The 68,626-nt window shown below is 36.4% G+C and overlaps 2 protein-coding genes across 2 annotated transcripts; both read right to left on the minus strand.

Annotated features, from left to right (window-relative positions):
* Positions 1–19,173: 19,173 nt before the first annotated feature.
* Znf354c (zinc finger protein 354C) lies at positions 19,174–36,349 on the minus strand. Its single transcript, XM_048784874.1, has 5 exons — positions 36,189–36,349; positions 34,309–34,389; positions 23,394–23,520; positions 22,817–22,912; positions 19,174–21,130 (listed from the first exon to the last, which is right to left on the minus strand). Exons 2-5 carry the CDS (start codon positions 34,333–34,335, stop codon positions 19,755–19,757), a joined length of 1,626 nt encoding a protein of 541 aa, XP_048640831.1. The 5' UTR covers positions 34,336–34,389; positions 36,189–36,349; the 3' UTR covers positions 19,174–19,754.
* Positions 36,350–42,125: 5,776 nt separating this feature from the next.
* Znf879 (zinc finger protein 879) lies at positions 42,126–60,073 on the minus strand. Its single transcript, XM_048784867.1, has 4 exons — positions 59,956–60,073; positions 58,623–58,681; positions 55,482–55,671; positions 42,126–44,244 (listed from the first exon to the last, which is right to left on the minus strand). The coding sequence occupies exons 2-4, from the start codon at positions 58,653–58,655 to the stop codon at positions 42,815–42,817; spliced, it is 1,653 nt and encodes a 550-aa protein (XP_048640824.1). The 5' UTR covers positions 58,656–58,681; positions 59,956–60,073; the 3' UTR covers positions 42,126–42,814.
* Between the last annotated feature and the right edge of the window lie 8,553 nt (positions 60,074–68,626).

Genomic DNA, 68,626 nt, shown 5'->3' on the forward strand with positions numbered 1-68,626 from the left:
AAAGCCAGCCTCAGCAACAGCAAGGCACTAGGCAACTCAATGAGACCCTGGTATCTAATAAAATACAAAATAGGGCTGGGGAAGTGGCTCAGTGGTTGAGTGCCCCTGAGTTCAATCCCTAGTACCTCCCTCCGCCAAAAAAAAAAAAAAAAGAGAACGTACTTGCCACCACTAAAATTTATAATTATTATTATCACTATACTTCATTTTCCATACTTTCATAAAAATGGAATTAAACAGTTTATCTACTCTGTAAGAATGATTATTTTTAAATTCATGCATATGATTGAGTATATTGGTAATTCATACCCTTTTATTACTGAGTGGTATTTCATTCTCTGGATATATTGCAGTGTATTTATATATATTATATATTGCAATTTGCATATTGCAACTTATTCATTAGTTGGTGGACATTTGAGTTGATTTTAGATCAAATAAAAATCAGTATAGATTCCTTGGGCAAAGACCAATGAGTAGAAAGGTAAGCTCGTGTTGTCAGTGTATGTTTAACTTTTTAAGGAACTTCCAAGCTGTTTTCCTTTGTCCTTTCGTATTCCCACCAGCAGTGTTGGGAGTTCCAGTTCATCTGCATTCTCAGAAGTACATGATATGGTCGGTCTTTCATTTCAGCCATTCTGACAGATGTCTAATCATATCTCATTGGAGTTTTAATTTGCTTTCTGTTTGAAATAAGTATATTGAGCAGTTTTTCATGTTCTTATTTATCATATATATCTTCTATGGGGAAGGATCTGTCTAATCTTTGCCATTGAGTTATTTGTTTTCTCATTTCAGTTTTAAGGGCTTGTTACATATTATGAACACAATTAACCTATCATACATATATTTTGCATATATTTTCTACCACTGGTAGCTCATCTTTCCGTTCTCTTAACACTGCCTTTTTGTGTGTGTGTGTGTGGTGCTGGGGATCGACCCAAGGACCTTGTGCATGTAAGGCAAGCACTTTACCAACTGAGCTATATCCCCAGCCCTTTACACTGTCTTTTAAGAGCAAAAGTTTTTACTTTTAATAGAGTTGAGTTTATCTACTTGTTCTATTATGGATTGTGATTTTCACATTGTATCTAAGAAATCTTTGCCTAAGCTAAGGCCATACAATTTTTCTATGTTTTATTTGAGCAGCTTTATATTTTTAGATTTTCCATATGATATATTTTTCTATGATATATTTTGAGTTAACTTTTTATATGAAATGAATACAGATCCAAGTTCGTCTTTTTGCATCTGGATATATAGATGTTGAGGCACCATTTTTTGAAAAGACTCTCCACTAAGTTGCTGAAGTTCATAATGATTTCTTCTTTTTTTTTTCCTTATAAGTTTAAGATTTAGGGGCTGGGGATATTACTCAATTGGTAGAGTGCTTTCCTCGCAACACAAGGCCCTAGATTCAATCCCCAGCACCACACACACATACACACACACACACACACACATACTTTAATATTTAGACCTATGATCCATTTTGATATTATTATTATTATTATTATTATTATTTTGGTAGTGAGGATTGAGCCCAGGGGTACTTAACCACTGAGCCACATCCCTAGACTTCTTTTTATATATTATTTAGAGATAGTGTCTCGCTGCATTGGTAAGTGCCTCGATAAGTTGCTGAGGCTGGCTTTGTACTTGCAATCCTTTTACCTTAGCCTCCCAAGCCACTGGGATTACAGGTGTGTGCCACTGTTCCTGTCCATTTTGATTTAATTTTTATGTGTGTGGTGACATTAGGGTCTAAATTCACTTTTTTGATATGGATACATAGGTATCCAATTGTCATTTGTTGTATTATTTGTCTTTTCTTACACTAGAATTATAGTGTTTTGATTACTACAACTTTTAGTAATTTTGAAAGCAGGAAGTGTAAAGTCTTTGACTTTGTTCATCTTTTTCAAAATTGTTTTGGCCCTTTTTGGTCTTTGCATTTTCATATGAAATTTTAAGTTATCTTGTCAGCCTCCTTTTTCTAGGATGCCTGCAAAAAAAGTCCCCTGAAATTTGAAAGGGATTACATTGAATCATAGATCAATTTGAGAAGAATTGACATCTTAACAACATTGAGTCTTCTAGTTCATAAAAATGAAATGAGTATTTAGATCTTCTTTAATTTCTGTCAGCAGTGTTTTATAGTTTTCATCATACATTTTTGTTCAATTCATTCTTAAATATTTTATTCTTTTTGATGCTATTTTGAATAGAATTTTTAAAAATTTCATTCTCAGATTGTTTATTTCTGATATATAAATGTACAGTTGCTTTTTATACTGTAATTTGGGATCCCCAGACTTCTTGAACCTGTTTTTAGTCCTAGTGGCTTTCTTGGGTGGATTCTTAGTATTTTCTAAGTGTAGGCTCATGTCATCTGTGAATAAAGTCAGTTTTACTTGTTCCTTCTTTTTCATGATAGGACTGGCTAGAATTTCCATACAATGCTGACTAGAAATGGAAGAAGTAGACATGCTTGCCTCATTCCTCTCTTAAGGAAAAGTGTAAAGTCTTCCACGATTATGTATGATGTTAGCTGTGGGCGTGATGTAGATGTACTTTATTAGATTAAGACAGGTAACTTCTATTCCTAGTTTATTGAGAGGTTTTCTCATTTCAATCATTAATGTGCACTGGATTTTGTCAAATACTTTTTTGCCTATTGAAATGAACATTTAACTTTTGTCCTTTATCCTATTAATATTGCCTATTAGATTGATTTTTCAGGTGTTAAATCAACCTTGCATTCTTGGGACACATTTCACTTGATCATGGCATACAATGTTTTATTTTGGCTGGAGGAGGGTGGGTTGGATACCAGGCATTGACCTCAGGGACACTCGACCACTGAACCCCATCCCCAGCCCTTTTTGTATTTTATTTAGAGACAGGGTCTCATTGAGTTGCTTAGCATCTTGCTACTAGTGAGGCTGTCTTTGAACTCTTGATCCTTCTGTCTTAGCCTCCCAAGCCACTTGGATTACAGGCCTGCTACTCCAAGATTTGGCTTGCAATTATTTTGTTAAGAGTGTTTATATCTATATTTTGTTTTTCTTTCCATGAATCTTTGTCTGGCTTTGATATCATGGTGATATTGGCTTATAGAATTAAACTGGGATATTTACCCTCTTACTGTTTCTGAAAAAGTTTGTGAAGAATTGATATTACTTATTTTTTAAGTGTTTGATAGAACTCACCAGTGAAAACATCTGGGTCAGGGTTTTATTTATGGCCAGATTTTAAATTATGAATTGATTTTTTTACTTATTATAGGACAATTAGATTTTTCTGTTTCTTTTAAATCACTTTTAAATCACTCTTGGTAACTTATGTCTTTCTTGGAACTTTCTCATTTCATTTGAGCTGTCTAATTTATTGGCATACATATATTCACAGTATTCCCTTATAGTCCTTGTATGTTATAGGGTCAGTAGAGGCATCACCTCTTTCAATCCTTATTTCTGCAATTTGCATGTTTCCTCTTTTCTTCTTAGTTACTCTAGTAAAGCCTTTTCAATTTTGTTGGTCTTTTCAAAGAAACGAGTTCGGTTTTGCTGTTTTGTTCTCTCTTGTTTTTATTGCATTGATTTTCATTCTAATCTTTACTATTTTCATTCTTATTGCTTTGGGTTACCATGAAAACTTAGGCTACTGATTTGAGATTCTTCTTGATGTTTAACACATGCATGCATGATCTTGAGTGTTTAAATATACTTCTATGCTATGCATTACAAAAATTTTAATATATTGTGTTTTCATTTTGATTCAATTAAAATATTTTCTGTTGGCTTGTGAATCATGAATTATTAAAAAAATTTAATAATCAAAATATTTAGGCCAGACACAGCAGTGCATGCCTGTTATCCCAGTAGCTTGAGAGGCTAGGTAGGAGAATCATGAGTTCAAAGCCAGCCTCAGCAAATTAATGAGGCCCTAAGCAACTCAGTGAGATCCTTCCTCAAAATAAAATATAAAAAAGGGCTAGGAATGTGGCTAAGTGGTAAAGTGCCCCTGGGTTCAATCCCCGGCACACACACCCACACACACACAAAATAAATATATATATATAAAGCTATTTCCCAGTTCTTTTCTGTTGTTAGTTTTTATTTAACTTCATCAGGGCAAAAATAATATAAAATATTATTTTAATGGCCTAGTATGTGGTCTATCTATATTGTTAGTGTGTATTTGAAAATAATGTATCTTCTACTATTGCTAGCTAGAGTGTTGTATAGAATGTCAGTAAGATCAAGGTGGTTGATACTGTTATTTAAGTTTTCTAGTGGCTATAGTTTCTCTCTGAACTATAATCCCCTCTCTAATGTGAGCTATTTTATGCTTTCAAGAATTTTGCTTTTCTTGTTCAACCTTTCTATTTTATTTTAAGCAGAATATTTGGTCTGAATTACCTAATTTGAAAATTCTAGAACCTACATCAGCCTTTAACTTTTTTCTATTTTTAACTATTAGAATTAAGGTAAGTATTATTTCAATAATGTGTGACAGACCTTGAGCAAAAGGTTTTAGTAGTGAAATAGAATAGAATTGAAGGCCTTTAAATCTCTCACAAAGTGTCTAAATATAACAATTTCTAAAACAATTTATTCCTAAAACAATCAAAACTAAGTATTTTATAATATAAATGACTATAATTCTAGATAGGTGATATTACAGTTTAGTTAACCTGGTCAATATATCAAAAGCTGTTATAACCTCAAGGAGAAACTGACAAAGTGTCCATCCTAGGAAGAAAGTCGAACATGTCTCTCAATAATTGACAGATCACAAGAAAATTATCAACAAAACATCAAAGATTTGAATAATATAATAAGTTTGATATAAGAAACACACATATATCTCTGATCCCTCAACAAGTGAACAACTCATGTTCTGTTCAAACATAAATAAAATATTTATAAAAAATGATAATATAGGTTAGGCAATTAAGAAAGCATAATAAACTTAAAATGTTTACTAATAGTATAATTTACAAATAGTTAAATTCAATGTTTACGAACTTGTGATATTGATGAAGAATAAAAGAATACATAAAAACAATTTTAAGAATAAAAGCAGAATTTAACTATCAAAGGAATAGAAATTAATAAATAATGTAAACAAATTAATATCAAAAATTGAAAATAAGCCACATGAACAAATTCTTAAAAAAACAAAAGTTTTAAAGATTTGCATAAGAAGAATATAAAATCTGATTAGTTATAATCAAAAAATTCAATTTGTAACTGAAAATATTTTCTCAAAATATGAGGCTCAGGGGCTGGGGTTGTGGCTCAGTCTGTAGAGCACTTGCCTGGCATGTGTGAGGACCTGGGTTCGATCCTTAGCACTGCATATAAATAAATTAATTAAATAAAAGATCTATTTACAACTAAAAAATATTTTTTAAAAAATATGAGGCTCAGATAATTTATAGACAAATGCTACCAAATATTCATGATGTAATAATTCTAATGTTACACATACTCTTCTATATATACGGGGGGAAAGAAGCACAATTCAATTTATTCCATGAAGTTAAGGATATCTCCAATGCCAAAATTAGACATGGATCAGAAGGGGGAAAGAATGAGAAAATTGCATGGATGTAAAAATCCTAATCCCATATGAGCAGATTATATACAGTCATGTATAAAAAGAGTGATGTGTCCCACTAAGTTAGGTTGATTCCCTGAAATAAAGGGTGGTTTAACTTTAAACCTATTGGTTTCCTGACTAGATGGTGAATGAGCATGAGTTTCCAACTTCCTGCCTGCAGTGACTCTGGAGAACCTGCAAAAATGAGGTGGGATTATTGACACAATGAATCAACATAAATACTAGGAAAATGCCTGAGAAAGCTGCGTTGAACTGGTGCAAGTGGGTCTGTAGCAGGGTATTTTGTATATTTGTTTTGTTTTGTTTTTTACAAAACTGAGGTCTGAGGCAGCCAGACACTGTAATGAGAAGATGGTGTTGAGGAAAAGTTTATCATTTCTACTTTCTTCCTCCCGTACATTGCTTTTTATTTGCCACATTTACTTAGAAATTATTAGCAATAGCTCAAGCTAGATGACATCAGCTATCACAGCAGGATAGCAACTAAACCTAATGCAACGAGAAGTTAATGGAAAGAGATGCCGATGGGAAGCTGTCCTCTTCTATCTTACTCCCCTTCCAAGCCCCCAGATAGATAGACCACAAGCTATGGAAAAAGACTTCTAACTTCACCTTATAAAACATATCCTTACAAACAAATAGCTGAAAATTTATGATTTTTTAAGATTTTTTTTTAGATTACTAAGGTCACAGTAATCTAAAAACTGGAAAGACAAGAAAATATAGAGAACCAAAGCTAAAACCAGCTTACAGGAAGCAGAAGCTTCAGGAGCCAGTAACTGATAGTCACACTTAAATGGTAATCGACAATTCACTGAAGGGACAGCATGAAATTAATGGAGAGTAAGACTAAGGGCCACAAGGGGCTGGGGTTGTAGCTCAGTGGTAGAGCACTTGACTGGTATGTGTGAGGCACTGGGTTCAATTCTCAGCACCACATATAAGTAAATAAATTAAATAAAGGTCTGTCAACAACTAAAAGAATTTTAAAAAATAGATTAAGGGCCACAGTATTCAAAATGTTGCCCCCAGGAACCCCACCAGGTTATTACAGTGATGATTTTAAAAAGTTCTGCTAGTAGTAGGAGGAGAAATTTTACCATCTTGAAATATGCCCAGAATGTTCTCTGAAATAAAGGTTTGCCCCCAAGAGCAATACTCTACCAGAACATTTTCTGACCTAGGATAGGGACAATTAGGCATCTCCAGCCTCTTCCAGTCTCCTTTCAATGGGGAAGAAAAGGAAGCTAAGAAATGCTTCTGAATATCATAACCCAAGGACTCAGATCCACTAAATATCTGAGATTTAATTATAAGGTTATAGAATGCTTCCTCTCCTCAACACCTTAGCAGTACATCAACAGAACTCTAGAATAATAACCCTAGATTACAACTAAGAGCTATTTAAGAAGGAATTCTATTTAAATTCCTTAAATTCCTTCTATTTAAGAAGGAATTCTTTGGGGACCCAAAGACAACAGGGAAATAAAAACCAAACACCAAACCAATACACACAAAAAGATACACACACACACACACACACACACACATACATGTGCATGCACACTCACATGCATACATGCACTCTGAAACATGAAGCTACAGCAAACATCAAACACAGCCCAGCTCCTACAGACTAACATGAAAGCACATGTTAAAAGGCTGATTACCTTAGTTCCTATTACCAAATATACCATGTTCAACTTTCAACAAAAACTACAGTGTGCTAAGAGGCAAGTAAGAGCATAGTTGAAGAGATAAAGCAAGCATTCAAACAAGACTCAGATACGACAAAATTTTAGCATTATCAGATAGGTGATATAAAATAATTATTAATATATTAAGGTCTCTAGTTGAAAATACAAACAGCAAGAATTTATGAATAATATAAGCAGAGAAATGGGAAATTTAAGCAGAATTTTAAAATGCTAGAAATAAAAAAAAAAAAAAACCACTAACAGAAATGAACAATGCCTTTAATGGACTCAGCAGTAGACTAGACAGAGCCAAGGAAAGAATCAATGAACTTGAAGACATGTTGAAGGAGACCTCCCAAACTGAAATGCAAAGAGAAAAAAGAATAGGGAAAAAATATAAAGGAACAGGGCTTCTATGTTTTGGATGTGGTTTGTCCCCTCAAATGTTCATGTGGTAGAGGCTTGGTCCCCAGTGTGGTGGTGTTGAGGTGGTGGAACCTTTAAGAGGAAGGATCTTGTGGGAGGTAGTTAAGTCACTGGGGATAAAAGAAGTTCTCTCAAAATTGAGCTAGTTCTTAAGACAAAGGGTTTTTATAGAGCAAAGCCACTCCCTGCACGTGATCCCCTTTGTTCATGGCCATTTCCTTTTCTGCTTCTCTTCCATGTGTGATCTAGCCAAGGGGTCCCTCACTAGGGGCTGAAAAGGTAGAGCTACCTGATTTTGGACTTTTGGCCACCAAAACTCTGAGCTAAACAAGCATCACTTGTCTATAAAGCACCCACCTTCAGGTATTTTTGTTATAGCAATAGAAAATGGACTAATTCAATGACCTTATATACTTCCTTTCTACCTGGAACAAGTCTATTTCTAAACTGCCCCCAGATCTGCCTCACATATGCATAATGGTGTTTACTCAAGGTAGCATTCTCTGACTTCATGTCATACTCTGGAGTGGTTTCAAGTCTCTATTCAATCAGTTTGCAGTTTTCCTTAGTAGCATTTTTCAAAACTGCAATTTAAGGATTATCTCTGTCCATATACATTACCATCTATTATTTAGAAACTGTTACTATACTAGTCATTTCAAAAGAATAAAACTATATATCTAGATAAAACATTCATCCAGAAGATAAACAGCAAGTAATATAGAACTCTTATACTGAGTGAAGGAAAACAAAGGTGAGATTTCAATAACTCTGCTTCATACTTAGAGGCACATACATGGTAAAGAAAAAAAGAACATGATCAGAAAGCAACAGTAATGCTGAGCTGAAAAGACATACATCAAAGCTTGGATTTGTTGAGGTGTCTGGCATTTTGTTAAAAACTACAAAAGAGTAGGAGGTCACTTTCCAGAGAAATAGCTCCAAAAATCTTCAGGGTTAATCTTGACTATTTTGTGCTGAATAAGATGCAAGTATCCAAGAGAAAAGTCCTCAAGGAAGGGCAAAGAACAAATAGGTGGGGGCCATGAAATGATTCTAGAGTTGGTGCAATGCTGAGAGACACTGAGGTTACAGAGAAGGTACCCTGAAGAAAGTCCAAGCATTCAGTAGACGACCCAGAAGGGCTATCCCTGAAGAGCAGGGCTTCTCTGGCCTTAGAACAAAGGGTCCTCTAGACCTAAACTAAAAGAACTTGAAAAGAAACCCCAAAGGAGAGAAGCCTAAATCAATGGAATAGACGAGGGTCCAGAAATAGAACCACATATGTATAACCAACTGATTTTTTTTTCCAAATTATTCAGTATAGTCCTTGCTGGATGTCATATGCAAATTAAACTAAACCAAAAAGCAATAAGCCCAATTAAAAAAAAAAAGATCTTCAATCTCACACCTTACTCAAAACGTAACGCAAGGTGTATTGTAGGCTTAAGTATAAAACATACAATTATAAATCTAGAAGAATCATAGGAGAAATTTTTGTATCATTGGGTTAGGCAAAGATTTCTTAAATGATCTATAAAATTTCTAAAAAAGATTGATGAAATTCTAATTTCAGTCCCACATTGCCATCTGGAACAGTACATTTTGGATTTAGTAATCTTCAGCATTTGAAATTATGCTTATTATCAGTTGTTATTAAATGCTCTCTAGAATATATTCCAGAATTATATATTCATATATGTTTGTATCTGAATGCACTATTATTACTTTTACCTTACTAAAGACACTGTTTTAGTCAGTTTTTTTTTTCCTGCGGTGACCAAAACACCTGTTAAGAACAATTTTAGAGGAGGATAAGTTTATTTGGGGCTCATGGTTTCAGAGGTCTCAGTCCATAGAGAGTCGACTTCATTGCTCTGAGCCTGAGGTGAGGCAGAAAACATCTTGGTAGAAAGTATGTAGGAGGAAAGGAGGAAAGCAGATCAGGATATGACAATCATGAAGGAGGAGGGGAGGGAGAGAAGAAGAAGGAGGAAGAGGAGGAGGAGAAGAGGAGGGAAGGAGAGGGAGGAGGGGAGGACGGAGGAGGAGAGGAGAGGAAGAAAGTGCTCTCCTCATGGACAAAATAAGAATCCCAAAGGTACACTCCCAATGACTCACCTCCTCCAGCCACACCCTACCTGCTTACAGTTGATACCCATTTAAACCCTATCAGTGGATTAATGCAGTGATTAAGGTAAGGTTCTCATAGCCCAATCATTTCACCTTTAAACTTTCTTGAATTATCTAAACATAACAGACACCATTAAAAAATGAACAGTGAGGGGACTGGGGTTGTGGCTCAGCAGTAGAGCACTCGCCTAGCATGTGCGAGGTGTTGGGTTCAATCCTCAGCACCACATAAAACATAAATAAGTAAAATAAAAGTATTGTGTCCAACTATAAAAAAATTAAAAAATAGATTAAAATTTTAAAAAAGAACAGTGAAGCCATATAACATATTTGCAAATCACTTATTGAACAAGGGACTTGTTTACAAATGATATAATTCCTGAGTGGCAGCATTAAACAAAGAACACTGCTTCTAAAAAAATTGGTAAACACTTTACTAAAATTTATGTATGAATGTCACATATGAACATGAAAAATTTTTTAAATCATTAGTTATTGGAGACATGTTTTTGCAAACCACAATAACGTTACCAATACATGATTAAAATTAAAAACAACAAATAAACAAAACTAACAAAAACACTTACTTAGACAATGCCAAGCGTAAGCAAGGATATGGAGAAATGGGAACTCTCACACATTCCTCCTGGTAATGCAAAATGAAACAATCCCTTGGATAAACAATTTGGGAGCCTCCCATAAAGTAAAACATTCACTTTCCACATGACCTAGCAATTCTTTTTCTAGGATTTTACCCAATAAAAGTAAAAATACATGTACATACAGAATAAAAGACCCAAGTCCTCTGAGATAATTCCATAAGAATAATATACGCATTATGGAAATGCTGAAAGAAGAAAAAAAGAACAGAACAGAAAAAATATGTGATATTATGGTGGCTGAAATTTTTCCAAACTCAAAACCAAATCAGATCAAGGAAGCTCAGAAAATAAGCAAGATAAATGTAACAATAACAACAACAACAACAAAACAAACAAAAACAACACCTAGGCATATCAGATTTAAACTGCAGAAAACTGATGAAAAATAGAAAAATCTTGAAATATGTGAGAAGGGGAAAAGAACCTTCCATATAGAATAACAGAATTATATCAGATTTCACCAGAAACCATGAAGGCAAGAAGAGTTGAGTGAAATATTTAAAGTCTTGGAGAAAACTCTACCAACCTAGAATTGTGTATCCAGTAGAATTATCTTTTAAAAGTGAAGAAATAAGTACTTACTCAAATAAGTAGAAATTAGGGAATTTGTGACCAATAAAATTTTTTCCTTGCAAGCAATATTAAAATAAGTTCTTCAGAGAAAAGAAAAATGACATAGACTAGAAACATGAATCTGCATAATGAGAGGAAGAGTATGAAGGCAAAAAATATCATCTTATTCTTAGTTAATGTGATAGAGAACTGTCCAGAGTAATAAGAGTGACGACATACTGACAATTTTTGCTTATACATAAATGAAATTGAATGACATAATATGGTTAATGGATTATAGAAATGTTATAAGGGAGGGGAAGGTAGAATAGGGAATACAATTTTATGGTTTCTGAATTACTTGTGAAGCAGTATAGTATTTGAAAGCAGACACGCATGAATTGTAAATGTATACTTCAAACTTTAGGGCAGCAATAACAAAAATTTGAAGAAGTATTACTGATTTACTAGGAGAAAAGAGAGTCATATAAAATACTCAACTAAAATCAGACAAGATAGAAAAATATGGAGAAGTACAAGACAAAATAAAAACAAGTGCAGTAAACAATTGCAAATATGGTAGATATTAACCCAGTGATATCAGTGTTCAATTTCAATGGTAATGACTGAAATATGCCAATAAAATATAGACAGAATGAATAAAATACAAGACCTAAATATACATTATGTCTACAAAACCCCACTTTAATTATAAAGGTAAGTTAAAAACAAAATAATAAAGAGATATATTTTGTTAACATTAATCAAAAGAGAGCTGGGGTGTTCATATTAATTTAAACAAAGCAGACGTCAGAACTCAGAACTCAGAATGGATGGACATCACATAGTGATAAAAGGGGTAAATTCCTAAAGAAAACACAAAAGTCCTTAACATGTATCAGCCTAACAAAAGAGCATCAATACAAGTGAAGCAAAACTTTTAGGGTTGCAAACAGAAATAGACAAATCCACTACTATAGTTGAGAATTTCAATACCTTTCTATCATTAATTGACAGATCTTACAGACAGAAATTTAGCAAGGATATAGTTGAACTCAACATCATGAATATTGGATCGAAAATATCATTCAAAAATAGCAGGATAGACCCAGAAGTCTCACTGTTGGGCATACATTCAAAGGAAGGGAAATCAATATGAGGAAGAGAATCTGTACTTCCATCTAGTGCGATCACATTAGGTACACGTTTGTCCATATTACTGAAAGTGACAAGGTTTCTGAACCATCTGCCACTATATAACAAGATCTCCCTTTCTCCAGTTTCCGGTAACCTTTACTCCACTTTCCCACAAATCCTCATCTGTGTCAATTTGTCAAATAATACGAGGCTTCTATAAGTAGTTTCCTCAAGGCCCTTCAAATTTTTACTAGTACATGCCTAGTAAACTGAACATCTACTTCCCATTTCCAAAAACATTTCCACATTTTAGGGTTTCATTATTGCAGCAGCCCACCTCCAAGAACCAAATTCTGTATTAGTTATCTATTGCTGCTTAAGAAATTAATACCTATAGTTTCTGAGTGTTAGGAAGCCAGATATGGTTTAGCTGACTGTTTCTGGCTCAGGCTTTCGCAATAGGTTGTGACAAGCTGTTGACTATGGCTGAAGTCTTAGGTGAAGGCTTTGAGGAGGAAGGATCTATGTCTATCTAATTCTCTAACATGATTACTAGAAGGCCAGTTACTTGCTGACCATCCTCCATGAATATCAGTTTACTTACTTCATGGAATTCTCCATAGGCTCTTGGAGTAGCCTCATGCTGTGGCAGCTGGCTTCCCAAAGGACAAATGATCTGAGACAGCACATAGAAAATACAAAAGCCAGTCTTTTAATAACCAAACCTTTTTACTTTTGCCGCCACCATATTCTTTTCTTTAGAAGTGTGTCACCAAGTCCAGTATACACTCTAGGGTAGGGTATCAAGTTCCATCTCTCAGAGGGAAGTATATTTTAAAACTTCAGGATATAATTTTAAAACCACAAGTCATTTTTGGTACTCTGTTACATTGACCTACTTGTCTATTCCTTCACCAATCCATTTTTATTATCACAGCTTTGTAATAAGATTTAAAGTTGGTAGTTTTTAACTTCTTCTTTTTCAAAATTGCTTTGGCTACTCTATTTTCTTTCCACACAAATTTTAGAATTCCCTCATCTATATCTACAAAAAATGCTACTAAATTTTTTTTTACTGAAATTGTACTGTCTATAGATTAAATTGATGAAAATTGGCATCTTAACTATATTGTCTTCCAATCTGGAAACATGGTGTGTCTGTTTGCTCAGTTCTTTTTTGATGTCATCATCACTATCATTTTCAGTATAGAAACACTACATTTTGGCTGGGGGTATATGTAGCTCAGTGGCATAGCACTTACCCAGCATGCATGAGGCACTGGGTTCAGTTGCCAGCACAGGAAAAAAAATAAGAATCCTACATGCTATATTTCTATGATTTAATTATCTTTCTTTAAAAAAATTACAAATGAGGGCTGGGGATGTGGCTCAAGGGGTAGCGCACTCGCCTAGCATGCGTGAGGTACTGGCTTGGATTCTCAGCACCACATAAAAATAAAAGATATTGTGTCTTAAAAAATAAATATTTTTTTAAAATTACAAATGAAGTATCTTACTTCATTTTCCAGTTGTTCATTGCCAGTACATGACTTTTGTATTGACCTTATTATATCTTGTGACCTTGCTAAACTCATTAGTTTGTTGATATATTGGTTTTCTCCCCCCTTGAGTGGATAATCATGTGATCTGTGAATACAAATACCATTTTATTTTTTCCTGTCTAATCTGTATGCCTTTTATGTATTTCTTGCCTGATTGCAAGAAGTACTTCTAGTACACTGTTGAATAGGAGTGCTGAATGGATCTCTGTGACTTGTTCCTGATAACAGCATCTGGTTGATCACCACCGAATGTTAGTTGTGGGTTTTGGGTAGATGATCTTCATTAGGTTGAACACTCTTATATTTCTAATTTTCTCAGTTTTATCACGGATGGGTAATTAATTTTGTCAAGTGCCTTCTGCTACATCAATTGATAAAATTATTTTTTTTCTCTTTCTTGCTCAGAATAATATCTTATCAATCTACCTTTGAGTGTATTCTTTCCTCAGTCATCTCCATTCTATTGAGACTTCATGATTCTTCATTTTGGTTAAATTTTGTTATCTTAGTTTTGGTTCTAAATTTTTCCTTTTGTTCCTTTTAATTTTTTTGTTGTCAATGGATCTTTATTTATTTATCTGTGGTGCTAAGAATCAAACCCAGTGCCTCACACATGCTAGGTAAGCGCTCTACCACTGAGCCCCAATCCCAGCCCTCCCCCCACCCCACCCCCATTCCTTTTTAATTTCATTTGCTTTCTTGCTGAAAAATCTGACATACTGATTCATTTATGGAATGGCCATACTTTTTGAAAAACTCTTGTAAATATCTACTTTAAGTCTTAGGGTACAGTTGAATGAGATGAATAACTTCTAATGTTCTTTATAGTACTGTAGGAAAACTATGGTTTTATGAAATACTAAATGTATTTCAAAATAGCTAGTAGAGAGGATTTTGAATGTTCCCAGAACAAAGAAATGATAAATGTCTGAAGTGATAAAATGGCAATTACCTGACCATTACACATTGTATGCAGGTATTGTCACACTGAGCCCCATAACTATGCACAATTACTATCAATTAAAAATTTAAAAACATAAAAAATAAAATCTTTGTCTTGTAATTCCAACATGTGTCATCTTTGAGTTGGTGACTGTTTTCTCCTAACCAACTGTTGAAACTTTCCTGATGTATTTGTGTCATTCTGCATTGCACACTGAACATTTTGAGTATTATGAGACACTGAGTATTCAATTCTTCTGGAAAATATTTTTTCTTTCCAGCAGGCTAGTTTAGTCAACAGTTCCAGTTCACTTGTCAGCTGTGGTTCTAACGTCTGTTCAGTTTTTCAAACACTCACAGATATATTCCATGTGGTCAGTGTCAGACCTAAGCAATAGTCTACCCCATTAAGGTTAGACCTGTATATGTATGGATCAAGGGTGAGCCCAGTTTTGTGAAGTGACTTCTTATCTGTCACCTTTCAGCTCTTGAGAGTCTCTTCATCTTCCTGATCTAATTAGAAATGCAAGGCTTTAGGTTCTCTCTGACACACCTCATGGATATATCCACATTCAAGAGCAAGTAGCATTAAGATAGTAAAAGAAGTACATCAGTGGAAATCCTCTTCACCATTTTTTGACTTACAGTTCCCCTGACCAGAAACAAGAGTTAATCTCTCTGAGGTGTAGGTGTTTGGTAACCACACTCTCCTCACCAAAGGAATGCCCAGGAGTGTCAAATGATCTTAATTCAAATTCTAGTTTTCTTCTCAAATATCCCTGCTGTCATGCCCCAAGCATTAGTTGTGTTCAGTAGGAGAGAGAACACAGTAGGTGTGCACCTATTCCATTTAAAGTGGAGCCAGTACAAATTCAAAGGTATTTTTTTTCCAGTGATTATATCCCTGGAAGATAAACTCTCAAACTGGAACTCCCTGAATATAGATGGTGAATTCTGACTGTGACCTTCATACTCATCATTTTATCCAATCACTTTTTGCCTCAATTTTTATTAAAAATTTAAACATACAAACAAGTTTAAAGGATGACCAATAAATATCCCTATATTCAATACAAAGTTTCAACAACAGCTAATGTTTTTACATATTTATTTGAAAATATCCTGCAGTCATCATGACTTTTCAAACCTAAAAAACTTCTGTATGCATCTCCTAAGAATAAGGGCATTATCCTATATATCCTCAATACCATCATCACTTCCTAAGAAAATGAAACATACCACATTATCTAATATCCATTCTACTCCCGTTTCCTCAAATATTCCCCCAATGTCTTTTTATAGCTGTTTTATTTTTTTCTGAGTCAGAAATCAATAAAGGATCACATTTTGCATTTGTATGACTCTTGGGTTTCTTATTCTAGAAGAGTCCACCTTTTATTATATTGGCTTTTTGAAAAGTTTAGATCAGTTGTCTTGTACAAAGTCCCCAACACTGGATTCGTCTATTTTCTCACTCTGTAATTAAACTTATTCCTCTATTCCTTATATTTCTTGTGAACAGGAGGATAAGTCTAGATAGTAGATTTAATTTTCATTAAACATTTTGGTAGCATATTGTAGATTATTGAAGTATAGTGAAGTATATTGAAGATTATACTTCATTTTATATCTCATCAGAAGCCACATGTCAGCTTTTTACATAAGTAGTGAAACAGTTTAATAACTACATCTGATTATAAAAACAAATATTCTTTTTTTTGCACTTGGTATTTGTGGTTTTTGACATCATGTAAACAGTGTTCCTTAATTTTCCTAAATCATTCTATGTATTTTGAAAAATTGCATTCTTCAAATAATTTTATGAAGAGCTTTGTCTATATGAGCTTTTTTTTCCTTAGTGCATTACAACAAATTTCAATGATTAATCTTTTTTTAAAAATATTTATTTGTCAATGGATCTTTATTTATTTATATGGGGTGCTGAGAATCGAACCCAGTGCCTCACACATGCTAGGCAAGTGCTCTACCACTGCACACAACCCCAGCCCTCAATGATTAATCTTTTTGATGTTTAAATTATCCTAAATTTGAACAGTGGGAGGACCCTCAAGTTGGCTCTTGTGTCCTTCTTGATATTCCACCATTAATCCTCAATGCTATTTTTAAGATTTATTTTTTTTCACAAAATGATACCCCAGGCATACCTTATACTTTCCCTGCTCCAAACATGGAATCGGTCATTTCTCCAAAGAACTCTCTTAGTGGGAATGCATTTAGAAACCAAAATTTGGGTACTAAGTATATTTACTGTATTGGGTACAATGTTAAGTATTGAGGTCTGTTTAAAAGTCTTATTTTCCTTGTAAGTGTGTGTGTGTGTACATATAATATATATATATATACGCACACTTAAATACATAAAATTATACTTTCTGATGAACTAAAACAAGTCAATTAAGAAGTATATAAAGTCTAGCTAATTGAACTAAAACAATTTTTAAAATAATACCAACTATGAAAGTCAAATGTAGAATTGAAGAAAATAGTCCTGGGGGAATTAAATGTTTAAGTAATGAATAGAATGTTTAGTAACAAAATGTTCATATATAACTTTACACATAAGAATTCCTAGAAAGTATGTAATAAAAAGGCAACCTTATATAACAAATACCCCCAAACAACTATACCATGTGGACATTAGCTGGATTGGGGTATTTAAATAGTTAGTATAAATGTAAGTACAATCAGAGGTTCATAAGAAAAAAGACTATGATTGCAAGTCAAATATTAAGATTATAGTGAGGGGGAACCCTCAAAGATAAAAAGATAACTTATTAAATTATTGCAATCGCATCTAACCAGGTTATAAAACAAAGATGTTCTCAGGACTAGAGGATGGAAATGAATCTATAATAATTATCACAGAACACAAGAGCTAAAGATCTCAATTTTTGTCTTAACTCTGTCCATTGAACTCCAATTCATTAGAAAGATGAAAGACTATAATTAAATTAAACTAAATGTCTCTTGGCTCTTACATGCTACCAAGTGTATAGTAAGAAATTCTGTCAAATATTTTACTCTTTGCAACAAAGAAAGTATTTGCATGACAGTCTTTCCACCTCCATCAGTTTAACTATGGTACTATAATAAGACTCCTCTATTCAGCCACATAGAACCATACCAATTTGAGATGAATATAGGAAAGCACTTTTGCCCTTTGGGCAAATTTTTAATTTTAAAAACTAAATTCTAAATTAGTAAGACTGCATTTTGCAATTGTTAAGGACTTCCGAATAAAAATTTCCAAAACTCTGTATATGAATACACACACATGCATATATATATACATATGGATGTATATACAGTCATGTGCTATACAATGATGTTTTGGTTAATGATGAAATACATATACAATTGTGGTCTCATAAAATCATGATCAAACTGAAAAATTCCTACCACTCAGTGGCATTGCAGCTATACCATGAGGTCACAGTTATTGTAATATCTTAACACAACACATTATTCATGTGTGGTAAGGCTGGTACAAACAAACCTACTGTGCCACCAGTCAGATAAAAGTATAGTACATACAATTATTACAGTACATAATACTTGATAATAACGATAAACAACTATTACTGGCTTACATATTACTATGCTATACTTCTTGTAATTTTATACACCTTCTACTCATAAAAAATACTACAAAACAGTATGCTATGTTACACCATAGCAGCTCCATATATCTTGTGTTTTTCCGCATTTCTTGATTGCATCAAGAGGGCATTCAAATTTATCTAGATCATCAAGCTGTGTGTAACTATACAATGCATTGTTAGACAAAAGCATTGTTTTCAAAACATAACCACTGTTAAGTGACACATGTGTATCTAATTTTACTTTGACTGTACATGTGTATACATAAATGTGTGTGTATATACACACACATATACATATAACTTGCTTATGGGGCAAAAAGAGCTTTGTCATTTCCACATGAAAAGTTAAATTTAAAGAATTCCTTTTTATCTTTAATAACTTTTTATTAATAGGAAAGCTACGGATGTTGACTTGCCATTTTCATTTGTTTTGTTTATGGTACCAGGGATTGAACTCAGGGGAACTTAACCGAGCCACATCCCCATCCCAGCACTTTTTTTTTTTTTTTAAATATTTTTTAGTGGTAGATGGACACAATAACTTTGTTGATTTAGTTTTTTTTATTTGGTGCTGGGGATTGAACCCAGTGCCTCACGTGTGCTAAGCAAGTGCTCTACCACTGAGTCACAATCCAGCTCTACCCATCTCAGCACTCTTTATTTTCATTCATTCATATATATATATATAAATTGTTTATGGGCCTTTTACTTAATTTATTTATAAATAAATAATATGGTGCTGAGAATTGAGTCCAGTGCCTCACACATGCTAGGCAAGCGGCTAGGCAAGCGTTCTACCACAGAGCACAACCCCAGTCCTTTATTTTCATTTAAGACAGGATCTCACTAAGTTGCTTAGGGTCTTGTTAAATTGCTGAGGCTGACTTTGAACTTGTGATCCTCCTGCCTCATGCTCCCAAGTCATTGGGATTATAGGTATGTGCCACTATCTGCAACCTGAACCTGACATTTTTAGAAATGAGACCCCATGCTTATTCACATTAACTCAATCACTATTTTTTAAAGGAAATTCATAAACTAAAGCTTACTCTTAGAGATTACGATCTAATGACAGAGAAAGAAAACTTATTCAACTACTATTTATGCTTTTTTAAAAAGTGAGGACATTTATAATTTTTCTACAAATTTAAAAAAATGAAAAGTTTTTGGAAACCTTAGAATCCAATGGTTCTTATAAAATGAAAAGTCAGTGCTCTTCATATTTTCACTGGTCTATTTACCATGACTTAGTGTAACTAGCTTTTTTCCTATAAAAGTAAAAAGATTAAATCTATTAGGTCCCCTTATTTACTATTCTCCTGATTATTGTCCAGTGAAAAGTCCTGGATTATGAAAGAGATGAATTAAAGTTCGTAGGCTTCTCTCATCTCAAGTATCTCTGGTACTGAGTAAGGGAGGAGCCATAGATAAAAGGTTTTCCATATTCCATTTAAAGAGTCTTTCTTTATTGTGGACTTTTTTGTGTCTACAGAGGTTTGATCTGTAACTGTAGGCTTTCCCACATTCCATACACTTATAGAGTTTCTCTCCAGTGTGGATTCTCTCATGTTCAGTAAGGAATGAATACTGGCTGAATGCCTTTCCACACTGATTACACTGGTAGGGTTTCTCTCCAGTGTGGATTCTCTGGTGTCTATAAAGATTGGATTTGCAACCAAAGGCTTTCCCACATTCTTCACATGTATAAAGTTTTTCCCCAGTATGAATTTTCCGATGTTCATTAAAGGATGAATACTGGTTGAAGGTCTTCCCACACTCGTTACACTGATGGGGTTTCTGTCCAGTATGAATTCGTCGATGTTCAATAAGGGTGGAGATGCGTGTGAAGGTTCTCCCACATTCTAAACATTGACACAGTTGTTCTCCAGTATGGAGTCTCTGATGTTCAGCTAGGGAGGCAAACTGGCTGTAACCTTTCCCACACTCACTGCATTTATATGGTTTCTCACCTGTATGAATTCTTTGATGTCTATGCAATTTGGCTCTACAGTTGAAGGCCTTCTCACATTCACTGCATTTATAGAGTTTCTCTCCAGTATGAATTCTCTGGTGCACAGTGAGGGTTGAACACTGGCTAAAGGCTTTGCCACATTCCCTACATCGGTAGGGTTTCTCTCCAGTGTGCACCCTCAGATGTTTGATCAGAGTTGAACTGCTGCTAAAAGCTTTCTCACATTCATTACATTTGTAAGGCTTCTCTCCAGTGTGGATTCTCTGATGGGTAAGAAGGGAAGACCTGTGGCTGAAGGCTTTCCCACACTCATTACACTTGTAGGGTTTTTCCCCAGTATGAATTCTCTGGTGTTCAAGAAGATGAAGGCTCTGGGTGAAGCTCTTCCCACATTCGTTACAGACATGAGGTTTTGCTCCTGGGTAGATTTGGAAGCATCTCATTAAATCAAAATTTTGTGTAAAATCTTTCCCAAAAGTGTAATACATATTGGGTATCCTTTCTATGGGAATACTCTGTTGTGAAACAATAATTTTGTTTATCAATGAGCCTTTCTCTAGTTCAAGACTTGTAGGGTTTCCACCTCCGCTGACGGTTTTTTTGGGGGAGGCTGCCATTTGCCTAAGAGGTTTCTCCTGTACTATGCTCCTCTCAGATTTCACAGTTTCTCCAAAGTTGATGTCCCGGGGAACATACTTAGTGGATTTTTTCTTTATTATTCCATGAGTTGTTGCTTCAATAAAAACGTCCTGTGAAGCAGGCAATTCTTCTATCTCAGGCAAAGTCTTGAAATCTGAAATAAATCAGAAGATTAATGCTTCTTCTGCTGGAAAGGACAGAGGGATAATAAAATTGGCAATAATGCATATAAGAGATTTGATGCCATCTGATCTCAAATGTGGACTTAATCTGGACAGAAATCAGGATGATATAATGGAAAAAGACGGAAAGAGGTTAAGGGGTGATATGGAAGAATATAATAGATAAATTAACACTGAAAATGAAGAGACTGTACCCTGGGAGAAGTAAAATTAGATGCATAAGAACTGGCTGATCAGAAGGTATGAGGAAACAGAACAATGTCGGGTGAATCGCTCAAGTCCAATACTATGAGATTTCCAGTTTCTCATCATTTTCCACTCTGCACATACCAGGCAATGAAACAGGTAACTTGTTTTCACTTTGCCCTTTCTACCCAAATGTCACTTTCCTTATATGTTTTCCCATGCTCTCTCTGAACCCTACATTTCATAATTTAAAAATATTTACATTGTTTTTCTTAAATTTTGTGATTTTATAGCATAGACTCATAGGAAAGTGATTATAATTTCACAGCAAAGTCTGTGAACGGGAAATTAGTCTTTCTTAAAAAAAAAGACTATCAGGCCAAGTGCAGTGGTGCATGCCTGTAATCCCAGCGGCTCAGGAGGCTGAGGTGGGAGGAACTGGAGTTCAGAGCCAGCCTCAGCAACTTAAGTAAGGCCTTGAACAACTCAGCAAGAACCTGTCTCTAAATAAAATATGAAAATGGGCTGGGGTGGAATGTGATGGTCATCATTATACAAAGTACATGTATGAAGACTTGAATTGGGTGTCAACATACCTTATATACAAACAGAGATATGAAAAATTGTGGTATATACGTGTATTAAGAATTGTAATGCAAAAAAAATACATGTATAATGGCATAAATTGACGTGAACATACTTTATATAAAGAGATACGAAAAACTGTGCTCTATATGTGTAATAAGGATTGTAATGTATTCCACTGTTGTCATGTATTTAAAAAAATAATAAAATCAATTTTTAAAAAATGGGCTGGGGAGGTGGCTTAGTGGTTCAGTGCCCCTGAGTTCAATCCCTGGTACCAAAAAAATAAAAGAACACTCAGATTTTAAAAATCACAATAGTCCTGAAGCATGACTGCGTTGAGAATATTTGATCTAAGTTTGAGATGTTAATTATAAAGAAAAATATGGAGTAAATCAGCCATGTGAAACAATTTATCTCTTGTGATTGGAGGAAGAACAACTTTTTCCTACTACCCTTCCATCCCTTTCCTCTTTCTATTTTATCATTGAGAAAAAGAAACATACTGTTTTCTTCTAATAAACTGCAACCAGAAGACTATAATTTACTTGTAGGAATTGTGGGAATAATGAAAATCTGTAAGATAAATGAAATCAATTTATCTTGAAGCTCAGTTTTATGTGAAAAGATTTACTTTGAGCTGGATTGATTTGGAGTTAAAATCTGTTTTTTTTCACTCAATCCATGATTTGATAGACAGGATTAGATAACTGCGATTAGGTAACTATATGTATTTAAGTGAACTATGTAGCTTAAATTAAATGCAACTGGCCCTGAACATCTCAACAGGGCTCAGTATTTCCAAGAAAGTCACCAGACCACTACCTCTTCATGACCCGCTAATCTATAAAGACTCCCTTGTGCCCATTTCCCAGTATCTCACTCACCTGGGCATGTGTCTGGAGGAGCTTCTCTTTCCACCATGCAGGGATCTTTTCCTTGTTGCAACTGGCAAATCACCTTAGGTGTTGAAAATGGAATTCCTGCTTATGTGGAAGGAAATGGAGTTTGAATAAATAGCAGCCTCAAATAGAACTCACATCCCACTTACTCTGAGCCAAAAAGGCAGAGAAGGCAACTGCAGGAGGTGGAATGAGCAGCACAAACCCTTATAAGGGGACTGGAGCTTTCAGGTGGTGGATCATAAAGCAGGGTTTACTTCAGAAATAACATAGGGCCCTGGCAAGGAATGCCTCTACGGCAGGGTGTTCTTATGTTTTCAACATCTAAATGTCCTGTATGTTTTGGGGATTTAGTCACTGGCCTACTGCATGGAAGAATATTGATTGGGAGTAGTGTGTGAGAAAAGAGAATAGCATGAAGATCATCACAACACAAACATTCACTTTCATTTCTACAGGATACAACTTTTCCCAAGGTGGAAACCTATAGACACTGAATTGCAAAAAGGGAACTCCAAGGTGATTTTCTTGCACATTCTTCATTATAGGCAAAAATCCTTACCGAGTGAGACCAGGCTGCTGTAATTCTCCAGCATCACCTCCCGATACAAGGTTCTCTGGGCAGAGTCCAGATGCAACCATTCATCCTGGCTGAAGAGCACAGCCACATCTCTGAATGTCACAGACTCCTGGAATGGGAAACCCATTTATACTCACTCAGGACCAATCTTCCTCTATGAAAACTTGATAAGATGGTTACACTGTGATGCATAGCAAGTAACTCTTAAAATGTCTTGGGATTCTAAATATTTCAAATCAGCTACTTAATTTCTTTTAAATACCTAAGGAAAATAATCAGGATACATCTAGAGAGAAGCTGGAAAACTAGAGAAAATACCACTAGCTGAAAATAAATAAATATAAAAGAATTTATAAATCACAAAACAAATTTTAAAAATATAATTATTTAAGAATTGGAAATGTAGCTCAGTGGTGGAGCACTTCCCCAGTATGTGTGAGGCCCTGCATTCAATCCCCAGCACGACAAAACAACAACAAAAAAGTTAATATTAACTAAATATTAGGGACTAAAACAGGAACTGTGTATGTATTACCTATGTTCAATCTCATAAAAAATCCTATGGGGAAGATACTACAATTAAATTATTTTTCAAATGAAGAAACATGTTTAGAAAAACTAAGTTAATTTCACGTATGATGACATATATTTGTAATCCTAGCTACTTGGGAGCCTGAGGCAGGAGGATCTCAAGTTTGAGACCAGCCTAGGCCACTTAGTGAGACCCTGTATTAAAATGGAAAAGTCTGGTTGTGTAGCTCAGTGATAGATTGTCCCTGGGTTCAATACCCAGTGCTGGGGGAAATAAAAAAAAAAAAAAGAAAAGAAAAGAAAGAAAGAAAAAAGAAGAAGAAGAAACAAGAAGAAAGAGGGGAAGGGGTGGGGGCAAGGGGAGAAGGGAAGAAAGAAGGGAAGAAAAAATAAGTACCTTTTCAAGGTAAAGCTGTTAGAAAATGTTGGAGCTAGAGTTTGAAGTCAGGTAGCAGACCCCTGGACTATCTTGTCTAAATGGGTTTCCATTCACTATGAAAATTAAAGGAATCACAGGACCTGCAAGACTATTTGGTTTCTTAGAACGGAACCCCAGTTAAAGCCCCCCAAAATACAATAAGGCATGAGCTGGGGAGATGGCAATTCTTTTATGAAAGTGTTAAAAAAAGAAAACTTCCTATGTTTTTGGTGGGTATTTTGCTGAGAATCCAACAAAATGTAAAGGGTACATTTTAACTTTGCATTTCTACTTCTGGGATTCTACTACCAAATTTTTTTTTAAAAAATAATAATAATTACGTAGCTGTATAGGGATATTTGTTCACAGATGCTTACTGCAATGTGACTTGTAAGTCAATGGTTGCATAGGCCGAATACTGAACCTTTACATGTTACATGTATGACAAAAGTGATTTAAAGATCTGTTTACATTAAGGAGCTGGAGACGAGGGAATGGATCAGCAAATTATAGTACATGTATTCCATGAAATGTTATGTAGTCATTAAATGGAATGAGGTAACTTGGCATGTCTGCCATCAGAATATGAATAATTATTCTAGATTACTGCCCAGGTAGAGCAGAAGTGATCACAATAGTTCTCTTATAATAAGGAACCACTAGGAGTAAGTTACAAGAAGGTGATGTGAGGACAAGCAGAGATTGATGTGACATACACTGAAGATGGATTAAAGGGCCACAAGCCAAGGACTGAGGGCAACCTCAAGATGATAAAAAGGACAAGGAAACAGATTTTCCCTTTGGAGTCTTTAGAAAGAACTAGCCCTGCTGACGGCATGATCTTAAGCCAGTGAAAGTGATTTCAGACTTCTGACTTGTAGAATAAGAGAATAAATTTATCTTGTTTTAAGCCACTGAATATGTAGTAAATTGTTAATGGCAGCAATAGAAAACTAAAACAATGGTGAAAAACTGAAAACAACCCATATATCTACCAATCAGGGAATGGATAAGCAAATTATAGTATATATATTCCATGAAATGTTATGTAGTCATTAAATAGAATGAGGTAACTTAGCATGTCTGCCATCAGAAAATGAACTTAATATATTATCAATTCATATGAAAGAGCAAGTGACAAAACAATCTCTATTTGTTGAAATAGTGTATACACACACACACATAATGGTGCACACAAAATTGTTCAGAAGAATACAAGTTGTCACCCTAATTATTTTCTGATATTTGTGGAGAGGGCTGCAAAACAATCTTTTCCTTATTTCTTATTTCTTTACACCATTAGGTTTACATTATTTCCAGTATGTATGTATTTCCTTTCTTTTAAATTAATTAATTTTGTGATACTAGGGAATCAAACCTAGAGCCTCATGTATGCTAAAAATGCACTCTACCATTGAGTTTCACCTCAGAGCTTAAATTCTTTTTGCGAGGTAGGAGATACTGGGGATTAAATGCAGGGATGCTTTACCATTGACCCACATCCCCAGCCCTTTCTATTTTGTATTTTGAGACAGGGTCTTGGTAACTTGTTGAGGCTGGCCTCAAACTTGTGATCTTTTTCCTCAGCCTCCAGAGTATAGGCATGCCTGGTTATCCTTGAATTCTTTTAGATTCCATTTTAATTTATATATGGACTTTTCAGTTATGCCTCTTTGCATTTTTAGTGGCTGCTCTGATAATAACAACATATATTCTTCATCATTCCTAGACTATTTAGAGCAGATAGATTGTTTCACACAGAATGCAAGAACCCAGCAAATATATAGGACACCACAATCCCTTTTACGGTTGCTATAAAGATTTTTCCAGTTCAGAGTTGACAAGACTCACCAGACCTCACAGAGCATACTCATGAAAGTCTTTTATTTAAAAGCAAAGGATACATGCAGTACAGCAAAAGAAAGAGTGTGCAAGGAACCCCTGGGAGACCAGGAGACATTGCACTGCGATTTCTCTTATTTGCACACACTGACTTTATGCTGGACTCTCTGGATATGCAGGAGGAACTCTCAGCAGGGGCATTTTATGCAATCAAATAAATCTTATGTCAAACCATTTAGGTCAGTTTGCAAACCATTAGTAAAGAGGCTACTGGAGGTTGCCTGTGCTATTCAGATTTTAAGCAACATATACACTGCCCTTATTTTGTTTGGCCAAGGGTCAAAAACCAGACATAGGTAGCCCAGAAATGAAGACAGAGCTTCTCCAGTTCAGATAAGGAAGGATTCTATCTCCATGGTTGTCAAATATATTATATCTACCTACATTATAAAACTCCATAATACAATATTTCAATTTTGCTTTGAATAGTCACATGCATTTTAAAGAAATTGAGAGAGATTCATCCAGACAGCTACCATTTCTAATGCTATAATCAGAGTTCCCATCTGGCATATTTTTCTTTTAGCTTCAAGAACTTCCTATAGTATACCTTGTAGTGCTAGTTTGCTAGCAGAACATTAGCTAAATTTTCTTTTATCTCAGAATGTTTTTATTTCATCTTCATTCTTGAATGGGATGATAGTTTCTTTCAGAATGTAAAAGATCATTCTATGGTTTTCTGTTGTGTAGTTATTAAATAGAATGAGGTAACTTGGCATGTCTGCCATCAGAAAATGAACTTAATATATTCTTATATATTCAAATACTGAGTCTCTATAATAAAAAATCTTTCTATCTATATACAATAAAAATATTTTTTATCTAATTTCAAATATTAAATTTTTATGATTTGTTTATGAATTTACTGCCCAATATGTGGTAGACACCAGCCACAAGTAGCTACTGGGTATATGAAATGTAGTTATTCTGAATTGAGATATACCATATATATATAGATAGATACATAGCAGATGGTTTACTATATATGTATATATACACACACATACACAAAGAAACACTATCTCAGTAATAATTTTATATTGATTCGTATTGAAATAATATTTGGATACACTAGATTAAAAATACTAAGTTCATTTAATTGCTTCTAGTAATAATTACATTATTACTAGAAAATTTAAAATCAGATAGGTAGATTATACTCATGGTTCACAGTATCTTCTTACTGCACAGCCTCAACCGATGACAGGTAACTGTCATATACAAACTTCACTCTTTTTAATAACTACATGATATATTCCACTGTAAAACACTTATTTAATCACTTCCCTTATTGATGGGTATTTACATAACAAATAGTACACAATAACCATTCTCATATAGATATCTCTGGAGACATGTATTTTTAAAATAAACTGTTAAAGACTGTACTATTGCATCAACATATATGTACATTTTAAATTCTAACAGATGGGGCAGATTGTGCTTTCTCAAGATGACCAATTAATTTTCTACTCACATATTCTGTGAGCACCCAGTGGAATTCAGTGGAGGTGATCCTGTGTGACTTCCAAGAAGAGGTAGTAAAATACACCTTCCACCTGGCTCATGTGGAGCCTGTGCACTATATTGCATGGCCAAGACACAGGGAGTTATCGTACATAGATGCTCCATCCAACAGCCCCAGCCCCAGACTGAGCTAAGATATGTGAGCAACTGAGACTTTGGATGATTCTAGCCCCCAGAATTTAAGTCTTTTGGATCCCAGATTTTGCATAGTGAATATAAAATGTTTCTGTATTCCTGACCTAGAGAAACTCTGAGAAGTTATAAATGATGATTGCTGTTTTATATCCCCAAGTTTCTTACTGATAAATCATGCATATTCTTTCGTGTTAAAAATACAACTTGATCATTTAAAATTACTGTAATTAGAATACCAGAAGAAGAAAGAGAGAATGGAACAAAAGAAATATCTGAAGTAAAAACAGCTGTGAATTTTCCCAAGTTAGTGACAGACACAAATCCAGAAAATTCAGAGAATTCCAAATAGAATATATACCAAAAAAATCTACACCTGGGCATATCACATTCAAACTGCAGAAAACAAACAAGGAGAAAATCTTGAAAGAAGACAGAGGGAAAAAAATATCTTACCTGAAAAGGTAAAAGGTAAAAAGATAAGATTTACAGTGAATTTTCTCACTAGAAACTAGACAAGAAAGCAACATAAAATATTTGAAGTATGGAAAAAAGCAGAAATCTACAATTCTACTTTCTTGAGGAAATCATCCTTTACAAGAGATGAGAAGACTCAAATAAACAAAAACTGAGGGAATTCATTGCCAGCAGACCTACCTTGCAAGAAATGGCAAAATAAGTTCCTCAGAGAGAAAAATAATAATATAGGTTAGAAACTTGAATATACACAAGAAAGGAGGAGAGAAGAGTAAATGAAGATAAATTAAAATCCTTTTAAAAGTTGTTTATTATTGTGGTGCTGAGGATTGGATCCAGGACCTTATACATGCTAGACAAACTCTACCACTTAGCTATATCCACAGCCCTAAAATATTTCTTTTTGTTTTTCTTATTCTTAATTTAACTAAGAGATAATTGTTTGCTTAAACCAATAACACCAGTAATGGGTGTTTATAGCATAGGGATGAGTGAAATGAATGACAGCAATGTAATAAGGAATGGAAGGACACAATGGAGAAAACTGCTAAGAGGTACCCGTACTACCATGAAGCAACAGAATTTTCCTCAAAGGGGGACTTAGACTAATTGTAAATTTATATTGCAAACATCAAGGCATCTGATAGAAAAGTTTTTTAAGGAAGCATAATTGGTGTGTACTGACAGAGGAAGATCTGTCACCATACTGATATAAATACATGGTTGAATAAGTAAATAAATAAATGGGAAGAATGGCAATCCTCCCTGCAGGTTTCCAAATAATTTACATAGATTAAGTGTGGGTGGAATACAGTGATTTCCTTCCAAAGATTATGGTATGGGATGGTGGAAAAAGAGAGTAATGTATTAGAAAAACCTGACAAATGTTACCTCAGCCACATGTTTAAGGTCAACATTTACAGTGATATCATGTTATTAATATGCATTTTCGATATAATTTGATGAATGACACTTTACCTCTGTGGTCTTCCTTTCAAAAACCCACAGCCCCAGTTTAATGATGAGAAAAACTTTAGACAAATCACAATAAAGGGAAATTCTACAAAATACCTAAACACTACTTCTCAAAACTGTAATGGTCATCAAATACGAGGAAAGTCTGAGAAACTAAAAGCTCAGAGGGCCTATGGAGACACGACAACTAAATGTAATCTGCTATCCTGGATGGAATCCTGAAACAGAAAATAAATATTGGGTAAAAACTATAAAAACTATAGAAATGTAAATAAAGTGTGAGCTGTAGCTAATAATGAGGTAACTGTGTTGGCTCATTAATTGTACAAATGTAGCATACTAATGTAACACGTTAGAAATATGGAAAACTGGGTGCAAAGTATATATATATATATATATATGATAACTAGGCTACTATCTTAGCAATATTTGCCTAAATCTAAAACAGCTCTAAAAAAAATAAAGATTCTAGGAAAAATAGTGAAAATAACAATAAAAGGTATCAATTTACTACAAAAAGATGTCATTTATATTACTAATAAGCAATCAGCACCAAGTTTCTTATGTTTTTCCCCAGATGATAAATTATATTACATTGAAATAAGAGATATTTATAAAATCTGTGAAGATTCTACTTTCCCCCAAAAATTATGCTTGCTTGCTATTTAATTTTTCTAACAGAAAAATACTAATTTGTCCCACAGTATGCTGAATGAGGATAGAACTTGACATTGGATATCACCATTGAATTATCTCAAACAGGGTAACAACACCTGTAATTGGGTCACCCTGGGTCCCCAGGACACCTAATTGAAAGAATTAGATACTGAATTCACTGTCCACAAAAACTCTTCTACATCTTTCCTTAGCTAAAATAAAATAAGTTTATCCAGCTTGGAGCTGTGGAAAAGCTCAGATAGTGAAGAGTCTCACCTTTGAGCAGAAGGTATTCCAGGCTATAGCTGGTATTGCTTTACATGGCATTTTACTGGTCTTTATATCTTTGTTTCCTTAAATATCCATCTCTTTGAAATTAAGGAGTCAAAGTTATGAATACCCTAGTAAAGAGAGATGTACCGGGGCTGGGGTTGTGGCCCAGTGGTAGAGCACTTGCTTCACATGCATGAGGCACTGGGTTCGTTCCCCAGCACCATATAAAAATAAATTAAATAAAGATAGTGTATCCATCTACAAATAAAAATATATTTTAAAAAAAGAGATGTACCAATTTTGGCTGGTCCTAAAATAATGCATAGGCTGTTGCTGATGCCAATAATAGTAACTGCTGGTATTTTTGGAAATCAAATATGTACTATGTACTGTTCTCAGCATTTTACTTGTATTTTCTCAGAGTATAACATGAACAGTAAAAAACTGTCTTGTCTGCAACATCTCTAGTAATTAGAGAAATGTAAATCAAAACTACTCTAAGATTTCACCTCACTCCGGTCAGAATGGCAGTTATCAAGAGTACAAGCCACAATATGTGTTGGTGAAGATGTGGGGGAAAATGCACACACATACACTGCTGGTGGGAATGCAAATTAGTGCAACCAATCTGGAAAGCAGTATGGAGATTCCTTAGAAAACTTAGAATGGAACCACCATTTGACCCAACTATCCCACCTCTGGGTCTACACCCTAAATACTTAAAAACAGCATACTATCGTAACACAGCCACTTCAATGTTTATAGCAGCACAATTCACAATTGCTGAATTGTGGAAGCAACCTAGATGCCCTTCAATAGATGAATGAATAAAGAATCTGTGGAACATATACACAACAGAATATTACTCAGCATTAAAAGAGAATAAAATTATGGCATTTGCAGGTAAATGGATGATGTTGGATAACTTCATGCTAAGCAAAATAAGCCAATCTCAAAAAAACAAAGGCCAAATATTTTCTCTGATAAGTGGACTCTAATCCATATGGGGAGGTCTGCATTGGGATAAGTGAAGGAACTTTGGATGGGGCGAATGGGAGGGGACAAAGAGTTAGAAAAGTGAAATGAGATGGACATCATTATCCTAGGTACATGTATGATTGCACAAATGGTGTGACTATTTCATGCACAACAAGAGAAGTGAAAAATTCTGCTCCATTTGTGTACAATGAATTGAAGAGCTTTCTACCGTCATGTATAACTGATTAGAACTAATAAATAAATAAATAGAAAAAAATTGTCTGGATTCAAAAACCATATATGTGACCTTAAGCAAGTGACTTGCATCTCTGTGCCTCAGTTTCTTCATCTGTAAAATGCAGATATTAGTAGTCCTCTTGTAAGGACTAAGGAAATCAATACATAAAAAGAATAAATTTTTAAAATTTCTTACCAGTGCATTATAATTATGCATAATAATGGGATTTATGTCATATTTGTACAAGCACAAAACAGTTTGTTCTATCTCCTTTCCAGTATCTTCCCTTTCCCTCCCCTGATCCACTTGCTCTACTCTATTGATCTCCCTTCTATTATTATTATTATTTTAATTAGGATATTATCATTATATATACAAATAAACACACACATATACATGCATGATTCACTAATAAATATTCACTATGTATATAACAGCCTAATTCGGTAGATTTCATTCCCCAGTACTTCCCGTGGCCTTCCTTCCTCCCTAACTCTCAATCCCTTTCCTCTGTTCTATTGGTCTCCCTTCTATTTTCATGAGATTCTCCCCAACACACCTTTTCTTTCTTCTCCCTAGCTTCTGCATATGAGAGAAAACACTCAACTCTTGACTTTCTGAGTCTGCCTTATGTCACTTAGCATGATGTTCTCCAATTCCATCCATTTACCAGTGAATGATATAATTTCATTCTTTATGGCTGAGTAAAACTCTACTGTGTATATATACTATATTTTCTTTATCTAAGAATAAATATTTTTTGTATGTAGTAACAACATAATACTTGGCATGTAGTAATTATGTTTTAGCATTGTTATTAGATTAGTTCTAAGAGGTATGTATATCACTACACCCACTTAAATTGAGAAAATGAGGTATAAACAGATAAAATCAGGGCTGGGGTTGTGGCTCAGCAGTAGAGTGCTTGCCTATTATGTGCAACAAGCTGGGTTCGATCCTCAGCACCATATAAAAATAAATAAAAAAAAACAAAGATACTGTGTCCAATTACAACTAAAAAATAAAAATAAAATAATAATAATAATAAAAGAGATAAAATCACTTGCCCAAGGTCACATGCCTAGCTTGGATATGAGCCCACAAAGTCAAGGTTCAAAGTCCTTGTTTCTGAGCTGGGGATGTGGCTCAAGTGGTAGCGCGCTTGCCTGGCATGCACCGGGCGCTGGGTTCAATCCTCAGCACCACATAAAAATAAAATAAAGATGTTGTGTCCACCGAAAACTAAAAAATAAATATTAAAAAATTCTCGTGCTTTCTCACTCTCTCTCTCTCTCTTAAAAAGAAAAAAAAAAAGTCCTTGTTTCTAACCCATGGACTATCACTACTTTTTGGAAAAGCAGCCAGTGAGAAACAGAGCCTCTGGGATATGGCAGAATAGAAAATTCACAGAAGAGAGACAAACAGGAAAGAGACTGATGTTGGAAGAAAGAATGGGAATTTCATATGGAAATATTTTATAAGGATTTGGGAATGATAGATTGAAACTTTAGGACAAGCCTCAGGACAGAAATTTGGGTGAGATCCTCAGAAAGGTAATGATAAAAGTAATGACACTGGATCTCAAAAAGGAAAAGAGATTTATTAACAAAAAAAGGATGTGTAATAGAACTGCTCGGTGTGATAGAAATGTTCTATGTCTTGTTATCACTGAGTTAAATATATGTGTACATTTGTGAAATACCATGGAGTAATTCACTTAAAATGAGTGTCTTGTATGTAAATAGACCTTAATAAATTTATTTTTTATTTTAAAAAAAAGAAAAGGAAATTTAAAAATCAGAGAATCTGGCTGGGGTTGTGGCTCAATGGTAGAGCTCTCGCCTAGCACATTCAAGGCCCTGGATTCAATCCTTAGCACCACATAAAAATAAATAAATAAATAAAATGTATTGTATCCAACTACAACTAAAAAATAAATGTTTTTAAAAATCAGAGAATCAGGGGCTGGGGTTGTAGCTCAAGTGGTAGAGTGCTTGCCTAGCACCTGTGAGGCACTGGGTTCGATCCTCAGCACCACATAAAATAAAGATATTGTACCCACCTAAAAATTAAAAATAAATATTAAAAAAAAATTAAATAAAAATTAAAAATCAGAGAATCAGATGAAGAGATAAAGGCATCTACTAGACAGTTAATAGGGATAATGGCCAGTTCAACATCATGACTGCACTAGGCATAGGGAAGGCTTAGCCCTCTGTCCTCCCTAGTGCCAGCCTCAAAACCCAAGCCAGGCTGAACTTCTGGGATATGCCTGTTCTTCTCTAACCACCAACAGCAGTCCTGGCCTTCAGGAACAACTCCAAATGACTCCACTTTTAGGATATTTCCCCTAAATCTTCTTGGACATTTAGTTCAGTAGAATAAACTCCTTGAAGATGGAAATATTCCCATTGTGATGCTCAGAATACTGTACATAGTCAGTGTTCAATAAATGTTCATTGAGAGTCTTTTGATCTTTCCAGTCCTTGCCTCAAGTGCAAAGCCAAAGACTATTACCCTGTACTAAGCTCCTACTGTAATAGGAAGCATATATTCAGCATTGACTCAAATTTTGGCGAAGTGAGTTTGGGTAATTAGGAGTGTTTTGGGGACAAAGAAGCACATTCCTCAGCAGCCCCACAATAAGCCCAGGATCCTAGGAAAAACTTTCAAGGTTCTGGATTCTTTTTTAATGGGTATAAAAATACCTGGAAAAAATATGTAAATTTGCTCACATCTCTGAAGCCAGAAGGCAATTCCTAGAAAAGATAAACTTCATTTACTGTCACCTGAGCAGGCAGCAAGTCCGTAGCCATCCCTTCCTTCTTAATTTTCTTGCCAAAGGAGAATAGAGTGCTGACAAGGTAGGTCTGGAAAGGAAAAAGGTACCATGAAAAACTCTGGTGTCAAGATGTGGCTTGAAGAGAGGGAGTTACAACTGTCTATAACCTCCATCAGGTCCCAACAAAGCCACATATATTATACAAACCAAAAAAGAAGAATGTTGACCTAGCCAATTTGCCAAACTTCACCCCCTATCTAAGCTATCAGCTTCCTCTAACCAAACTGTGACTCATATTAAAGGGTCTTTCAGAGTTTAAAACTGTGTACTCTAATAGTCACAATGAACTTGAATTTCCCAGGGATAGCACTTTCAAACATAGCTAGCTGATCCTAGGCCTGTCTGCTCTGTCTTGCCCTTTCCTTCCTGTGGAAATCACAACAAAGGTGCTTTCCCTGAGTGAGCCTCTGTAGAGTGCTATGTTCTCAAGAACTGTGAGTAAAACACAATCTGTAAACTTTCCCAACCTCTCTCTCTTGATGTGTGCCTAGCCTTACCATACCAAAATAACATGATTTAAAACACTGTCCCTAGCCCAAAACATATGCCATATAGTTGCTCCAAAATATTGATCCTGCAGAGCTATGCTTAAGGACATCCACAGCTCCAAATAACCCTTCTCTCCCCATATACACATACCAGTTGGGAGGGGTGGAAACGCCAATTGCTCAGTAGATAGCAAGATCAGAGGGTGTCTGAACAGCCAGAGGAGCCTTAGCTTCCTATGCACTAAATCTGTCTTGAGTTTACAATAGGGCACTCAGGATGCCATCCCTGGCAAGAAAGCAGAATAAGCTGAATGTGCTATGAGATCTCCAGGTGGAGCACCTCAGCCAATCAAGGGAAACTGTTAGAGAAGTAGTCACCTACGATAATACACAATCTTCTCCACAGCAGGAATCCTGAGTGCTTTTAATCTATTATTTTTAATCTTCACAACAACTTAAAAGTAAATACAGCCATTCTGTATCTGTGCATTCCACGTCCATATATTCAATCAACCTCAGATATAAAACAAAAATTGTTTTGGTATGGAACATGCACAGATTTTTCTTCTTGCTAATGCAAGGAAAAAAAAAACAATACAGTGTAACAACCACTTACATCAGGTATTATAAGTAATCTACGGATAAGAATAGCAGAGGATGCCCATAGGTTATATATAAATACTATATCATTTTATAGAAAGGTCTTGAACATCCAAGGATTTGGGTATCCTAGATGGTTGCGTGAGGTCTTGGGACCAATCCCAAGGAGATGCAGAGTACCGTATTCCTACCACATTCTATGGATGTGAGGAAGACTGGGAACTACAGATTCGGGACATGCCCAACATAACAAAACAAACAAACAAACAAAAAAGAAGGGAGTCCTAGTCCTAGTACAAGGTTTAATTTCAGCAATTATCTGGCCACTCTGAGCCCAGGATCTTTATCTATTAAATGGGAACAGTTATAGGGCAAACCAACCAGCCTATGACTTGGCATCAGATGAGTACATTCATTTCTAGTGCCGGGCACATGCATGGGCTTTCCCTGCAGATATTAGCTATTGTTGTTTTTATTATTTCTGCTTCGCTAAAGAAGCCACAAAAGACTGACAGGCACACGCCCACTGCCATCCCCGGCACACCCCTGCTCGCCTAGCAGGAACGCTTCCTCCCCGAGGGTCCCCCAGATGCCAGTGAGATGGGGCGCAGAACCAGGGCCCCCAGGTCGCCGGCCGACCGGCGCCTCTGGACCTACGGGCCGCGCGGCCCCGCGCAGCTCAGGGCCTGTCCTCGACTCCCCGCAGGCCCTCTCATCCCCATACTGTGGCCCCACTCACACGGAGAGAAGCGCTGGCTCGTGCCACGGCTGGAAAGAGGCAGCCGGGAGCGTCTCAGCTCCGGGCGGGCCGTCCTAGTAGACTCGGGATCCTAACACTCGCCAAGAGCCCCCCAGAAAGGCCGCGAGCAGTCCCCTCCGTCCCGCGAACCCCAGAAAAACTACGACTCCCGGCATTCCCCGGGCACCCGCCGACTACACTTCCCAGAGGGAGCCGCGGCAAGGCGACCTCCGGCGGATTAAAGTCTCTTCGCTCACGAAGTTCCCAGCCCAGTGGTCCGCGCGAATCTGCAGTGCCAGGGAGGGAGCCTGGGGCAAATAGGATGGGTAGTCTCCTGCCCTTGCTGCCCTGGTCAGCCGCCAGTCTTGTTTTGTTAGGCGGCAACATGAAGCAACTAAACAAAACCCTAATTTAGTTGTATTTAGGAGAATCAGTATGCTGTAGTTTCCACTACTAGTCATGATTATTTTTAATGACCTAACGCATAAGATGGGCGTAGGTACAGTTGAAAAGCAGTCGAATGCTCAGTAAACGCCTGGCTGAACTTCGCCAAATTTTTGGAAGCCTTGTCCACAATGCTCCCCGTGGTATCTTCCTTGTTATCAGCGTTCCTTTGCTCAGTGTTATAGTTATACCGTATGTATGTGTCCCTAAACCGTGTTTATATTGTTCTTCATATAAATGGAATCTGCTATATAAAGTTGGCCCTCCCTATCTGCGGGTTCACTCGTCGGTGGAGTTAACCAAAAAGAGTTTAAATCCAAAAAGTTCCAAAAAAGCAAGTTAAAATTTAGATTTTGTTTCACTGCAAGGTACTATGCTGGATCCATGAATGAAATGATGTGGAGGCACTGCATTAGATATAATTCATAATATGCTAGTACTGTGCCATTTTATATAAAGGACTTAAGCATCCATGACTTAGGATATCTTGGGCAGGGAGTCCTGAAATCACTGCCCCACAGTTAAAGAGGGATAACACTAGAAATACAACAGCGAATAAACCTGGCAAAACCTTTTTGCACACATGTGGCTTAAATTCTGCTGTGGAAGAGAAAAAAGATAAGAATTATTATGTCTTGCTAATCAGAGAAAGAGAAATGGGAACACAGAGGGGGAGGAGAGTTTGGGCAATTAAGAAACATTTCATGAAGTAGGTGACATTTGAAGAAAGAACTGCAGAAGACAAATATGCCCAGTGTCAGCTAGCAAAATAAAAAGCAGATTCAAATTTCCCCAAAATGGAATCATGCCTGGCCTTTTCAAGGAACATAATACTACTACTAGCTGGGCATGGTGGCACAACCCCAGCTGCTTAGGAGGCTGAGGGAGGAGAATCACAAATCCATTACACCAGCCATGGCAACTTAGCAAGAAGCCCCTGTCTTAAAATAAAAAAAGGGATTGAGGCTGCTTTTGCTAAAAGCAGTGACTTCAATTAGGCCTGCATGCCCAATGGGTAACTGAAAGCAGGATGAAACTTCATCTTAAAACTTTTAGAGTCAGGTCACTGCTCAGCTCTTCACATAGGCATGTTAATCATTTAAGGAGTATTCATCTAAAAATGAGGAATACAATGTTTATTAAACCTGAATTTACCTAACCTATCTTGTCCCCGCTCAAGACTGAGGGATTTGCAAATGCAGCACAATCTGCTTTTATAATATCCTGTTTCAGACCCCCAGAGTGGCACCTAGAAGTCTTCAGTCTTTGTCCCACACCTTCCAGGAAGTCATCCCCATGACTCTGCCCACTAAGCAGGTGCAATCATATCATGGGAACTAAATCTCACCCTTCCAGGATCAGAGATCTGATAAACATCCTGAGCAGCAAGTGGAATTGCCCCTTAAGAGATAAAGACTTCTCTGAAGCTCAATCAGACCACATTTGACCCAGATTGCTTAACTGGTTATACCTCTTGCCCAATTCTTAACTCTGTTTAAACCTAACCCTCCTGCCAGCACCCTTAAGACACTGCTGAATGCTGGCTCTCAAACTTCGTATTCCCAATATGAACATATTGATTAGTTTACTTTCCTGCCTTTCACCATTACTTTTTCTGCTTGTTTTGGGGGGCAAATGGCCAGATGTTGTTTATTGGAAAGTCTGGCCTCTGGCTAGAATTTGGGTAACATGATCAATGGAGAAAGACTCTCTGCTCGAGAGACCAAGAAAACTTTAGTTTGCTCCTCTCAATTCTGGTTTTCATTAGGCCTCAACTTTGGCTTCCATCCTGTCTTTGGCCTGACTATACCAGTCTTTGCAAACAACTCCCACTTGTCAGGGTTGGTTTTTTTGGTTCAGGTACCAAGGATTGAACCTGGGGTGCTTAACCACTGAGCCACAACCTCATTTCTTTATTTTTCATTTTGAGAAAGGGTCTTGCTGATTAGGGCCTAAGTTGCTATGGTTGGCTTTGAACTTAAAATCCTCCTGCCTTAGCTTCCTGAGCTGCTGGGATTACAGGTGTGTGCCTGTGACCAATTCATGTCAGTTTAACAGGAATCCCCAACCCTTGATATTTGGTAAGTTTCTCGTTCCTCACTTGATGTCTCCCTCGTCCAGGGTGTTCAGGTATTAGGACCTCTGTTTTATTCTTCCTCAAGATAGAGTTGGACCAAAAAGTTTTGCTTATTTATATTGACTACACCCTGATATTCCTATCCATCTTTGCTCTGGCTGCCCTGAGCAGCCTCTTCCCAAAGAGGGAGTCTTTCTTGGGCACCAAGCCATCTGAGAATCTGTGCTTCTCCCCAAGTCATTTCTTTGCCTTACACTTGGAAAGTAAATCCCTGCCCTGAATTTTGAGTATAGGAGTTAACTAATCTCCAAAGATGGCCCCCAATAAGAACCATCTCTTTCAATACAGCAGAATCAATGCCATGTGATTCCCAAAGCTGGCTTGTAAGATATTTGCATCCTCTACCTAGGTCTCTTGGAATGCTTGCTCTTGGATCACTCCATCTCAGAAACCAACCACACATCTATGAGAAGCCCAAGCCCCAAGGATGAGCAACTGAGCTCTCAGCCAGCAGTCATCATCAACTGCCAGTCATCTTGGACATCCAGTACAATTGAGCCTTCAGCCTCAGCTGTCATGAAAACAGAAATCAACTGAACAGTAAGAACTGCTCAGTTAAGCCCCCAAATATTAATATTGATAGATATTAATAAGGTGTTTAGACAACAAATTTTGGGGTGACTTGTTAGAGATGGATAACCAGAATACTTTCTCAATCATTTCATGTTTTTAACAACTTTACCATTTGTATGTATCACCTAATATAAACTTAATTTTGCAAAAAGTTTCATCATACTATGTATTGTTTCCAATAACTTTTTAAAAATTCAACGTTTTTGTCAAACTCATCCATATTTTAGTTTCAGTTCATTCATTTTCTCTATTCTGTGTTAATATTCAAAATTTACCAATTCTTCTATTAATGGACATTCAAACTACTTAAAATTATTTGCTATTATGATCACTGCTCCTCAGAGTATCTTTATCAATGTCTGATGCCCATGTACAAACATTATCTGGTATATTTGCTGTGGGTGTGTATACAGCTAGACTACTTGTTCCATTATTCTATGTTAGTATGTATATATTCACACAGTGAAGCCTCTATGAAATGATATGCATATGTTTCACATTGCAAGATGTGGAGCCAACCCAGATGCCCTTCAGTGGATGGATAAAAAAAAAGTGGCATAATACACAATGGAATTTTACTCAGCAATAAAGGAGAATAAAATCATGGCATTTGCAGGTAAATGGATGGCATTGGAGAAGATAATGCTAAGTGAATTTAGCCAATCCCCAAAAAACCAAATGCTGAATGTTTTCTCTGATATAAAGAGGCTGACTCATAGTGTGTGTGGGGGGGGAGCATGGGAGGAATAGATGAATTCTAGATAGGGCAGAGGGATGGGAGGGAATGGGAGGGGGCAGGGGATTAGCAAGGATGGTGGAATGTGATGGACATCATTACTGGAAAGTAGATGTATGATGACACGAATTGGTGTCAACATAGTTTATATACAACCAGATATGAAAAACTGTGCTGCATATGTGTAATAAGAATTGTAATGCATTCTGCTGTCATTTATTTTTTTAAAAAATCAATAAAAAGGGAAATACATAATTTAAAAAAGATGTCAATGATCATACATTCCCTCCAGTACAGGATGAATTCTAGTTATTCTACATATATCCCAAACTTCTGTACTGTTACACATCTTAATTTTTTCTCATTTGTAATTGGTAAATTTTAAACCTCTAATAAAGTTACTATCATTTCATGATTTTGGAAATTGGTGTTCTCTTCTGTAGTCATGTATTCCACATCACTTTTTCCTATTAAATGTTAATTTGTAAAAATTATTTGAACTTTTTTGGATTATAATAGTCCACTGAGCATACTGCTGAAAGATCTGTTTTGTGTCATGACTTTTCATTCCTTTTTTGGTGTATTTTGGTAAGCAATTCTTTGATGGGAGCAAATATATTAAAAACTTCACACAGCTCATTTGTTTTAGGAACTCCTTCCCTGCCTCAAGGCCATCTAGTTATTCCTTACATGTTCTTATGAAAGTTATAATTTTGCCTTTTGTACAACTGTTATGTGAGGGGTAGGGTCCAGGTTGTTTGTTTTTTCTGTGGGACCATTTCTATGTCCTATAGCATTACTGAACAGTTCATTCTTTCTCCTATTCCTTCAGTTATAAATGTTTTTAATGTTTTAACATTTCTGCAGGTTTTCAGTAAATAAACCAAAATTCATCATGATGCTATTAACCAATTAAATCCTAAGTTCTCAAGTCTGTGAACATAATAAATATTCGAGTATTATTTCGGTTACCATAGTAGTACATTAATTGCTTGATATAAGTTTTTATAGTTGTTCTGTATCTGGAATGATGGGACAAAATGGGTTTAGGTACTTTTGGGTTACTTTTGCTAAGCTTTTGTTTAGCATTTTTTACATCTCTTCATGGATAACAGCAACTTGCAATTTTCCTTTTTCACATTTTCCTTGCCTAATTTTGGTTTTGGGTTATATTAGAATTATTGTGCTTACACATTATCTTTTCTGGAAGATTGTAAAACTTAATATTACTTAAAAATTTAATCAATCTTGCTTGAAAAATAACAGGGCCATATGTTATCTTTGTGGGATTTTAAATCAGATTTAACTTCCTTGATGATTTTAAGTCTATTAATACTTGAGAAAGATATGTTTTCCTGGAAATTTTCCTACTTTAGGTAATTAGAAATAAAGGAATATTTGTGGGGAAAGAAGCACTTGCAGATGGAGCATTAAATGGCCTGGAAAACTGCTCCATAAATGAATGAAATAATGACACTCACTATTCCCAGAAGGCAAAAGCTGAATGTACTGATATATACTCTGCTTGTTTTCCATTCCAAATATCACATTTTCAATTTTTTTTTAAGTTTGGAGAAACTTAAAAGAGATGAGGACTTGAAGGAATTTAGCAAATTGGTTTGTGAAGTTTACTAATATGACTCATTTTTTATAAATGCTGAAATGGGCTAAATTGTCAATGTTTTAGAGGAAAAAAAATCTGAAACAAAAACTGAATGTTTGCCCAGTGGCCTTCAGAGTGTGGGGAGGGAGTGAGCTTTGTCTGATGGGAGCAAAAATGGAATATAAGATTGAGTCACCTGGTTCACTTTATCTCCTTGAGTTCCACATTGGTTCTGGGGTTTTCTGGTGATTGGAAACCAGAGAGCTCAAGGAAGCAGGCACAGCCAGGAAACTAAGAGTTGTTTTCCCTATGGCTACAATGTGATATAAGTTCTAACAACACTGACAAGTAGATTAAATTGCAAAAGCAGCAGTTGTCTGAATAACCTTTACAATACAGAAAAGGTAATCACTTTCTGAGAAAAACAAGTGAAACACCATGCACTTTGTGACTTAAAATAAAATGACTTTATATCTGAATCAGAGGGTGAAACGAGTAGTTGGAAAGAAAACTAAAAAGAACGTACCTGCATAGATTACAGAGTAATTTTCCCCTCGGGTAAATGGCTTAGAAGAGTGGAGAAATGACCCAAAGTCTGAACAACAACCAAGTACATAATTTGTTTTCCAAATATGAAAAAAATTTTAGTGACAGTGAGGTAGCTACAGTTTACCTGTATACATTTTTGTTCCCAAATATTCATTCTGGTACAATTGGCTTGTGTAATACTTAAATGCAGTCTCAAGAAGTAGATTGTTAGATTTGTCTGAAGTCTGGGCTTTATGGCTGTACTTTTACCTAAACCAGCAGGTTCCCAGTAATGCCTGCGAAAGCTGATGGCTGTTAAAACATCACTAGAAAGCAAATAAAAGAATATCAACCCTTCAATCTCACAGAGTCTATTTCAGTCGGTAACAACTTAAGAACATACAAAAAATCATTTTACAGAAGCTTTCCTAATATTCCCAAGGTTACCCTGCAACATGAAGTGTCCAGGTGCTTGATGTCCTCTAACTTCTGAAGTTTTACTCAAAATTAACGGCTCTTCGCTTTCTCCCCAGAATGAATGATATTCAATATGAAATGAACTTCATTTGGAAGACTTGCCACATGCATTTTATTTATGTTTTTTCTCAATTATGAGTCCTCTGATGATTAGTAAGAGATGAGCTCTGACTAAAAGCTTTCCCACATTCTTTGCATTTGTAAGGCTTTTCTCCTGTGTGAATTCTCATATGTGTCATAAGGGATGAACTTTGTCTGAAAGCTTTCCCACACACTTTACAGTTAAATGGTTTCTCTCCAGTATGAATTCTCTGATGCTGAATTAGGGCTGAGCTTTGGTTGAACGCTTTTTCACAGTCATTACATTTATAAGGTTTCTCGCCAGTATGGATTTTTCGATGGGTATTAACAGCTGAGTGGGAACTAAAAGCTTTTCCACATTCCTTACAATGATATGGTTTCTCTCCAGTGTGGATTCTGTGATGGATATTAAGCCGTGAGATCCAGGAGAAGGCCTTGCCACACTCATTACACTTGTAGGGTTTTTCTCCAGTGTGAATCCTCTGATGTTGTATAAGTGCTGAGCTTTGGCTAAAGGCTTTCCCACATTCTTTACAGGCATACGGTTTCTCACCAGTGTGAATTCTCTGATGAATAATAAGGGCCGAATGGTAACTGAACACTTTCCCACACTCGTTACAATGAAAGGGTTTCTCTCCAGTGTGAATTCGATGGTGTCTACTCAGCCGTGATATTGAAGTGAAGGCTTTCCCACACTGACTACATTCATAAGGTTTCTCTCCAGTATGAATTCTGTGATGCTGGATGAGAGATGAGCACTGACTAAATGCTCTCCCACATTCTGTACACTTATAGGGCTTTTCTCCAGTATGGATTCGCTGATGGTTATTAAGGGATGAACTACCTTTAAATGTTTTGCCACATTCCTTACATTTATAAGGTCTCTCTCCAGTGTGCATTCTTTGGTGCCCAATAAGAGAGGTGGTAAAACTGAAGGCTTTTCCACATTCACTGCATATATAAGGTTTCTCTCCAGTATGAACTCTCAGGTGCTGTGTCAGGGATGAGCTTTGGCTGAAAGCTTTCCTACATTCCTTACATTTATAGAGCTTCTCTCCAGTATGGATCCTCTGGTGTTTGCTCAAGGAAGAACTGTGGAGGAAGATTTTCCCACAGATATTACATTTATAACATTTACGCACTGTGTTGGCTCCCAGTTGTTTAAAGAGAATTGAATACTGCTGTGAACGGGGTTTCCTTCCTCTGGGAACAATTCCAGGTTTTCTAGTAAGTGATGATTTTAAGCCAAGATTTTTCTCAAGTTCAAGGCCTTTAAAGCTTCTTCTGTCTTTCACATAGGGTTTTTTGATGGTAAACAACACTTTTCTGAAAACTTTGTTCTTTTTGCCTTGTTGCTTCTCTAACTTGTCCTCATTCATGTAGACTTTTCCCAGTCTGAAATCATCAACTATGAGTTTTTCCATGACTTCCAGATTTTCTTCTTTGGAAACTGTGGTTTCAAACAAGTTCTCCCATCCTATAGTAAGCAAATAAAGTAATCAAAAAAGTTTAGTCTCTCTTGCACTAAGAATAAAGAAAAGTGACATCAAAATACAAAAGGATAGTTAATATAAATATAGCCTTGAAATTTTAGGAAAGGATGGGAATAAAGACTAGAGGAAAAAGCAGGATAATAGACATGTATGGAAGAAATCTATAGGAAGGTGGCTTGAGGTACTCAGAGGGAAGCACCTTCAATGGGAGGAAGAACCTGGATTGATCTAGTACCAAAGATCAGGTTATCAGGAACAGGGTATTTCTGAGTATGTCCTGTATTATTATTGTACTTCATATCCCAGGCCAGCCACCAGGACATTCAGATAAATTTCAAGGGAAAAAGAAGTGAAGACACCACCTCCCCTAAGGAGCTCTGTGAAACACAGGGTTTCATTAGTGCCACTGTGGGAAGTGTCAGAGTGCAATAAATAATATTGCAACAGATATTAGCTTACTCAATCAGTAATTACTGAATGTGTGCCTGCATCATGTAAAGATCAAGGCTCTGGAAATGACAGGGAGCAGGTCAGATGGAGCCTACTCTCACAAGGCTTATACCTAGCAATGGGATATTGACAATGACAAAGTAACCAACTCTAGGGCTGGAGATGTGGTTCAAGTGGTAGCACGCTCGCCTAGCATGCGTGAGGCACTGGGTTCAATTCTCAGCACCACATAAAAACAAAATAAAGATACTGTGTCCACCTAAAAATAAATATTAAAAAAAATAACCAACTCTAAAAGAAATACTAGGGACTGATGAGAACCATAAACAAACCAAAATAGTATTAACATTGTAAAGAGTAAATAGAGTAAATACAGTGATATTTTAAACTGGGCAATAAATGAAATTAAGATAGATAGATAGAGCAGGCCACACAAAAATGTAGGTATAAAGATGAATTCAGTCAGAAGGGACAGCTAACACAAAGGCTTCCTAAGGCAGGAATAAGTTTTCTGTGGTCAAAACAGAAGGAAGTTCAGTGTGTCTTAAGCAGAAGAAAAAGAAAAGTGTTAATGAGGAAAAGAGGCAGGCAGAGGCTATATCATATTGACTCTCTTAAGATATAGTACAGAATTTGAAATTCTAAACATCATTGGGGATAGAAGGGACATGGTATGTGTTCTTTGTTTAAAAAGAACCATTCTAGTTGTATGATAAATGGGCTGTAAGTGGGGTTAGGGTAAAGAGAACAAGGGCAGGTAGAGAGAGGAGGCACTCTGAAAGTTGCTATAGTCTTCCTGGATGGAAGATGGCATTGGCAAGTAGTGGGAGAGATGGAAGGGACTGGGCACATTTGGGAATTTTGGAGGTAGAGCTGGCTTTTCAATCACAACACTCATACATTCATACTATGATTATTTACTCTTTGAGAAAAACTGGGACTAAAATTTCCATAAGGGAGAGTGTTTAAGAAATTATTGCCAATACAATAAGCCAGCAGGTAGCTTTTCTTATGAACAGATTATGTGGAAGAAGTGAAAGAGGTGACTCAAGGATGAGCTCCAGCTTTTGGATTGGTAGCTCCATGGAAAATGGTATCAGTTCTGATACTGGGAAATAAAAGAAGAGTACATTTTAATCCATCTTTTTGATTACTTAAGATACACTGCAAGCAAATAAAACTATGGATTTAAAATAAAAGAATTGAGGGAACAGAAGACAGCAGAAATTAGCTAGACAGCAATTCCCAATCTCTTCACAACACAGAGAACAGGCAGTGAAGGAAAAGCAGAATTGGGAGGTGGGTGACAAAATAAATGCTCTAAGACTCAACATTACAAATCCTGAGACCTGGAGAGACTTGAAGATCAGTTACTAGAGTAGAAAATAAGTGCAGAGTTCTCTAATCCTGAACTTGAACCAGGGTAGGGAGAAGGGGGAGGGGCAACAGAAAGAGAAAGACGGAATGGAAAACTCTTAAGCTCACCCACTTAAAATCATTTGAAAAGGCAGACCAAAGTTACCAAATTTTGTGGAAAGGCACAGCAGAGTCCCTGAAGCAGATCAAACAGCTTAAAACGAACTTGTGAAAAGAAAGTTGAACTGGGGTCTGCAGCCATCTTGTGGAGCCCTTATTAGTCACCCCATAAAACAACATGACATCTTCCCATGTCCAGACAGCTGCAAATTAAATGAGAGGAAAGGTCTCTGCAGTGGGATCTCTTGAGAATTCAGCTAAAAAGAACTTCTAAGGAAATGCTCCTAGCCCCAAATCACTGAATCCCACTCCCCCTCCCTGCAAACAAGGGGAGATGATGGAGACATCCTATGAGCACTTTACTCAGCACTCTACTCAGCCTCTGTGACCCAGGCAAAGGTGAAAAGCACAGCTTCCATGGGACCCAGACAGTGGTGGAGCAGCAATGCGGCTTTGGCCCCAGTAGAGAAAAGCAGATCCATCCAGAATGCACCAGCCCCCATCACTGACACTGGGGGGAGCCACTGTAGGCAGCCTAGGGACAGTCCCATTGATCATGGGCCAGACTGGAAGAAAGCTGCCTGAATATCCAGTGACAGAGAGATCCGGATCCCAAATGGTGCAGCCAGGGGCAGAAGGCTGCAAGGAGAAATTCCTGAATACCCCTGGAAACTTAAGTGGAAAGCACCTGCAAAAATAGCCAGATGGAGGTCAGTTAAGATAGAAAATTGCCTGATCCAAGGCAGCAGCAAGTAAATGTTCCTAGTTTTACCTGGCTCTCAGCCCAACCCAAGGTTATAACTGGAGAGTGAAAGGGCATTGTTTAGACACTGGCTGGACCTTACATCAGAGTCAACAAAGGGAAATGACACACATCGTTTACAACCTGGAGCAGTAGAAACCAGAATCCAGGTGAACCACCTGAGTCCCTTCGCTACAGTACCTCAGAGACTAGTGTCAGCTGGGGGAATGCTTCTATACCACAGAATATTTATGGAAAATCTGCAACCAAAGATCTTGCACTCACTAACAGCCACAAGGCTCTACACCACCATGAAAAAGATCCTGGACAGGAGAACAGGTACACAATGACCCACAGCAACCACAGGAATACTCCACAGCCTGCATCCTGAACTCCTGCACATAACAGAAATAACCAAGCCACAACAGTGTACCCTCGAGCAGTCAGCTGCAGGTCCCTGAGCTAACAAACCACAACCACCTGGTTGGAGGTCCATAGCAACTAGGGAAGTGGTTCCTGTGCCCCAGCAACTCTGGAAGGATTCACAGTCCAAGAACGATGGACATCTACTAAATATCCAAACCCCAATGAAATCCAAACCAAGATTCAACAAAAATTTTCTTCACCTTGGCACAGCTTACTATAAATAACTTCAGTGTTGACTTTGGTCATATAAATCACTCTTTGAGTTGATCAATAGTTGTTATTCTAATTGTACCTTCAAACCATTTGAATGTATTTCATCTAATGGTTTAAAGCATCAATTGGAATCAGGCTTTCTCTCTTTGTTTTCTTAGCTCTGGTTTATACCTGTTCCTCTTACCCACTACTTACATTATCAGCTACTACCTCAAATACCCACCATCCATCCATTTCTCCTTTCTACATTGTGGTGTGTATTATTATTTTCTATTTTTTCCTCTCTATTTCTCTCTTTCTTTCTTTTTCCCTTCTCCTTTTGGCCCAACTTTCTTCTTTCCCCTATTTTAGCACTCGTTTAAAGTTATTGCAATTTTACTAAATTTAATAACTAATTTTTTACCTACTCCAGAACTTTATAAGATTATATCTGGATTAGAGGAAATGTAAAGAAAAATATCAGCAAGCTTTTTGTTTCTCATACAGCTGAATAGTATGAGGCTTGGCTCTGAAGTGACTGTAGTAAACAGGGTTCAGTGGCACCTCTCAAAGTGGTGCTAATATTGAGATCAGCAAAGGTCACACTTTGATTTAAAGACAATATCTGGATTAACCCAGGGCTCTTAAAAGAGAGAAACTCATAAAGTAGTTCCTTACTTAAAAGAAGAAGAGATAACTATTCACAATAGATGGGTAAATATACAAACAATTTTAAAAAGCAAAGGAACAAACCATCCCAAATAACTAACTCCATTGATGCCACAGTGAAAGAAATGTCAGAGAAAAAATATTTTAGAAAGTTCATAGTTACAATGTTCTTTGAGCTTAAAGAAGATGTAAGGAGACTGGGGCTGTGGCTCAGTGGTAGAGCCTTGCCTAGCATGTGTGAGGCACTGAGTTCGATCCTCAGCACCACATAAAAATAAACAAATAAAATAAAGGCATTCTGTCCATCTACAACTACAAAAAAATTTTTTTTAAATAAAAAAATAAAGATGTAAGGAGTGAAATTAGAGAGAAGATACAGAAAGTGAAAGACCACTTCAATAAAAAGAGATTCTGAAAAACAACCCAACAAAAACCCAGAAAATAAAGACTCAAAAAACAAATTAAAATTTCAATGGAAACAACCACAAAGATGGGAAGTTATATTTCATGTATGTATGATTATGTCAAAATACATTCTACTGTCATGTGTAAGTAAAAATAATAAAAAATTCTAAAAAAATTTCAATGGAAAGCATTACCAATAGATTAGAACACTTTGAAGATAGATTTTCAAGCCTTGAAGACAAAGTACATAATCTTGAAAATAAAGCTGACCATAAAAAAAAGACGTAGGAGACAATGACCATAATATTCAAGAAATCTGGAAAAAACATCAAGAGGCCAAATTTAAGAATCACTGGGGTAGAGGAAGGCTCCAATCTTTTCAATGAAATAATAGCAGAAAATTTTCCAAACCTTAAGAATAAGATGGAATTCAGATACAAGAGGCATTTATGACTACAAATATACAAATTCACAATAGATCCACTCCAAGACATATTATAATGAAAATGCCTAACATACAGAATAAGAATAAAATTTTAAAAGCTGCAAGAGATAAATGGCTGGTTACCAATCCAGATTTCAACTGACTTCTCAACCCAGACCTTATAAGCCAGGAAGGCTTGGAATAATGTATATCAAGCTCTGAAAGAAAATGGATGCCAATGATTCTATACCTAGCAAAATTAAGCTTCAGAAGTGAAAATGGAGAAAAAAAAAACAAAACTTCTATGATACGTAGAAACTAAAAGAATTCATTCCAAATGCCAGAAAACAAAAATCATTTCTCCATAATGACATTGAATGTAAATAGTCTAAACTCTCCAATCAAAAGACACAGATTGTCAGTTGGATTAAAAAACAAAATCCAACAGTATATTGTCTGCAAGAGACTCATTCACTGGTAGACATCCACAAGAATCAAGGTAAAAGGATAGGGAAAAAAAATACCATTCACTTGAGACTCATACACAAACAGGGCTACCTATTCTCATATCAGATAAAGTGGACTTCAAGCCAAGTTAATCAGAAGAAACAAAAATGTTCACTTTAATTAAGGGAATCACACAAGAATAAGATATGACTGTAAATATTTATGACTCAAACAATGGTACACTAATATACATAAAACAAACTTTTCTCAATATTAATAATCAAATAGACCACAATACAAAAATAATGGGTGACTTTAACATACCTCTCTAACCACTAGATGGATCAGCCAGACATAAACTAAGATTCTGCAGAACTAAAAAACACAATTAAAAGTATGGATCTGACAGAAACCTGTAGAATATTCACCCATCAACAAATGAATTCACTTTCTTCTCAGGAGCACATGGGACATTTTCTAAAATATGCCATATTTTAGGTCATAAAACAAATCTTAGCAAATATAACAAACAGAGATACTCCCTTGCATTCGATCAGATCATAATGGAATGAAATTAAAAATCAATGATAAGATAAAAAACAGAAATCACTCTGACACCTGGAGATTAAATAATACATTTTTGAATGATGAATGGGTATCAGAAGAAATTAGGGGAGAAATAAAATACTTATTTCCTAGAAGTAAATGAGAACAGTGAAACAACATATCAAGATCTCTAGGACAGTATTAAGATAGTTCTAAGAGGAAACTTCATAGCATTGAGCTAGTACATCAAAAGAATAGAAAGATACCAAATAAATAATCTAACATTACATCTCAAGGTCCTAGAAAAAGAGAAGCAAACCAACACCAAAATCCATTCAAGACAGGAAATAATTAAAATTAGAGCAACAATCAATGAATTTGAGAATTTAAAAAAATACCAAAGATCAATGACATAAGAAGTTGGTTTTTTGAAACGGTAAACAAGACTAATTAAATCCTTAGCCTAATTAATCAAAAGAAAGACAGAAAACACTCAAATTAACAAAATTAGAGATAGAAAAGGAAATATCATCACAATACCACTGAAATCCAGATGATAATCAGAAACTATTTTGAAAATTTATACTCCAATACCAATAAGCTACAAAATCTTGAAGACACTAACAAATTCCTAGAGACATATGCCCTACCAAAATTGAACCATGAGGATATAGAAGAATTACACTGATCAATATCAAGTAATGAAATTGAAGTAGCTATCAAAAGATGAACAACAAGGAAAAACCCAGGACCAGAGGAATTCTCAGCTGAGTTCTACCAAACCTTTAAAGAAGAACTAATATAATGCTCCTCAAATTTTTCCATGAAATAGAAAAGGAGGGAACACTGTCAAACTCATTCTACAAAGCCAGTATCACTCTGATATCAAACCCAGACAAACACATATCAAGGAATGAAAACTTTAGACCAATATCCTTTTGCAACTGAAGTATTACTCAGGCATAAAGAAGAATGAAATTACAGCATTTGCCAGAAAATGGATGAAGTTGATAGTCTCTACTATTAATGCTAAGTGAAATAAGTCAATTCCCCAAAGTCAAAGGTTGAATGTTTTTTCTGATATGCAGGGGCTAATCCAAAGTAAGGGGTTGTGGGAGAAAGAAAAAATAAAAAAAGAAAAAATGGGAGGGAGTGAGGGAGAGAGGGACAGGCGGAGAAAGGAAAAAAACTATTAAAAGATCAGTAGAAGAGATGAAGGGGACTGAGCAGAATGAAGGAGAAATAGGAAAAGGGAAGAACATTGGAATGAATCTGACTGAGCTTTCCTATGTACATACATAAATATAGCACAGGGTATATCAAGTATATCCACAAGACACTAATTTTTAAAACACTATAAATAAATTACAGAAAGATCAGTAGAGGGAATGGAAAAAGTGCTACTGATGGAATTAGAGGCAAATCATTCCATGCTTTTGTGAGTGTGTCAAAATGTTTCCTAAGGTTATATATAACTAAAAAAAATTAATTTAAAATGATCAAATTGTAGTAAAGTTGATATATTGTGGAAAATGATAATGATTGTCAATACAGTTCTGGTAAAGATGAGTTAGGAGTTCGAGCAAATGCTTCCATACATATGAAAGGGAAAAATATGCAATTTCCTAATTATTTTATTGTTTGAAGAAATATGTGATTTAAGTATATATTAACGCTGCTATCAGTATTCTTATAAAAAATAAAAACATGTAAATAATAGAATGTATTTTATAAGACAGTTTTTGTTTCCTTGACTAAAAAGGGAAAGTGTAACAATTTCAAGAAAATTCAGAAAACCATAAAAATGAATAGTTTACCCATAAGCATATCATGCAAATCAATCCCTGTGACATATGGGACTCAGCTCACCAGAATTTTCCGTACATAAAAGTATCACTTTTATTTAAAAAATAAAAATGTGCTGGGTGCAATGGCACACGCCTATTAATCCTAGCAACTTGGGAGGCTGAGGCAGTAGGTATACAAATTCAAAGCCATCTGGGCAACTTGGTAAGACCCAGTCTCAAAATTCAAAAAACGAAAAGGGGTGGGGTTGAAACTAAGCTTTCCTCACTTCACTTAAAATCCTGGGCTTCTCTCCATGTGTCAGTAATGTAAGTTGACACTAATATTTTAATGACTACATAAAATGTCAAAAGTATGAACTTATCATCATTTAATAGATCCCTGTTACTAAACAACTTTTGCACCAGTAATCCCTTGTGTTATAACACACATTCTTTCACACATCTTTGCAACTTTATATAATTACAGAATTTTTTTCTTAGGATAAATTTAGAGGGCTGGTGTTGTGACTCAGTGATACAGTGCTTGCCTAGCATGAGTGAGGCACTGGGTTCAATTCTCAGCACCACATATAAATACACAAAATCCACTGACAACTAAAAGAATATTTTAAAAAAAGAGATAAATTTAGAAATGCTGAATTGATTTTAATGAAACTAAACCATCCTCCAGTAAAACTATACCAATCAAAATCCCATTAAAGGTACTGTTTATCACTCAGAACATTAGCAAATCACTGGAAATATATTTCTTAATGCTTGGTAACTTAATAATGGAAAAATGGCATCCTGTTACTTTAGTTTGAATTTCATTAATTATGATGAATAGTTTTTCAAAAGATCCTTTATGGACTGTGGATTCACATTTCTTGAATTTTCAATCACAATGCTCATACTACAATTATTTACTCCTTGAGCATTTTTCTCTTTATATTATACCTTTACATTCTAAAGTTATCTCAGCACTATCAAAAGTAGGTAAAAACTGGAAACAGGGGCTGGGGATGTGGCTCAAGAGGTAACGCGCTCACCTGGCCACTGGGTTCCATCCTCAGCACCACATAAAAATAAAAATAAAATAAAGATGTTGTGTCCACCGAAAACTGAAAAATAAATATTAAAAAAAACTCTCTCTTCTCTCTCTCTTTAAAAAAAACCAAACAAACAAAAAAAAACAAAAAAAAAAAAAAACCTGGAAACAACTTTCCAGTTGGAAGATCACTTCATATGGCTTAACAATACAAAAAGCCTTTCAATGAAGTAGTCGGTGGGATGTGGCAGAGTATTTACTGAGAATTGTATTTACTGAGAACTGAAAATAACTGAAGGACAATCACAATTTAAAACACTCTCAAGAATAATATGTACAATCACTCTGTTGCTGTCTCTCATGTAAAAATACTCAAATATTCATAGTGTGAATGAAAATCAGTAGAATATTAACAGTAGTTGATCACGGCTGATAAAAATTACAGGTGAGTCTCCTCTTTTTGCTCTCCTTCCCTTTCTTCCTCCCTCTCTCCTTTTACAATATCATGTATAATTTATATGAATGAAATATAATAGTTTTTTTAAGTGCTTGAAAAAGTACACAATTTGATAGTGTAGATTTCTTTGCCAATCAGAATGTTCACAGCCAAATCTAAACCTCATCTATAACTACCACTCTGGTCCTTAAAACAAATGTATTTATTTTCTAGGCTTCTGCGTGAATTTTTACTTTATTATATAATTATTATTGTAGTCATTTCTTCCAAATTGTTGGTGGGATGTGGCAGAATACATGTAGTAGAAACAAAATATCCCTAAAAAAAAGAACATGAATCTTCAAAGGGCCCAGTTAGTGCCAAGTAACAACACTAAAAAAAAATTAATTTGATGAAACCTGACAAATTTTTTAAATTCCAAAGATAAAGAAGATATCCTGTAAGACTCCAGACAGAAAACAGAAAAAGAAAAAAGTGGTAACATTACCTATATACCAACAGGAGAAATAGAATCAGACTGAGAACTTGTATTAACAACACTCAGTGACCAAAGACAGTAGACTCACCTGATGGGGGGGAAAAAACCTGATGCCAGAATGCTAGCTCCAAAAGACAATTCCCAAAAAAGAAAAAAAAAAAAAAAAAGGAACTGATTTTTAGACATATACAAATTGCACACATGAATCTCTGAAAAAAATTTATTCATGAAAATATTCTAGTCAAACCAAAGAGAAAAAGATTCATGAATGAAAACATGAGACTGAACTGATACAGAAAGGCCATTTATTGCCAGCAAGAGAAATAAATTCTGGATAAGCTCAAGACAGCAATCCTCTGGTGCCAGAAACAAAGACAAAATTCAAAGCAGAACAGAATGTGGGAGCTTATGATGCAGCAATGCATGGAGAGTTTTAGAGACTCCGCAATATGTCCCAGGGGCCAGAATGTAGGACATATTTTGAAAATTTTCACAGAAAAAAGAATGGCATGATGAATATTTATAAATCTCCTGCTTAAACTCCATTATTGCCACCATTTTGAGCTTCTCTCTCAACACATGCTTTCTTTTCTCATTTCTTATTGCTGCACCATGCGTAATAAGTAGCAGAGAAAAAAAATCAAAGCAAAAGCCCAAGATGAAATAATAAAAGAAAACTAAAGTAAAATAATTTAATAATCAATCCAGTAAAAGGAAGGAAAAAGATGGAAGAGAAAATAACTATAAACAGCTGGGCATGGTGGTGCACTTCTGTAATCCAGCAAATTGGGAGGCTGAGGTAGGAAGATCACGGGTTTGAGGCCAGCCTCAGCAACTAAGTGAGGCCCTAAGCAATTCAGTGAGACTCTGACTCAAAATAAAAAATAAAAAGGGCTAAGGATGTGGCTCAGTGGTAATGCACCTCTGGATTCAATCCCAGAATAATAATAATAATAACAACAACAACAACCACATTTATATACTACACATTACATTACATATTCTGCAAATTATAAGACACACTTGACAAAAGAGCTACTCATACTGGGAGAATTAATTCCTTTCTCTCTGAACCTAATATATCAAGTAATTAAAAATGTGCAAGGGGATATGCTGTTCCCAGCATTTTCCACCTGGCCTGGCACATCGAGGAGGCCCCTGCCAGTGTCTCCTACACACAGCCTCTTCACTGTGCCTGGGCAGCTGGAAAACGCCATGCCCATTTCCAAATTATCCCGTCACTCACCTAGACATGTACTTTGAGGTACTCCATTTCTCACTGCCTGGGGGTATTCTGCTTACTCTAACTGGGAGATAACTTTTGGTTTGGAAAATGTAATCCCTGTTCATTAAGAAGAAGACATGAGTGGCCATCCTGGAATAAAGTACCAGCTCTGCAGTCACTGGAGAAGAGGGACAGTGCAAGAAGGAGGTCTTGCTCAGGGAGGGGCCTTGGCTCCTAGCGGATGGTCAGGATCAAAGAAGGCAATGCACTCTTCTCAGCTGTAGCATTTTATGGGACCCAGGGGAACAGAGGGGGCAGTGTTGGGGAGAGAAGGAAATAGGAAAAGCATAGAGAAGACATAACTTAGTCAAGTTCAGACATCTCTGTATAGCCAAGAGGAATAGCAGCTATCACTCTGAACCCATGGCGGGGGAGGAGAGGGCCTGTACCTGGCCAAGCCTTCAAATATCCTCCTTGAAGGGGGACTCTGCATCCCATGAACAACTCCTTACCCAGTGAGACCAGGTTGCTGTAGTTCTCCAGCATCACTTCCCGATACAAGGTTCTCTGGGCAGAGTCCAGGTGCAACCACTCATCCTGGCTGAAGAGCACGGCCACATCCCTGAATGTCACAGACTCCTGGAACAGCAAACCCATTTCTACTCACTCATGATCACCCCTGGATGGAATAACTGAGAAACAACCCTATCACAACTCAGGATTCTAAGGATTTCAAATAAAGCAAGTATTTCTGGATAATTTGGCTTTGTTACTGAGCACTTATTTATCATGTGCTTGCTTACTGTAAGTGACATATTGCACCCTCGGAAAGCTTAATCACAGCAGCCAAACAGAAGCATGCTTGAAATCATGAAACAAAATCAAAATAACAGACACAGAATTTTACGCTTGGAAATGTATAATTACCTAGGCCAAACTCTCACCTTACGGGTGACACACAAGAAGATTTTAGAAGGAGGTTCTAGTACTCTCACTTGGGGAGGACTAGGTAGGAGACCTCTGGGCTTGCCTTAGAACACAGTTCGGTTGGTCCCAGTGATGGATTCTATCATCACCATGGCCCACCTCTGTGTCCTGTGGGAGAGGACATTAACATTCACAGTGGGAGAGGCTCTGGGAATGCCCTGGGCAAGGCTTTACCAGGAGAGTACCAAGGGTGGTAGTCTGCATAACCTTCAACAAAAAGCCAGGGAAGAGGGCTGTGATCAGGATTTCCCATCCACACCTCAGAAGCCTTTACTCCTCTACCCCTCTGCCACCTACCAGGCAAGTCAACACTCTGAACTAGTGGCCCTTTCTTTTCTTTTTCAGAATTTTTTTATAGATCTATTTTTAATAATACATATTAATTGTACATGTTAATGGGATTCACTGTGATATTTCCATACATGCATATAGAAAAGGAGAAAAGATCAATAAGCAAGAAAACATGGAGTGTTAATCTCATTTTCTGCCACCAGAAAAAGTTTAACTTTTTGCTGTATGTCCTTTCAGACTTTTTACATTCAAACAAAAATCCAAATCACATTATGAGAAACAGCATTCTAGTCAATGTTCTTACTTGCTGTCTAATATTTCACTACATGGATAAACTAGTTTGTTTAATCTTGAGGTGGATGTTTAGGTTGTTTCCACTTTTGTAATACTCTACAAATGATAGGTTGACCCTCCGTGTACATCATCAGAAATGTGTACAAAGCGTTTCCTTAGCGTATATTTCTACAGCATAAGTGCTAGGTCACAATTCATTTTCTTCTCACCATCCCCAAGGTGAACCCAAGCAGATCACAAGGTCAGACACCTTCCCTGACCCAGAAAGGCAAAAGAAAATTAAAAAGAAGTGACTTGTTTCTCCCCATTGGAAACAAGGGAATATACATTTACTCCCATTCCTTTTTTTTCAGAATTTATCTTTTTTCAAACATGTAAACTTTTTAGTGGTTAACTAAGTCACTTGCCAGTCTCACAACTGAGGAAACTTCCCTCAAGGAACTAACAGCTCTTTGAGTATAATCATCAAGACATATGCTAAAATAATGTAATGGAAGGTCATTAGGCTGAGAGGGCTCCAACACCCTGGGCTCCTAATGAAAGGAAACTTAAGCTCAGCCAATCAGAAGCACCACCTGAATATTAATTACATCATCAGGAACTCTGCATGGAGACAGTCCAACTTTCACCAAATAATTTCTTTGCTCTACTTCTGCAGTGACCCTATAAAAGCTTTCTCCTCTTTCTCCTTTGGGTGGATCACAGAACCCTTCCAGCCTGATGTTTGCTCAAATAAACTCTTTAAAACTGAAATGTGCCAACATTTATCTTTTAACAAAGATAAAGGCTAATCTCCCAGTTTCTGGGGAGGAGATGGGCCTAACTTATCATTTAAGTCTAAACTGTAGAAACTACCTATTTCATTGGGTTGTATCCTCTTATTCTGTGTAAGGTGAGCTTCTTGCAACCTCTTCTTCTTAGAGTACATATGATGTGCATAACAATTTGGTTTCTGATTATAAAAATAATTACCTTTTTTCTCTTCTACTTTTTTTTTTTTCAGTTTTCTGTGTTGGGAGAATTTTTTTAAAAAATATATATCTCCCCAATCCATTAATAATACAGAGTAAGTGCTTCTCAAAGTGCAGAGAAAGAAAGAAATTCCTACAAAGGATACTTTCCACCTCAAGGGAATGTAATCCCAAACCAATGCCCAAGCTTTGATTTCTTCTGGATGCCTTCCATTCACCAACTATACAAGCCTGGTCTTGCCCAATGCTAGGAAGTTGCCCTGGCTACACCTGCTGACAAGGAGGTTTCTTTCTTCAATCTTTCTAGGAGTCACCTGGACTCTTACTACGTACAGTAGTTTCTTGGTATCCAAGACTCCTGCAGATACCAATATCTGAGGACACTTAGGCTCTTTATATAAAGTGGCCCTTATGTAAAATGGTATAGTATATAACCTATAAACATCCTCCAATATACTTTAAATCATCTCAATTACTTATAATGCCTAATACAATGAAAATGTGATGTAAATCGTTATTATAATGTATTGTTTACGGAATGACAAGAATAAAGTCTGGCCAAGTTCACTACAAGCACACTTTTTTTTTTTTCCCCCAAATATTTTTTATCTGTTGTTGGTTGAGTCCCTATATGTAAAACCCACAGATATGGAGGGTCCACTGTACTCTCATACGTTGGTTGTCTTAGGTTCCTTAAGGGCAAAGACCATGACTCTCCTCTTTGAATCCTTAGTAAGGAATTATTTGACACAGCAATGTGTTTATGCTCCATCATACCTGGATCCCTCACAAAGCTCTGGCTGTGGCAATGGCATGGGATGGACTCCCATTCAATTTCTAGTCAATAAGTACTTAGCTGTTAACTGGAGACTGCACCATCAGACTGGCCTAAAACAAAGAAAACACCTTTCTTTCTAGCACCTAACCTACCATGCCCTCTGGTCCCTCCAGGGGCTCTACTGTCTAGAGAAATTCAACAATGAATGAAACAAATTGGCTATCTATAAATCCTTAAGGCAGTTCAAGAAAGAAGCCTCCTTCACTCACCTGAATCTGTGCTGGCAGCAAACTCCTGGCCATTTCTCCCTCCCTGCTGGGGAAGGCAGCTGAAACAGAGAAAGAAGCTGTGAGGACTATTCACCCTGCCTGCACTCTGCCCTCATTAAGACAGACCAGATTAGAAACCTCCACCAGACCAGAACTTCCAATCTTAATGGCTTAATGGTATCTGCAGATCCAAGCCAAAAGGGCCCTGAGCATGGCCACCAAAGCCAAAAGTGGGCAAAAAGCATACTCCCAGTTACTAGGCCTTTCAGCCAGTCATTGTGAATAAAGATGAAACAAGCTAAGGAATTAAAACCATATGATATTCAATAACAAAGTAAAGGGCACAGTAACACATGGCTCACAGGTGTTAAAGTGAAAAGACATTAACATTTCACACATTGGCATTTGGATATTACTTGAGGTGAAAAATAGCATCGGAAGAATGAATGCCGTTTTCAGAAACAATCAACTAAAAATTAGTCCTCTCTTATTTTCCTTTTAGAAATTCTACTTCTTTTATCAAAAAGAGTTACCAAGTTGCCTAAATGCAAAAGACATTAGAACTGACTTTTTATGATGGATACATTCTAAGAATTAAAAGCATGCTATTTTATAATAGTGCAATAACTACTACATCAATAGAGTTTAGAAATGATTTTCCTCTTCACTGAATTGATCCACCCATCCTCACCCCTCAATGCACACAAGGACTCAAAGGGTGCATCACCGGCTAGAAATGAATTTAAACTTTAGAGAAAAGGGGATGGGGGTATATAACTCAATGATACAGTGCATTATGTGTGAAGCCCTGGATTCCACCCCCACAATCCCGACCCCCAAAAATCAAATTAAAAATTTAGAGGAAAAAGGAAGTAACTTAGCAAATGGACACAATTAACTTTAAAAAAAAATAGTTAAATCACTCTAGGAGTCACTGTAGAAAAACACTGCCAAACGAGTAAGACTGACAAAAACAAAGTTTAAACTCTGGAGGATGGGGGGGGGATGCGATGTTAAATCAACAATCGCTGACTGCTGAAAACCGCCAGGGGACTCACCAACCCTGAATAGGAAGGACACAGTTCCCTAAAGTCTCTTTTCTGGGGACCACTTGTCCAGAGAATGGCCTGAGAATGGCCCGGAGGTTAAGTGGTGTCACGCAGTTTTCCGGCCTCCCCGGGAGGACCTTCCCCGGCAACGCCCCCTGCCCGAGTCCTGTTCACCTGCCGAGGCCGCAATTGGGACGCGTAGGATTCACCCGAGACCGGCCCTCTGTCCTAGCCGCACCAAGGAAGCCCTGCGCCCTGGGCCCGCCCTCGCTGGCAGCTTGTACCTTAGTCCACCTGGGTGGGGACGCCAAGCTGCACACCGAACTGGAAGCGAGAGGAACACCTAACACAGAGACATTTCTCCCCGCCACCGCCAAACCGCCAGTACCACTGCGCATGCGCAAGGGAGAGCCAACGGGTTTCCCTTTCTGAACAGCAGCGCTTTTCCTTTCAGACTACATTTCCCAGAAGGTCTCCGCGACACACCTTTTCTATGGTATCTGAGAAGGAAACAATGGAATCCGTGCTAGAGAATGGGACCTGGCTGGGGTCAGAGAAGGCTGAAGCCTTGTCTTTCATTTAGATCACCGTACTTCCTTTATGCACTCAATGTATTCGTAATTATAATGACAATAATATTAAAGAAAGAAAATGTGGAAGTCACTGCTGATTATCTTTAGGAGATAAGAGGGCTGTTAGAGTCAATTTTCTGTCCCCCACCCACCCCCAGTACTGGAAATTGAACCAGTGGTGGCTCTACTGCTGAGCTACATCTCCATGCTTTTTTTTTTTTTTTCTCCTTCTTTTTCCTTTAGAGACAGGGTCAAGCTAACTTGCTGAGGCTGGCCTTGAACTTGTGATTTTCCTGCCTCAGCCTGCCAAGTAAGTGGGCTTATAGGCATGAGCCATCACACCCAGCTCCACCTTTTTTTTTTTTTAATAAAAAAGGTTAAATTTTAGATATATAGATATCACATAAATACATACACATACTTAATGAATAAGAATGGTTGCTTTCCCTCTCAGATCAGGAACAAGGAAAGAATGTCTACTTTTACCACGTCCATTCCGCATTCGTTTGATGTAACCATTGGGATAAGGCAATAAAAAACATCTGAGCGCGGTAGCGCAGGCCGTAATCCCAGTGGCTGGGGAGGCTAAGGTAGGAGGATCCGAATTCAAAGCAGCCTCAGCATTTTAGCAAGGCCCTATGCAACTTGGTAAAACCCTGTCTTTAAATAAAATATTAAAAGGGCTGAGGATGAGCGCCCCTGAGTTCTATCCCTGGTTACAAACCAAACAAAAACTTTTAGAAAAAAATGAGAAAAATCTTTGTGATTTTGCATTAAGTTAAGATTTCTTAAATGCAACAGCAAAAGCCTGATTCCAAAAAAAAAAAAAAAAAATTTAAATGATAACTGAGACTCATTAAAATTAACACCAACTCATTCAATGATACTTTTAGGGGGTGAAACTGAAGCCAGAATTAAACAGGCAGTCAGTATAGATAGGTAAATCTAGTCAGGTCTTATCAAAGAGTCCAATTTGAGTGAATCTGGGAAATTGGAAACTGTCCCTAAGGGATTGAAATGCCTTCAGAGCCCTTCCTCCACCCTTATCAGGATAATCTGCCCCAGCTCCAACCTGCTGAGATAACCTGTCCAAGGGAGTTGTAAAAGTTGCTAATTAATGCATCCTGAGCCCGGCCTCTTGTCCAGATCACTCCACCTTGGCCCCTGTAGCCCATCTACTTCTCACCTTTTGGCTATCCCACTGAGCATCTGCTGGGCCTAGTAAGGAGAGAGATAAGGGGAAGAGAACAGGAGAACAAAGAAAACCTAGGACATATAAAAAGGCAAAATGATCTCACTTTTTGGGATACCAGGATACAAGCTATGGTCCCCTTCTCCCTCCTGGTAGAAGTCTATGCTATCCCTTTTTAAATAAACCCTGCTTTATATGCTTGCCTCAATGTGCTTCTCTAATATTATACTTCAACATGTGAGGAAGCAAAACTCATCACCGATAACCATCAGTATCAAAACAATCAGCCACAGCCTTGAAGAAATATAATAATATATTTGATAAAGGATTCATATCCAGAATGTATAAAGAACTCTCAAAAACCTAAACCAAAAGGAACTCCAACCAATGTAATTTTATTTTTATTTTGTATTTGTTCTTTTTAGACACACGTAATAGTAGAGTGTATTTTGACCTATTATAAATACATGGAATATAACTTATTCTAATTGGAATCCGATCTGTGGTTGTACATGATGTGGAGTTTCACCAGGGATGTATGCTTATATGAACATAGGAAAGTTAGGTCCAATTCATTCTACTGTCTTTCGTATTCCCACCGGCTCCCTTCCCTTCATTCCCCTGTGTCGAATTCACTGAACTTCTATTCTTCCCGCCATCTCCCTAATTATGTGTTAGCATCTGCATATCAGAGAGGACATTTGACTTTTGTGTTTTGGGGGGATTGGCTTACTTAGCATGATAGTCTCAAGTTCCATCCATTTACTGGCAGAAATCATAAAGTCATTCTTTTTATAGTTGTGTAATAGTCTGTTGTGTATTTATACCTCTTTTCTTTATTCATTTATCTGTTGAAGGACATTCTAGGTTGGTTCCATAGCTTAGCTATTGTGAAGAGCTGCTATAAACATTGATGTGGCTGGGTCACTGTAATATGCTGATTTTAAGTACTTTGGGTATATACCAAGAAGTGAGATAACTGGGTCAAATGGTGGTTACATTCCAAGTTTTCTGAGGAATCTCCATACTGCTTTCCAGTGGGGTTGCACCAATTTGCAGTCATACTAGCAATGTATTAGTATATCTTTTTCCCCACATCCTCACCAACATTTATCATTACTTGTGTTCTTGGTAATTGCCATTCTGACTGGAGTGAGATGGAATCTCAGTGTAGTTTTAATTTGCATTTCTCTAATAGCTAGAGATATTATACAGTTTTTCATATATTTATTGACCATTCATATTTCTTCTTCTGTGAGGTGTGTGTTTCAATTACTTAGCCCATTTATTGATTGGGCTATTTGGGTTTTTTTTTTTTTTTTTTTTCGGTGTTAAGTTTTTGAGTTCTTTATATATCCTGAAGATTAATGCTCTATCTGAGATACAGGTAGCAAATATTTTCTCTCGTTCTGTAGGCTCTCCCTTCATGGTCTTGATTATTTCCTTTGCTGTGAGGAAGCTTTTTACTTTGACACCATCCCATTTATTGATTCTTGATTTTTTTTACTTCTTTTTAAAAATATTTTTTAGTTGTAGATGGACACAATATCTTTGTTTTATTTTTATGTGGTGCTGAGGATCAAACCCAGTGCCTGAAGTGTGCTAGGTGAGCTCTCTATCACTGAACTACAACCCCAGACCTTGATTTCACTTCTTGAACTTTAGGAGTATTATTGAGGAAGTCAGTTCCTAAGCCAACATGATGGAAAATTGGGCCTACATTTTATTCTAGTAAGTGCAGGGTCTCTGGACTAATGCCTAGGTCCTTGAACCACTTTGAGTTGAGTTTTGTGTAAGGTGAGAGATAGAGATAGATACTTCATTCATACAGATGGATTTCTGGATTTCCCAGCACCATTTGTTGAAGAGGCTGTTCTTTATTCAATTTATGTTTATGATGCCTTTGTCTAATACAAGATAACTGTATTTATGTGGGTTTGTCTCTGTGTCTTCTATTCCACTGGTCTTCAAGTCTGTTTTGGTGCCAATACCATGCTGTTTTTGTTACTATAGCTCTATAGTATACCAAGCAATGTAATTTTAAAAATAAGCAAAAGATTTTATCAGATACTTCATTGATGAAGACATAAGGATGGCAAACTCATAATAAGTGGGATATCATCATTAGTGAACAGAACAACATAAATGTAAATCCAAGCTATAATAAGATACCATTATGCATCTATTGTAAGCTAAATAATACCCCCCCAAATATGTCCACACCTTAATCCCCAAAACATGCATAGGCATATTACTTTATATTACATAAATATTTTGCAGATATGATAAAATTATGATCTTGAAATGGAAAGAGGATGCAGTAATAGATTACAGTGGGAGACATTCTAATGGACTCATGTTCAGTTTTACCCAGGTACAAATCACTATATACGAATATTTATAGATGTGTGTGCATGTATGTGTATATATATATATATATATATATTTTTTTTTTACTCTGTCATCAAATGAGAGGGTCTAAAAGCAAAGACACCCCAATAGCAATGAGCCAACCTTGGACACAGATCTTTATGAATACCACTCTCCAATGAAAAGAGCCAGAGTTCCTTGTAATAATAGATTCTAAAACTGAGACAGAAAATACAGAAGATGAACGTGGATCAATTTGGGATGCCAGAAAGTAAAGAAATTCTCAAAATAACAACAAAAATAAGTGATGGAGTTATGTCAAAGGGACACAGGGTCAACTTTAAAAGTTTTTAATGACCAAATGTGGAGCAACTTAATAAAAAATAGCTTTGGTTTATAACCCCAAAGCACAAAATAAATATAAGTCCATATTGACATAAATAATACTAATTTATTAATCATTTTGACAATTAATTAACAATTTATTAATAAATGGGAAAGAAGAGACAAATATCTTATGAAAAAAATTTTAAATAATTGGTATAGATATTGTAGTTTCAAGGATGTAAAACATAATTTCCTGCTCCTTAGATGAACTGTGCTTAATGATTTTGTTTCAACAAGTACAATGCCAAGATGATTAAGGGTTACATCAACAGTTTTAAGTCCCATTAAGAGCATGAACCCTTTGATAAAATGTGATGAATATGAAAACCTAACTCCATGGGCTTTCTTCCCTATAATCATCCCTATAATGCAAAAAACATCAGACAATCACAACAGAGTGATATTTGATAAAATATTTAACCAGTACTCTTCATAATGGTCAAGTTCATCAAAAGCAAGGAAGGTATCACAACCTAATGAGGACATGCATCATAACTGAATGTGACATGGTATCCTGGATGGTATCCCCAAACATAAAAAAGACACCAGGCAACAAAGAAAGAAATATAAATACAGTTATGGACTTTAGTTAATAATACTTAATCAATATTGGTTCATTAATTATGTTGTAGGGGACAAGAATAAGCCACCATGTTAATCAATTTTTTGTTGCTATAACAAATACTTAAAATAATCAACTTATGAAGAGAAAAAGATTACTTTGGCTCAGTTTTAGAGGTTTCAGTCCATAATTAGTGGGCCCTGGTGTTTTGGACCTATGGCAAGGCAGTGCATCAGGGTGGGAGCACATGGCAGAGCAAACTACTCAATTTATGGCCAGGAAATGAAAGAAGAGGAAGTGGCTGGGATCTACTCTTTGCTTCAAGAGCACACTCCTAGTGACCCGAAGACTCCCACTAGGCCCCACCTCTTCACGGTTCCACCACCTTCCAATAGCATCACCCTGGGGATCAAGCCTTTAACACAACAGCCTTTGGGGGAAAATCAAGATCCAAATCACAGAAGTTATCCCCTATAACCCTTTAGCATTTGGATTATTTTAAGCTGGAGGCAAATGAGAATCACAGATGCAGGAACTTTGAGGGATGAGGGCTGTCATAAATCCCCTCTTCCCAGAAAGTTTATAGCCACAAAGAATAAAGTGGTGCTGTAGTGCTGAGATGAACCTGCACTGCTCACTGTTCCTGTAATCTTGAAAACAAGCACAACAAACCTTACTCCACTAATTTTGCCCAATTTACCTTCTCAGTTTGCTGCCCTTGGGAGCCTAAACTCCTTTACTCTGTCTTCTCATGTCTATAAATTTGTTGTGCTTTTTTAAGATGTTACATAACACAACATTCTAACCACCACTCTGAGGACCCATCTCTGAGTTCTCGCATACATATATGCAATGCATATGTTAATAAACTCCTGTTGTTTTTCTCTTGTTGATTGATATTTTGTCAGTCTAATTTTCAAGGTCTCATGTTGGAGAACTTAGGGAGAACAGAGGAAAAGAATGTTTCACTTCTGCAAGTGTGAAATGCACTCTATAAATGTAAGATGTTCATGAGTGTGGATTTTATGGTAACTGTATTATTTTTACAACTTTTCCATATATCTAATACTATTATGAAATGAAAATTTTATATTAAAAATGAGGTTTTGGGTCTGTGGCTGTGGCTCAGTGGTAGAGCACGCTGCCTGGCATGTGTGAGGCACTGGGTTCCATCCTCAGCACCATATAAAAATAAATAAAAATAAAATAATGATGTCCATCTACAACTAAAAAAATGTTTAAAAAAATGAGGTTTGGCACAACATGCAGTTATTCTAATTTTAAATAAGCATTGTATGTTTAAAATTATTTTCATAGTATAATTAGCATTTCTTTGATTTGTGCAACATTTTCTCATATGCTTGATTTCATTTAAAAAATTATTCCTTTTTTTCCCCCCACTTTTCTCATGAGACTCTAGGAAAATGATGAAAAAGTCTTTAAAATAGATCAAAACTTCACTGGGTGTCCTTTCATTGTCTTCAAGCTATTTTATGATCCTAGAATTTCTAGAAAACTATTAATAATACAAATTATTCATGTTTACAGAAATGCAGATTGTGTCTGGTGAAATGTGATTGATTATTGTCCTGTGAAGGAAATCTTTGTTCACTTTGTCATCAGAGTCCAGGCCAGAGAGGGACCTGACTTCAGGATTCAGCTAACAGACCAGGTCCAGCTATTTGCCCCAAAACTCAAAATGGAAAAAGTATTGGTGACGTGGGAAGGAACTTATTCAACATAGCTATACCAGGAAACAGAGGGGCCTATCATTCTCAGCCTAGTCTTTCAGTGGTACCAACAAAATCTTCAGGTTAAAATAGGGGAAGGAATGAAAGTAAGGGCAAAGTCTGCATAGTTGAGCAGTCTTGGTCACATTCTGTGTTTTGCTGACCATCTCAGATCTTGTTCTGCAACGTCCTGCTGGCTCTGAGGAAGTCATTATCCCTGTGGGGGCAATTCAGTTCTCATCATGAGAAGATTGCTTCCGCTTAGGGGAGCTGCCTCAGTTCCTGCCGTGGGGTAATTACTCCTGCTAAGAGAGGCAATTAGTTTATGAGGTGATCTGCCTGAAAGGCTCACTGTTCCTGTAATCTTGAAAATATCTTACTCTTATCTTGGTGTCTTAGCCTTGGGGAAGGATTATTAGCTTTAGTTGAACACTCCTTACATGAATAACATGTCTGTGTGCACAGTTTAGCAGGAAACATACCAAATGAAGGTAGAGATGACATGTGCTCCTTATGGAAAAGAAAGATGATAAAACCCCACGTTCCCAAATTCCCTTTTCTCTTCGCAAAAGCCTGGCCAAGTCAAGAGAATAATGAGAGAGAGTCTGGACTGGTATGTCCAGAATATATATTGTCTTGAAGGACACGGGCTTTCTCTTGTGCACACCCGGAACCAAGGAAAGTTGTTGTTATCTGTAGAAAGTTGTGTTTTGTAAGTCTGTGAGGACAGTTGCTCCTGGGATGCTGGTCATACAAGGTAAACTAAACAAGTTCATAATGATATCGCTGCTTCTGCAGAATAACATATAAAAATCCTCTCTCAGTGGGTGAGTGGTGAAGAACTGGGGAAAGGACATGTGTCACTGTCAAGAAAGCTCAGCTGCCACTGCACAAAATGCTGGGAGGATGGTGGTACAGCCTGTCATCATTGAAATGTCCCTGTAAACACTTATTAGTAAAGATTCGTGCCTCTAATGTCATCTTTAGATATTTTCTTTGAATATTTTGGCAACCTATTCCACTGCTCCAGCAGAACTGGTCTGTGGACCTGACAGATGCCAAGCTTTTATCCTGGCTTTAGTTACCCACCAGACATTTGCAGGTCTAAGAAAAGAGTGGGTGCTTTTTGGTAAAAGCAGTTTTTAAACACCTATTATAATTTCAGCTTATATGTGTATGGTTCTTTGAAATTTCCTTTAAATTGATTTTAAAATCTTGCTGTGTCTCTTGTTCATTAATGATTTAAATAAAATTCTTGACATGTGTTTATTTTATATTTGCATGAGAGTCAAGATTTTACCTTTTTCCTTCATTTTAAAGTTTTAGTGATTTTTTTCAATTTTGAGTCATTTTTACTGCAAATATTTGTTTTTCTAATTTTTCTTATAATCTTTCATGACAACCTACACAGAAAATAGTATAGAACAACAGTTCTAAAATCACTTGGTTTTTCTATATACCAGGCACAAAAAGCTAGAATATATAAGTTCAAGATATTCTATCTATAATAGCTACAAAAATGCACAGGATAACTAGGAATTGTCTAACCAAAGGTGGACAGAGTCTTTAAGGAAACTATTAAGAACACTTTGTTGAAAGACATAAAGAAGAACTAAATAATTTGAGTGATATAAAATCTTCATGCATAAAAGACTCAATTACGTAAAGATTCTAGTGCTCAATTTGCAAATTGATCTGCAGAGTCAATATAATCCTGAACTATGTCCTAAAGAGATTTATATGGAATTCAATATGGTGATTCTAAAATTGATGTAAAAAATAAAAAGACTAAGGATAATCAGATATCTCTTGTGGGATAAAATTAGATTATTATCAAAACATATCACAAAGCCACATAAATATTTAAGTGGCAATGGCATAGAGATAGATGTATAGATGAGCTGAAAAGAATAGTCTTTTTTTTTTTAATTTTTTATTGTTGGCTGTTCAAAACATTACATAGTTCTTGATATATCATATTTCACACTTTGATTCAAGTGGGTTATGAGCTCCCATTTTTACCCCATATACAGATTGCAGAATTACATCAGTTACACATCCATTGATTTACATATTGCCATACTAGTGTCTGTTGTGTTCTGCTGCCTTTCCTATCCTCTACTATCCCCCCTCCCCTCCCCT

This window comes from Marmota marmota, unplaced genomic scaffold (genome assembly GCF_001458135.2).
Source record: "Marmota marmota marmota unplaced genomic scaffold, marMar, whole genome shotgun sequence".
In the NCBI taxonomy this organism is placed as follows: Eukaryota; Metazoa; Chordata; class Mammalia; order Rodentia; family Sciuridae; genus Marmota; species Marmota marmota.

What these genes read in the sequence shown, in the direction of transcription:
- Znf354c (XM_048784874.1), bottom strand. Translation starts at nt 34,335, where the DNA reads ATGGCTACGGACTTGCTGCCTGCTCAG. An exon ending in CGGACTTGCTGCCTGCTCAG is followed by an intron (nt 23,521 to 34,308) that starts GTGACAGTAAAT and finishes TTCCCATTCCAG; the next exon opens with GAGTCTGTGACATTCAGAGA. An exon ending in CAGCAGCCTGGTCTCACTCG is followed by an intron (nt 22,913 to 23,393) that starts GTAAGGATTTTT and finishes CCACATAAGCAG; the next exon opens with GAATTCCATTTTCAACACCT.
- Znf879 (XM_048784867.1), bottom strand. Translation starts at nt 58,655, where the DNA reads ATGGCCAGGAGTTTGCTGCCAGCACAGATTCAG. An exon ending in TGCTGCCAGCACAGATTCAG is followed by an intron (nt 55,672 to 58,622) that starts GTGAGTGAAGGA and finishes TTGCTGTTCCAG; the next exon opens with GAGTCTGTGACATTCAGGGA. An exon ending in ATATTTGAAGGCTTGGCCAG is followed by an intron (nt 44,245 to 55,481) that starts GTACAGGCCCTC and finishes TGCTTACTATAG; the next exon opens with GATGGGAGAACTTGTTTGAA.